Genomic DNA, 72,089 nt, shown 5'->3' on the forward strand with positions numbered 1-72,089 from the left:
GCCAGTCTCTCCCACTTTAGTCGGATCGGATTCGATGAAAAGGGTCCTTATGAAGGGTAAATAGCAATTGGCATATCATGTTGTGGTTTTGCGTAGGTAAGAAACGTTCTTGCTAGAAACCCATAGCAGCCACGTAAAACATGCAAACAACAATTAGAGGACGTCTAACTTGTTTTTGCAGGGTATGCTATGTGATGTGATATGGCCAAAAGGATGTGATGAATGATATATGTGATGTATGAGATTGATAATGTTCTTGTCAAGGGAATCACGACTTGCATGTCAATGACGATGATGATCATGGAGCCCCGAAGATGGAGATCAAAAGGAGCAATATGATATTGGCCATATCATGTCACTATTTGATTGCATGTGATGTTTATCGTGTTTATACATCTTATTTGCTTAGAACGACGGTAGTAAATAAGATGATCCCTTACAACAATTTCAAGAAGTGTTCTCCCCTAACTGTGCACCGTTGCTACAGTTCGTCGTTTCGAAGCACGCCGTGATGATCGGGTGTGATAGATCCTTACGTTCACATACAACGGGTGTAAGACAGTTTTACACATGCAAAACACTTAGGGTTAACTTGACGAGCCTAGCATGTACAGACATGGCCTCGGAACACAGAGACCGAAAGGTCGAGCATGAGTCGTATAGAAGATACGATCAACATGAAGATGTTCACCGACGTTGACTAGTCCGTCTCACGTGATGATCGGACACGGCCTAGTTGATTCGGATCATGTAATCACTTAGATGACTAGAGGGATGTCTATCTAAGTGGGAGTTCATAAGATGAACTTAATTATCCTGAACATAGTCAAAAGGTCTTTGCAAATTATGTTGTAGCTCGCGCTTTAGTTCTACTGTTTAGATATGTTCCTAGAGAAAGAAATTTTAGTTGAAAGTTAATAGTAGCAATTATGCGGACTAGGTCCGTAAACTGAGGATTGTCCTCAATGCTTCTTAGAAGGCTTATGTCCTTAATGCACCGCTCAGTGTGCTGAACCTCGAACGTTGTCTGTGGATGTTGTGAACATCTGACATACACGCTTTGATAACTACATGATAGTTCAGTTAACGGTTTAGAGTTGAGGCACCAAAGACGTTTTTGAAACGTCACGAAACATATGAGATGTTTTGAGGGCTGAAATTGGAATTTCAGGCTCGTGCCCACGTCAAGAGGTATAAGACCTCCGACGATTTTCTTAACCTGCAAACTAAGGAGAAAAGCTCAATTGTTGAGCTTGTGCTCGGATTGTCTGAGTACAACAATCACTTGAATCAAGTGGGAGTTGGTCTTCCAGATGAGATAGTGATGTTTCTCCGAAGTCATTACCACCAAGCTGCTAGAGCTTCGTGATGAACTATAATATATCGGGGGTATGTATGATGATCCTTGAGATGTTCGTGATGTTTGACACCACAAAAGTAGAAATCAAGAAGGAGCATCAATTGTTGATGGTTGGTGAAACCACTAGTTTCAAGAAGGGCAAGGGCACGAAGGGATACTTCATAAAACGGCAATTCAGCTGCTGCTCTAGTGAAGAAACCCAAGGTTGAACCCAAACCCGAGACTAAGTGCTTCTGTAATAAGGGGAACAACCACTGGAGCAGAATTACCCTAGATACTTGGTAGATTAGAAGGCTGGCAAGGTCGATAGAAGTATATTGGATATACATTGTGTTGATGTGTACTTTACTAGTACTCCTAGTAGCACCAGGGTATTAGATACCGGTTCGGTTGCTAAGTGTTAGTAACTCGAAATAAAAGCTACGGAATAAACGGAGACTAGCTAAAGGTGAGCTAATGATATGTGTTGGAAGTGTTTCCAATGTTGATATAATCAAATATCGTACGCTCCTTCTACCATCGAGATTGGTGTTTGTGTTGAGCATAGACATGATTGGATTATGTCTATCGCAATACGGTTATTCATTTAAGGAGAATAATGGTTACTCTGTTTATTTGAATAATACCTTCAATGGTCTTACACCTAAAATGAATGGTTTATTGAATCTCGATCGTAGTGATACACATGTTCATGCCAAAAGATAGTAATGATAGTACCACCTACTTGTGGCACAGCCACGTAAGTCATATCGGTATAAAACGCATGAAGAAGCTCCATGTTGATGGATCTTTGGACTCACTCATTTTTGAAAAGTTTGAGACATGCGAACCATGTCTATTGGTGTGTATGCATGAAGAAACTCCATGCAAATGGACCGTTTGGACTCACTTGATTTTGAATCACTTGAGGCATGCAAATCATACCACATGGGCAAGATGACTGAAAGCCTCGGTTTCAGTAAAATGGAACTAGAAAGCAAATTGTTGGAAGTAATACATTTTGATGTGTGCAGTCCAATGAGTGCTGAGGCATGTAGTGGATATCGTTATGTTCTTTCTTCACAGATGATTTGAGTAGATGTTGAGTACATTTACTTGATGAATCACGAGTCTGAATTATTGAAAGGTTCAAGTAATTTCAGTGTGAAGTTGAAAGATCGTCGTGACAAGAGGATAAAAGATCTATGATATGATCATAGAGATGAATATCTGAATTACGAGTTTGGCACAAAATTAAGACATTGTGGAAATCGTTTCACAACTAATACAGCCTGGAACACCATAGTGTGATGGTGTGTCCGAACATCATAACTGCACCCTATTGGATATGATGCATACCATGATGTCTCTTATCGAATTACCACAATAGTTTATGGGTTAAGCATTAGAGACAACCACATTCACTTTAAATAGGGCACCACGTAATTCCGATGAGATGACACCGTATGAACTATGGTTTAGAGAAACCTAAGCTGTCATTTCTTAAAAGTTTGGGGTTGCGACGCTTATGTGGAAAAGTTTCAGGCCGATAAGCTCGAACCCAAAGCGGATAAATGCATCTTCATAGGACAACCCAAAAACAGTTGGGTATACCTCATGTCTCAGATCCGAAAGCAATAAAGGATTGTATCTAGAATCGGGTCCTTTCTCGAGAAAAAGTTTCTCTCGAAAGAATTGAGTGGGAGGATGGTGGAGACTTGATGAGGTTATTGAACCGTCACTTCAACTAGTGTATAGCAGGGCACAAAGAGTTGTTCCTGTGGCACCTACACCAATTGAAGTGGAAGCTTATGATATTGATCATGAGACTTCGGATCAAGTCACTCCCAAACCTCGTGGGATGACAAGGATGCGTACTACTTCAGAGTGGTACGTAATCCTGTCTTGGAAGTCATGTTGCTAGACAACAATGAACCTACGAGCTATGGAGAAGCGATGGTGGGCCTGGATTCTGATAAATGGCTTGAGGCCATATAATCTGAGAGAGGATCCATGTATGAAAACAAAGTGTAGACTTTGGAAGAACTACTTGATGGTCGTAAGGCTGCTGAGTGTAGATGGATTTTAAAAGGAAGACGGACAATGATGGTAAATGTCACCATTAAGAAAGCTCGACTTGTCGTTAAGATGTTTTCCGACAAGTTCAAGGAGTTGACTACGGTGAGACGACTACGGTGAGACTTTCTCACTCGTAGCGATGCTAAGAGTCTGTTGGAATTATATTAGCGATTACTGCATTATTTATGAAATCTTGCAGATAGGATGTCAAAACATTGTTTCCTCGACGATTTTCTTGAGGAAAGGTTGTATGTGATACAACCGGAAGGTTTTGTCAATCCTGAAAAGATGCTAATAAGGATGCAAAGCTCCAGCAATCCTTCTGAGGACTGGAGTGAGCATCTCGGAGTTGGAATGTACACTTTGATGAGATGATCAAAGATTTTGGGTTTATACAAAGTTTATGAGAAACTTGTATTTCCAAAGAAGTGAGTGGGAGCACTATAGAATTTCAGATGAGTATATGTTTTAACATATTGTTGATCGGAAATGACGTAGAATTTCTGGAAAGCATATAGGGTTATTTGGAAAGTGTTTTCAATGGAAAACCTGGATTAAGCTACTTGAGCATTGAGCATCAAGATCTATAAGGATAGATCAAAACGCTTAATGGTACTTTCAAATGAGCACATACCTTGACATGATCTTGAAGTTGTTCAAGATGGATCAGTCAAAGAAGGAGTTCTTGCCTGAGTTGTAAGGTATGAAGTTAAGACTTAAAGCTCGACCACGGCAGAATAGAGAGAAAGGACGAAGGTCGTCCCCTATGCTTAAGACATAGGCTCTACAGTATGCTATGCTGTGTGCCGCACCTGAAGTGTGCCTTGCCATGAGTCAGTCAAGGGGTACAAGAGTGATCCAAGAACGGATCACAGGACAGTGGTCAAAGTTATCCTTAGTAACTAGTGGACTAAGGAATTTTCTCGATTATGGAGGTGGTAAAAGAGTTCGTCGTAAAGGGTTACGCCGATGCAAACTTTGACACTAATCCAGATTATTCTGAGTAGTAAACTGGATTCGTATAGTAGAACAGTTATTTGGAATAGCTCCAAATAGAACGTGGTAGCTGCATCTAGGAGATGACATAGAGATTTGTGAAGCACACACGGATCTGAAAGGTTCAGACCCGTTGACTAAAACCTCTCTCACAAGCAACATGATCAAACCTAGAACTCATTGAGTGTTGATCACATAGTGATGTGAACTAGACTACTGACTCTAGTAAACTCTTGGGTGTTAGTCACATGGCGATGTGACCTGTGAATGTTAATCACATGGCGATGTGAACTAGATTATTGACTCTAGTGCAAGTGGGAGACTGTTGGAAATATGCCCTAGAGGCAATAATAAATTGATTATTATTATATTTCTTTGTTCATGATAATCGTTTATTATCCATGCTATAATCGTATTGATAGGAAACTCAGATACATGTGTGGATACATAGACAACACCATGTCCCTAGTGAGCCTCTAGTTGACTAGCTCGTTGATCAATAGATGGTTACGGTTTCCTAACCATGGACATTGGATGTCGTTGATAACGGGATCACCTCATTAGGAGAATGATGTGATGGACAAGACCCAATCCTAAGCATAGCACTAGATCGTGTAGTTCGTATGCTAAAGCTTTTCTAATGTCAAGTATCATTTCCTTAGACCATGAGATTGTGCAACTCCCGGATACCGTAGGAATGCTTTGGGTGTATCAAACGTCACAACGTAACTGGGTGACTATAAAGGTGCATTACAGGTATCTCCGAAAGTGTCTGTTGGGTTGGCACGAATCGAGACTGGGATTTGTCACTCCGTGTAAGCGGAGAGGTATCTCTGGGCCCACTCGGTAGGACATCATCATATGCGCAATGTGACCAAAGAGTTGATCACGGGATGATGTGTTACGGAACGAGTAAAGAGACTTGCCGGTAACGAGATTGAACAAGGTATCGGGATACCGACGATCGAATCTCGGGCAAGTATCGTACCGCTAGACAAAGGGAATTGTATACGGGATTGATTAAGTCCTTGACATCGTGGTTCATCCGATGAGATCATCGTGGAACATGTGGGAGCCAACATGGGTATCCAGATCCCGCTGTTGGTTATTGACCGGAGAACGTCTCGGTCATGTCTGCATGTCTCCCGAACCCGTAGGGTCTACACACTTAAGGTTCGGTGACGCTAGGGTTATAGAGATATTAGTATGCGGTAACCCGAAAGTTGTTCGGAGTCCCGGATGAGATCCCGGACGTCACAAGGAGTTCCGGAATGGTCCGGAGGTAAAGAATTATATATAGGAAGTGCTATTTCGGCCATCGGGACAAGTTTCGGGGTCATCGGTATTGTACCGGGACCACCGGAAGGTTCCCGGGGGTCCACCGGGTGGGGCCACCTGCCCCGGGGGCCACATGGGCTGTAGGGGGTGTGCCTTGGCCTATATGGGCCAAGGGCACCAGCCCCAAGAGGCCCATGCGCCAAGAGAGAGAAAAAGGGGGAGAGTCCTAAAGGGGGAAGGCACCTCCGAGGTGCCTTGGGGAGGATGGACTCCTCCCCCCCTTGGCCGCACCCTTCCTTGGAGGAAGGGGCAAGGGCTGCGCCTCCCCCTCTCCCTTGGCCCTATATATAGTGGGGAAAAGGAGGAGCAACCAAACCTAAGGCCTGGCGCCTCCCTCTCCCTCCCGTGACACATCTTCCTCCTCCCGCAGCGCTTAGCGAAGCCCTGTTGGAATCCCGCTACTTCCACCACGCCGTCGTGCTGCTGGATCTCCATCAACCTCTCCCTCCTCCTTGCTGGATCAAGGCATGGGAGACGTCTCCGTTCCGTACGTGTGTTGAACGCGGAGGTGCCGTCCGTTCGGCACTAGGATCATCGGTGATTTGAATCACGACGAGTACGACTCCATCAACCCCGTTCTCTTGAACGCTTCCGCGCGCGATCTACAAGGGTATGTAGATCCAATCCTCCCTCCTTGCTAGATGACTCCATAGATTGATCTTGGTGACACGTAGGAAAATTTTGAATTTATGCTACGTTCCCCAACACTGGGCCCTCTCGGTAATGCACATCACTTAAGCATTGCAAGCATTGCAACTAATGAGTTAGTTGCGGGATGATGTATTACAGAACGAGTAAAGACTTGCTGGTAACGAGATTGAACTAGGTATAGGATACCGACGATCGAATCTCGGGCAAGTAACATACCGATGACAAAGGGAACAACGTATGTTGTTATGCGGTCTGACCGATAAAAGATCTTCGTAGAATATGTAGGAGCCCATATGAGCATCCAGGTTCCGCTATTGGTTATTGACCAGAGACGTGTCTCGGTCATGTCTACATTGTTCTCGAACCCGTAGGGTCCGCACGCTTAAGGTTATGATGACAGTTATATTATGAGTTTATGCATTTTGATGTACCGAAGGTTGTTCGGAGTCCCGGATGTGATCACGAACATGACGAGGAGTCTCGAAATGGTCGAGACATAAAGATTGATATATTGTAAGCCTATGTTTGGATATAGGAAGTGTTCCGGGTGAAATCGGGATTTTACCGGAGTACCGGGAGGTTACCGGAACCCCCCGGGAGGTATATGGGCCTTAGTGGGCCTTAGTGGAAGAGAAGAGAGGTGGCCAGAGATGGGCCGCGCGCCCCTCCCCCCTTGGTCTGAATTGGACAAGGAGAGGGGGTCGGCCCCCCTTCCTCCTCTCTCTCCTCTTTCCCCCCCCCCATCCGCGAATCCTATTCCAATTAGGAAAGGGGGGAGTCCTACTCCCGGAGGGAGTAGGACTCCTCCTAGCGCGCCTCTCCTGGCCGGCCGGCCCCCCTCCCTTGAGCCTTTATATACGGAGGCAGGGGCACCCTTAGAGACACAAGTTGATCCACGTGATCATATTCTTAGCCGTGTGCGGTGCCCCCTTCCACCATAGTCCTCGATAATATTGTAGCGGTGCTTAGGCGAAGCCCTGCAACAGTAGTACATCAAGATCATCACCACGCCGTCGTGCTGATGGAACTCTTCCCCGACACTTTGCGGGATCGGAGTCCGGGGATCGTCATCGAGCTGAACATGTGCTAGAACTCGGAGGTGCCGTAGTTTCGGTGCTTGATCGGTCGGGCCGTGAAGACGTACGACTACATCAACCAAGTTAACGCTTCCGTTGTCGATCTACAAGGGTACGTAGATCACACTCTCCCCCTCTCATTGCTATGCATCACCATGATCTTGCGTGTGCGTAGGAATTTTTTTGAAATTACTACGTTCCCCAACAGTGGCATCCGAGCCTAGGTTTTATATGTTGATGTTATATGCACGAGTAGAACACAAGTGAGTTGTGGGCGATATAAGTCATACTGCTTACCAGCATGTCATACTTTGGTTCGGCGGTATTGTTGGACGAAGCGGCCCGTACTGACATTACGCGTACGCTTACGCGAGACCGGTTCTCCCGACGTGCTTTGCACATAGGTGGCTTGCGGGTGACAGTTTCTCCAACTTTAGTTGAACCGAGTGTGGCTACGCCCGGTCCTTGTGAAGGTTAAACCAACACCAACTTGACAAACTATCGTTGTGGTTTTGATGCGTAGGTAAGATTAGTTCTTGCTTAAGCCCGTAGCAGCCACGTAAAACATGCAACAACAAAGTAGAGGACGTCTAACTTGTTTTTGCAGGGCATGTTGTGATGTGATATGGTCAAGACATGATGCTAAATTTTATTGTATGAGATGATCATGTTTTGTAACCGAGTTATCGGCAACTGGCAGGAGCCATATGGTTGTCGCTTTATTGTATGCAATGCAATCGTGCTGTAATGCTTTACTTTATCACTAAGCGGTAGCGATAGTCGTGGAAGCATAAGATTGGCGAGACGACAACGATGCTACGATGGAGATCAAGGTGTCGCGTCGGTGACGATGGTGATCATGACAGTGCTTCGGAGATGGAGATCACAAGCACAAGATGATGATGGCCATATCATATCACTTATATTGATTGCATGTGATGTTTATCTTTTTTGCATCTTATCTTGCTTTGATTGACGGTAGAATTATAAGATGATCTCTCACTAAATTATCAAGAAGTGTTCTCCCTGAGTATGCACCGTTGCGAAAGTTCTTCGTGCTGAGACACCACGTGATGATCGGGTGTGATAGGCTCTACGTTCAAATACAACGGGTGCAAAACAGTTGCACACGCGGAATACTCAGGTTATACTTGATGAGCCAAGCATATACAGATATGGCCTCGGAACACGGAGACCGAAAGGTCGAGCGTGAATCATATAGTAGATATGATCAACATAGTGATGTTCACCAATGAAACTACTCCATCTCACGTGATGATCGGACATGGTTTAGTTGATTTGGATCATGTGATCACTTAGAGAATTAGAGGGATGTCTATCTAAGTGGGAGTTCTTTAAGTAATATGATTAATTGAACCTAAATTTATCATGAACTTAGTATCTGATAGTATCTTGCTTGTTTTATGTATGATTGTAGATAAATGGCACGTGCTGTTGTTCCGTTGAATTTTAATGCGTTCCTTGAGAAAGCAAAGTTGAAAGATGATGGTAGCAATTACACGGACTGGGTCCGTAACTTGAGGATTATCCTCATTGCTGCACAGAAGAATTACGTCCTGGAAGCACCGCTGGGTGCCAGGCCTGCTGCTGGAGCAACACCAGATGTTGTGAACGTCTGGCAGAGCAAAGCTGATGACTACTCGATAGTTCAGTGTGCCATGCTTTACGGCTTAGAACCGGGACTTCAACGACGTTTTGAACGTCATGGAGCATATGAGATGTTCCAGGAGTTGAAGTTAATATTTCAAGCAAATGCCCGGATTGAGAGATATGAAGTCTCCAATAAGTTCTATAGCTGCAAGATGGAGGAGAACAGTTCTGTCAGTGAGCATATACTCAAAATGTCTGGGTATAATAATCACTTGATTCAAATGGGAGTTAATCTTCCAGATGATTGCGTCATTGACAGAATTCTCCAATCATTGCCACCAAGCTACAAGAGCTTCGTGATGAACTATAATATGCAAGGGATGAATAAGACTATTCCCGAGCTCTTCGCAATGCTGAAAGCTGCGGAGGTAGAAATCAAAAAGGAGCATCAAGTGTTCATGGTCAACAAGACCACTAGTTTCAAGAAAAAGGGCAAAGGGAAGAAGAAGGGGAACTTCAAGAAGAACAGCAAGCAAGTTGCTGCTCAAGAGAAGAAACCCAAGTCTGGACCTAAGCCTGAAACTGAGTGCTTGTACTGCAAGCAGAATGGTCACTGGAAGCGGAACTGCCCCAAGTATTTGGCGGATAAGAAGGATGGCAAGGTGAACAAAGGTATATGTGATATACATGTTATTGATGTGTACCTTACTAATGCTCACAGTAGCACCTGGGTATTTGATACTGGTTCTGTTGCTAATATTTGCAACTCGAAACAGGGACTACGGATTAAGCGAAGATTGGCTAAGGACGAGGTGACGATGCGCGTGGGAAACGGTTCCAAAATCGATGTGATCGCGGTCAGCACGCTACCTCTACATCTACCTTCGGGATTAATATTAGACCTAAATAATTGTTATTTGATGCCAGCGTTAAGCATGAACATTATATCTGGATCATGTTTGATCCGAGACGGTTATTCATTTAAATCAAAGAATAATGGTTGTTCTATTTATATGAGTAATATCTTTTATGGTCATGCACCCTTGAAGAGTGGTCTATTCTTATTGAATCTCGATAGTAGTAACACACATATTCATAATGTTGAAACCAAAAGATGCAGAGTTGATAATGATAGTGCAACTTTTTTGTGGCACTGCCGTTTAGGTCATATCGGTGTAAAGCGCATGAAGAAACTCCATACTGATGGACTTTTGGAACCACTTGATTATGAATCACTTGGTACTTGCGAATCGTGCCTCATGGGCAAGATGACTAAAACGCCGTTCTCCGGTACTATGGAGAGAGCAACAGATTTGTTGGAAATCATACATATAGATGTATGTGGTCCGATGAATATTGAGGCTCGTGGCGGATATCGTTATTTTCTCACCTTCACAGATGATTTAAGCAGATATGGGTATATCTACTTAATGAAACATAAGTTTGAAACGTTTGAAAAGTTCAAAGAATTTCAGAGTGAAGTTGAAAATCATCGTAACAAGAAAATAAAGTTTCTACGATCTGATCGTGGAGGAGAATATTTGAGTTACGAGTTTGGTGTACATTTGAAACAATGCGGAATAGTTTCGCAACTCACGCCACCTGGAACACCACAGCGTAATGGTGTGTCCGAACGTCGTAATCGTACTTTACTAGATATGGTGCGATCTATGATGTCTCTTACTGATTTACCGCTATCATTTTGGGGTTATGCTTTGGAGACGGCCACATTCACGTTAAATAGGGCACCATCAAAATCCGTTGAGACGACGCCTTATGAACTATGATTTGGCAAGAAACCAAAGTTGTCGTTTCTGAAAGTTTGGGGCTGCGATGCTTATGTGAAAAAGTTTCAGCCTGATAAGCTCGAACCCAAATCGGAGAAATGTGTCTTCATAGGATATCCAAAGGAGACTATTGGATACACCTTCTATCACAGATCCGAAGGCAAGACTTTTGTTGCTAAGTTCGGAAACTTTCTGGAGAAGGAGTTTCTCTCGAAAGAAGTGAGTGGGAGGAAAGTAGAACTTGACGAGGTAACTGTACCTGCTCCCTTATTGGAAAGTAGTACATCACAGAAACCTGTTTCTGAGATACCTACACCAATTAGTGAGGAAGCTAATGATAAAAATCATGAAACTTCAGAACAAGATACTACTGAACCTCGTAGATCAACCAGAGTGAGATCCACACCAGAGTGGTACGGTAATCCTGTTCTGGAAGTCATGCTACTATATCATGATGAACCTACGAACTATGAAGAAGCGATGGTGAGCCCAGATTCCGCAAAATGGCTTGAAGCCATGAAATCTGAGATGGGATCCATGTATGAGAACAAAGTATGGACTTTAGTTGACTTGCCCAATGATCGGCAAGCAATTGAGAATAAATGGATCTTCAAGAAGAAGACTGACGCCCACGGTAATATTACTGTCTACAAAGCTCGACTTGTCGCAAAAGGGTTTCGACAAGTTCAAGGGGTTGACTACGATGAGACCTTCTCAACCGTAGCGATGCTTAAGTCTGTCCGAATCATGTTAGCAATTGCCGCATTTTATGATTATGAAATTTGGCAGATGGATGTCAAAACTGCATTCCTGAATGGATTTCTGGAAGAAGAGTTGTATATGATGCAACCGGAAGGTTTTGTCGATCCAAAGGGAGCTAACAAAGTGTGCAAGCTCCAGCGATCCATTTATGGACTAGTGCAAGCCTCTCGGAGTTGGAATAAACGCTTTGATAGTGTGATCAAAATATTTGGTTTTATACAGACTTTTGGAGAAGCCTGTATTTACAAGAAAGTGAGTGGGAGCTCTGTAGCATTTCTGATATTATATGTGGATGACATATTACTGATTGGAAATGATATAGAATTTCTGGATAGCATAAAGGGATACTTGAATAAGAGTTTTTCAATGAAAGACCTCGGTGAAGCTGCTTACATATTAGGCATAAAGATCTATAGAGATAGATCAAGACGTTTAATTGGACTTTCACAAAGCACATACCTTGACAAGATTTTGAAGAAGTTCAAAATGGATCAAGCAAAGAAAGGGTTCTTGCCTGTGTTACAAGGTGTGAAGTTGAGTCAGACTCAATGCCCGACCACTGCAGAAGATAGAGAGAAAATGAAAGATGTTCCCTATGCTTCAGCCATAGGCTCTATCATGTATGCAATGCTGTGTACCAGACCTGATGTGTGCCTTGCTATAAGTCTAGCAGGGAGGTACCAAAGTAATCCAGGAGTGGATCACTGGACAATGGTCAAGAACATCCTAAAGTACCTGAAAAGGACTAAGGATATGTTTCTCGTATATGGAGGTGATAAAGAGCTCATCGTAAACGGTTACGTTGATGCAAGCTTTGACACTGATCCGGACGATTCTAAATCGCAAACCAGATACGTGTTTACATTAAACGGTGGAGCTGTCAGTTAATGCAGTTCTAAACAGAGCGTCGTGGCGGGATCTACGTGTGAAGCGGAATACATAGCTGCTTCGGAAGCAGCGAATGAAGGAGTCTGGATGAAGGAGTTCATATCCGATCTAGGTGTCATACCTAGTGCATCGGGTCCAATGAAAATCTTTTGTGACAATACTGGTGCAATTGCCTTGGCGAAGGAATCCAGATTTCACAAGAGAACCAAGCACATCAAGAGACGCTTCAATTCCATCCGGGATCTAGTCCAGGTGGGAGACATAGAGATTTGCAAGATACATACGGATCTGAATGTTGCAGACCCGTTGACTAAGCCTCTTCCATGAGCAAAACATGATCAGCACCAAGGCTCCATGGGTGTTAGAATCATTACTATGTAATCTAGATTATTGACTCTAGTGCAAGTGGGAGACTGAAGGAAATATGCCCTAGAGGCAATAATAAAGTTATTATTTATTTCCTTATATCATGATAAAAGTTTATTATTCATGCTAGAATTGTATTAACCGGAAACATAATACATGTGTGAATACATAGACAAACAGAGTGTCACTAGTATGCCTTTACTTGACTAGCTCGTTAATCAAAGATGGTTATGTTTCCTAACCATGGACAAAGAGTTGTTATTTGATTAACGGGATCACATCATTAGTTGAATGATCTGATTGACATGACCCATTCCATTAGCTTAGCACCCGATCGTTTAGTATGTTGCTATTGCTTTCTTCATGACTTATACATGTTCCTATGACTATGAGATTATGCAACTCCCGTTTTCCAGAGGAACACTTTGTGTGCTACCAAATGTCACAACGTAACTGGGTGATTATAAAGGAGCTCTACAGGTGTCTCCAAAGGTACATGTTGGGTTGGCGTATTTCGAGATTAGGATTTGTCACTCCGATTGTCGGAGAGGTATTTCTGGGCCCTCTCGGTAATGCACATCACTTAAGCCTTGCAAGCATTGCAACTAATGAGTTAGTTGCGGGATGATGTATTACAGAACGAGTAAAGAGACTTGCCGGTAACGAGATTGAACTAGGTATAGGATACCGACGATCGAATCACGGGCAAGTAACATACCGATGACAAAGGGAACAACGTATGTTGTTATGCGGTCTGACCGATAAAAGATCTTCATAGAATATGTAGGAGCCAATATGAGCATCCAGGTTCCGCTATTGGTTATTGACCGGAGACGTGTCTCGGTCATGTCTACATTGTTCTCGAACCCGTAGGGTCCGCACGCTTAAGGTTACGATGACAGTTATATTATGAGTTTATGCATTTTGATGTACCGAAGGTTGTTCGGAGTCCCGGATGTGATCACGGACATGACGAGGAGTCTCGAAATGGTCGAGACATAAAGATTGATATATTGTAAGCCTATGTTTGGATATCGGAAGTGTTCCGGGTGAAATCGGGATTTTACCGGAGTACCGGGAGGTTACCGGAACCCCCCGGGAGGTATATGGGCCTTAGTGGGCCTTAGTGGAAGAGAGGAGAGGTGGCGAGAGATGGGCCGCGCGCCCCTCCCCCCCTTGGTCCGAATTGGACAAGGAGAGGGGGCCGGCCCCCCTTCCTCCTCTCTCTCCTCTTTTCCCCCATCCGCGAATCCTAGTCCAACTAGGAAAGGGGGGAGTCCTACTCCCGGAGGGAGTAGGACTCCTCCTGGCGCGCCTCTCCTGGCCGGCCGGCCCCCCTCCCTTGAGCCTTTATATACGGAGGCAGGGGCACCCCTAGAGACACAAGTTGATCCACGTGATCATATTCTTAGCCGTGTGCGATGCCCCCTTCCACCATAGTCCTCGATAATATTGTAGCGGTGCTTAGGCGAAGCCCTGCGACAGTAGTACATCAAGAGCGTCACCACGCCGTCGTGCTGATGGAACTCTTCCCCGACACTTTGCTGGATCGGAGTCCGGGGATCATCATCGAGCTGAACGTGTGCTAGAACTCGGAGGTGCCGTAGTTTCGGTGCTTGATCGGTCGGGCCATGAAGACGTACGACTACATCAACCAAGTTAACGCTTCCGTTGTCGATCTACAAGGGTACGTAGATCACACTCTCCCCCTCTCGTTGCTATGCATCACCATGATCTTGCGTGTGCGTAGGAATTTTTTTTGAAATTACTACATTCCCCAACAGGGTTGACCTGGAAGGTGCCCGCGAGATACTTACGAGGCGTGGCCGGGCATTCTTAGCCCTTGCCACAAGTACTCGAGACGGGGCAACGGGGTCACATCTTTCGTGAGTCTCTGCTTGTTACCGCGTGCTCCTAATCCACTACGATTTGGATATTTGATCCGAGGGGCCTCTGGCCTGATAGCACTAACCATCACGTGGGCATAGTATGGGCGTTCTGCGTCGTATGCATCAGCCAAAGCTTAATAGACGTCAGCGACTGAGCGGCGCGCGCCGGGTTGGACTGCGTAAGCTCCTGCCTTGTTGAAGGAGGTAGCTAGGTCTGCTCATCGGCCGCGTACGCAACGTGCAGGAGTTCCCGGGGATATGGCCCATGACCCCTGGGGGCATAGGTTTAGTCCGGCGTGTTGACCTCTTTATTAAGCCTAGGTCGGGTTACGGCGTATTGTTTGGCCGAGGCCGGGCATGACCCAGGAAAGTGTGTCCGGCCGGAGTTAATTGAGCTTGATGGGTAAGTTGGTGCACCCCTGCAGGGAAGAAAACATCTATCGATAGCCTGTTCTATGGTAACGGACACTTGGAGTTGTATCCCGATCGATACAACTAGAACTGGATACTTGTGATGAGAACTGGATGGTGATGAGAATTGGAATGTGTTGACACTTGGATAGTATGGCCCTGGGATTGCTTTCTCGCAGGGAGTCGAGAAAGGATCTCTGGCCGAGGTTGATAACACTTCTACTACTTTACTTTATGCTACTCTACTCCCTCCTGTTGCTGCAAGATGGTGGTTTCCAGAAGATGCTAGTCTTCGATAGGCTAGGCTTTCCCCTTCTCTTCTGGCATTATGCAGTCCAGTCCACAGATACAACCAATTTCATTGATACCAATGCATATGTAGTGTAGATCCTTGCTTGCGAGTACTTTGGATGAGTACTCACGGTTGCTTTGCTACCTCTTTTTCTCCCATACCCGATTGTTGCGACTAGATGACGGATCCCAGGAGTCAGACGACGCCACTGATGACTACTACTACCCCGAAGGTGCCTACTACTACGTGAAGACCGCTGACGACCAGGAGTAGTTAGGAGGCTCCCAGGCAGGAGACCTTGCCTTTTTGATCGATGTTGTTTTTGTGCTAGCCTTCTTAAGGCAAACTTGTCTAACTCATGTCTGTACTCAGATATTGTTGCTTCCGCTGACTCTTGTGTATTCGAGCTTATGTATTCGAGCCCTCGAGGCCCCTGGCTTGTAATATAAAGCTTGTATTATTTTAATTTGTGTCTAGAGTTGTGTTGTGATATCTTCCCATGAGTCCTTGATCTTGATCGTACACATTTGCGTGTATGATTAGTGTACGATTGAATCGAGGGCATCACAGTCCGACCTATTAGACATGGGCCGGACTGATTGGCTGTGAAGATACAAAGACCGAAGACTCTAGCCGTGTCCGGATGGGACTCTCCTTGACGTGGAAGACAAGCTTGGCGTCCGAATATGAAGATTCCTTTCTCTGTAACCGACCTTATGTAACCCTAGATCCCTCCGGTGTCTATATAAATAGGAGGGCTAGGTCCGTAGACATATATCGTCATAATCATAGCCAGACAGGCTAGACTTCTAGGGTTTAGCCATTACGATCTCGTGTTAGATTAATTCTTGTAATACTCATATTCATTAAGATAAATCAAGTAGGAAGTAGGGTATTACCTCCATAGAGAGGACCCGAACCTGGGTAAACATTGTGTCCCCTGTCTCCTGTTACAATCAACCTCAGACGTATAGTTCGGGACCCCTTATCCGAGATCCGCCGGTTTTGACATCGACACCCACGTCGATATTTTCGCCGATGCGCCCCCAAACGGCGCTATTTTCAGGCCTCTGGGGGGCCGAACAGCTGGAGATGCTCTTACGCAGTGGCTGAGGCAATGGGGACTCGTAGGAGCCATGGTTGATGCCCTCCCCTCCCACATTTGTGCATGTTTTTTCTTCCTTTTTTTTGCATTACCCTCATAGGGTTTTTTAAAAAAAATATTATTTGTACAATTTGTCAGTTCTTATAAAAATTGATTAATTTCGTTCCTGGTATTTGATTTTTGGCTCTCTGCCACTAGTCGTTTTGTATATAGGACTTATTTCTTTAAACTGACAACTGGACAACCAAATTATGAGATTTGTCCCAAATTTGAGGCACCATATACATCTAAAATGTTAGTTTTAGAGACGTGAAATTCTTTTGTGATGCATTGCTCTGGCTTTGAGACTCCAACTTAAACGGGAATTGGAGGTGGCCGAGCTATGCAACTTTCTCTCGTTTCTTCCACTAACCCGACCTAAGGCAAACTTTCTCCTTCAGACTTCACCGATGAACCCTTCCTCTACATGCCGCTCCGACGCTCGGGTGGCGGGGAGGAGAATTTTGGTGCCTTCACTTCAATTAGTAGTTTAGATTAGGATTTTTAGCCCTCGTAGGTGTGATCGGGCGGATGATGACGCTTCTTCTTCGAGTTTGTCTTTCGAACTTCAATCCTCCATGAGTTCGTCTGTTTGAACGTAGTCGATGGAGACCCGATGTGGATTCTTGCCGTCTCTTTTGTGGTGGTGAGATTAGGTTTCTCATCATGTGACGAGATTTGGTGATATGTGTTTCAGATCTATGCAAGGGTTCAATGACGACGACTGCGGCCCAGGGCGCTGGTTCTTATGGGACTTCCTGACTGTCATCGACAAGGTCTAGCTGGTTCAGATAAGGGAGCGGCGATAATGGCACGTTGGCGGCTCATTTTGACGATAGTAGTGACCGTTTGGTGGTTTCGAAATCTTGATACAAGTAATTTTTATCATATTTGACATTCTTTGCACTTGGACTTTTATAATAGATCTTATTATCTTTTATTTAATTAAAAAAACGAGAATAGGGAATTTGTCCGTGAGAGGAGATCCTCCCTCAGATCTCTCTGGAAATGAATTTCTTCGTATCTGAAAATCGGACGGCCACGAGAGTTCACCGAAAATCAACTGCAACTTGCTCAGTGAATCTCTGATCAGCATTCCCTCTTCAGAGCCTGAACCTAAAGCCTCCCCAAAATGCCATAAGCCCCGAGACGCCGCCGTCTCCCTTAAACCCTAAACTCAACCCCGCATCTCCGCCATGCGAGGCCGCCACCACCTGCTTGGCTTCCTCCGCCGCGCCGCGGCAGGCTCCTTCTCCGCGGCCCGCCGTGCTGATTCTCTCTCCCTCCCACACCCCATCCCGCCTGGAAATGGCGCCGCCGTTCCCATCAGCACCCGCTTCCTCTCCTCGCGCACTGGCGGCGCCGCGCGGAGCCTAATCGAGGACGAGGCCGACCTCAGCGACTGGGTCAGCGACATCAAGGCCGACTCCTTCAACCTTGGCCTTAGCAGCGGCGACGAGCGCGAGGCCTCCACCCGCAAACCCACTGCCTCCAGGGGAGGCCGAAGAGGGAGGGATTCGGGGGGACCGCCGACGAGGTCGAGGTTTGATGGTGGTGAGTTCGGCGGAGAGAGACGCGGCGGGGATTTTGGCGGTGATATGCGTGGTGGTCGGTTCGGCGGCGATAGTCGCGGTGGTCGGTTCGGCGGCGATAGTCGCGGTGGTCGGTTCGGCGGCGATAGTCGTGGTGGTCGGTTTGGTGGCGACAGGCGTGGTGGTCGATTCGGCAGCGATAGTCGTGGTGGTCGGTTCGGGGGCGATAGGCCTGGCTCTGATCGGAGGGGGAGGGTGGTGAGTTCTGATCTCAGTGATGATGGTGAATCTGGGTTTGGTTCTGCGAGGGGAAGGCGAGGGCGGGGCGGGATGTCTTCGGGGTTTTCACAGAGAGGAGGGAGGGGAGGTGATTTTGGTGATGAGGCTGGGTTTCGGTCTTCGAGGGGTCAGCGTGGCCGGGGCGGGAGGGCATCGGGTGTGTCACAAAGGGGAGGGAGGTATGGTGATTTGGATGATGAAGAATCTGGGTTTGGGTCTCCCAGGGGAAGACAAGGTCGTGGTGGGAGGACAGCAGATTTGTCAGGTAGAGGACGCAGGGGAAGCGATCTGGATGACGAGGAGGATGACAGCGGTGAAGAAGTTGGTTTTGGGTCTCCCAGGGGAAGACGAGGCCGTGGTGGAAGGGCATCAGGTTTGTCAAGCAGAGGAGGCAGGGGAAGCGATCTGGATGATGAAGAGGATGACAGTGGTGAAGAAGTTGGTTTTGGGTCTCCCAGGGGAATTCGTGGCCGTGGTGGAAGGATGTCAAGTTTGTCACGCAGAGGAGGTACGGAAAGTGATTTGGATGACGACGACGACGACGACGATGATGATGCAATTGAGTTTGGAGCTTCTGGTGGAAGGCATAATCGTGGTGGGAGAGCAGAGAAGATGGGGAGTTTGGGATCACGTAGAGGAGGTAAAGTCAGGGATGTGGATTTTGGTGATCGACGGTCAAAGGGTCGGAAAATGTCTGATTTTGGTTCATCAGAGGATGATAGTGAGTCAGGGGAAGTTGATGAGGATGATGGGCCATCAGGTTTTGAGGATGGTCTCTCTGGTGATGATTCTGGCCAGGAGGATTTAGTGAACAGTGCAGCTAAGAAATCTGTCTCTTCTGAGTCAGTTGAACAGGAGACTGTACTGGGCACAAGAGATAATAGAGGTGCTGATTCGTATTTGAGTCAGAGAAGGTAGCTCTTGCTCAACCTTTCTCTAATTCACAATAAATATATCCTGCCATTGTTATGGAATGTTTCTGTATGTGTTGTACTTTGTTTTCTTTTCTCTATGGCGACTAGTTAGATTGTTACTTTGTGATCATATATCCGTGCATAGGATAGATATATGTTAGGTCATGCATATATTTGAGTTGTGAAGCGCGTGAATGACTGCTTGCTATCTCGGGTCTTTTTTATTCACTTTTGCGATATTTGCCTAAATGTTAGTTCAACAAATAGCATCACTTTCATCCCAATTAACACTATACTTACTTATCATATGCAAAGTTAATAAGAACTTCTATAGTTGCCTCCAACTTGGCCGCAAAGCCTCCTATCCTTGGAAGTGCAAACAGATATTTAGTATTTGCCTGTGGTTTGGTCTGTTTTCATCATAGTGTAACAGGTTCCATGATCCTTGAATGTGGGGTGGGTTATTAGAAACTTCAGTATTGTTCTATCCTCAATTCTGATCAATTCCAGGACCTTAGGCCAGTGAAGAAAATGTATCTTGTTCATAGTCACACACTACTAGAAACTATTACTGACTACTATCCAAGTATCATTATCTTAATCAGGATTGATTTCATCTAGATGCATTAGTTGGCTTTTGTATTGAAAGTTATCCTTAATTCTAATAAATTTTAGGACCTTAGGCCAGTGAAGAAAATATATCTTGTTCAGAGTCATGCTCTACTAGAAACTGTTACTGACTACTCCCTCTGTTCCAAATTACTCGTCGCAGAAATGGATGTATCTAGAACTAAAATACATCTAGATACATCCATACCTGCGACAAGTAATTTGGAACGGAGGGAGTACTATCCAAGTATCACTATCTTCTTAATGACTAACTTAATCAGGATTGATTTCATCTAGCTGCATTAGTTGGCTTTTGTACTGGAAGTGCACAAAGGATGCACATTTTAAATCATGATGACCTGTCAATAACAATCCACTTACTTGCAGCAGTGAATGGAGGCAGTGTCTATTTTCTCAACCATACCATAATTTAAGTTGCTTAATGATTCTTATCTTAGTTTTGAAGCTGTTATTTTGTGACCCCACCATGTGACGAGGAAAATATATGACATTTGTAGCCTAGTGTTGAGGGCAACAAATTGTTCTATTGCTAAATTAGCTGATTCTTATTACTGCTGGTGCAGCAATTTTTGTATATTAAAATAGAACTTGGTATAATTATGTTTGCTCAATGTCTCTGCAGCTTGTGATACCCTGGTCTATGAAATGACATGTTTCATGGAAACTATAGTCAGCCATGTGCGATGATTATGGGCGTATTGTTTTGGCTTATTACGTCCTTATGATCTCTAATTGGCCATCTGCATTCTTTCCAAATAGTTGCAGACATGTATTGAGATTTAAGAGCAACCTTTTAATCTCTAATGCCCTATCCTGTTGGATCTTCTTTTGTTTTACATCACAGGTTTGATGAATGTTCTCTCTCTCCCGCGACATTAAAAGGTGTTAAAGCTGCTGGGTATGAACGGATGACTGCAGTTCAGGAGGCCACGCTTCCTATTATACTTAAAGGTTAACACCGTGCTGTTTGTATACGTGGACAGTTATGATTTTACTTTATGGTATGCATATCTTTCCTTGTTAGGACTCACAGGCTATACAAAGGGACGAACATTATCCATTACCACTCTCCTTCTAGGCATTTTATCTTTTCATTTTCCAAAATATACCCCCACAACTCCCATTTTCTAAAAATCTCTTCCACCGTTCCTTGGTTAACCCTTTTCATTTTACTGGGCCCATGATGTCTAAAGGCTACCTATTATTCACTTAGTTGGCTTCATTTCCTTCCCTTATCTTCACATGCATTTTTGCACTACTCACCGATGCCACTTCCTTTGTTTTGATGGACTTGAAGAGCTGAGGTGGCGAACAAAAATAAGTAACTGCTTCACGATGTCCAATGGCCCATGTTTTGGTTACTCAAATATTTAGCAGGTTAACTTCGATAACTGACAGGAGGAATAGGGTATTAGACCATATTATATTGGAACTCATAAGGATTGTTCTGCTTGTAGTCATTTCTGTGTTATAAAAACACACCCTTACAGAAAAAATATGGAAGTGCGTTGACCCTGTATTTAATGATTATCGGGAAAGCTAAATTGAGAGATGATGAACACTTGTAGGGTGGAGAGCCAATTGATAGCCCACTCACCCCACCTCAACCTTCACCAACCACCACCCTCAGTTTTTTTATGTCTCGTCACTGCCACTGAGGCACAAAGGTATTGTGGACAGAACAAGGAATTGGGGATCAGTGAAGGAGAAGATGCTGGGGGGAGAGAACACAAAAATACCTCTATATTAACCAATACTTAGTTTACAGTACCCCTCTTGAAAACCTTTCTGTTTATAGCTCCACACATCCAACAGTCACACAGCTCAGCTATCTTATTAAACAGAACATGCCCAAAAACTCAGTACATAGATAGCATTGCCCATATGCACACTCACCACAACACTCACCACAGCTTCATTCACTTCTGCTTCATGCTCTTCAGTCTTGCCAACATAGTTTTCTTTTCAAGGAAAAAGCACAATATTCTGGAGTTGTGACTAATGAGCATGCATGAGTGAATTGTTCATCTCCTTTATAGGTCACTTATACCGAATCTCCTTACTGTATGCAAAAATCAACACGCAACAATTAATATTAAAACACATCAGTGGAATTGACCATATGGCCTTATAGTGATGATACTTCCCATAGTTTCTCAGTAGCTATATAAGTAGTCAAGAATTCGTCCAATTAACCAGTTCACTTGCCGATTAATCCCTACCCATAGGGTCACTGAGTAGCCGATAAACTGATAAATCATCCAATCAATTGATTAATTGGCCGATTAACTTGCCAATTAGCCTATTAATCCCCTACTCGCCAGCGAACCGAGCAGCTACTGGTTAACGATTTCCTGAACAGCCTATAACTATAAGGTCTATACAAGCTTCAGAAAACATAAACTATGTATAGGTTCCTGAAATTTTGAGTAATAATCTTTCAGCTGGCTTTAACAGCCTATGTATAAATTCTTGAATTACAACAATTAGTTATGAGCTTTCTGATTAAAAATATAACTGAAACAACCTCACTGAACTTGGACATTGAAGATGGACTTGGTGTGTTTGTGCTGCAAATAATTGTTTTGACAGAAGTATTACTATGGCACAAGAAACACGATGCGAACCTTTAGTTGATTTGAAGGGAGGACAACCTGGACAATATTTAATTCTGAACTGTGCCTTGTTTGGCTATACACAACTGTGAAAATATCATAACTTAAATTGCATCTTAGTCATTGCTGACAAACTAACAAACCTTTTCTCTGCAGGGAAGGATGTCCTGGCCAAAGCAAGGACAGGAACCGGAAAAACTGTGGCATTCTTGGTGAATACCCTGCTTGAGTATTGATATTTTTCTTGTATTTAATTATTTAGGGCTTCATTCGATCTCAATTTATAATTCACCATTGTTTATGTTCAGCTTCCAGCCATTGAAGTTGTCTCCAAATTGCCCCCTCATGACCATGATAAAAAAAGACCACCTATTAGTGTTATTGTTGTGTGCCCGACACGTGAGCTTGCTGATCAGGCTGCTGCAGAGGCTAACAAACTTCTTAAATTCCATCCATCAATTGGAGTACAACTTGTAATTGGTGGCACTAGGATGGCTCTTGAGCAGAAACGCATGCACACAAACCCTTGCCAGGTGATTGGAAATAGCTCGCTGAATAATCCTTGCTCTTCCTATGGTCACATGTCATGATCTGAAAGTAATGCTAATATGCAGATTCTGGTAGCTACACCGGGAAGGCTTAAGGATCATATGGAGAACACACCAGGATTTGCTACTAGATTGATGGGCGTCAAATTCCTTATTCTTGATGAAGCTGACCGCTTGTTAGATATGGGGTTCCGAACTGATATCGAGAGAATAGTAGCTGCACTCCCCAAACAGCGCCAAACACTCCTATTTTCTGCTACAGTTCCAGATGAGGTATACTGAGTAAACCCACTCAAGCAATCAGTTTATTTGGTCAACATATACTGAATTTGTACTAATTCTAGGTTCGTCAAGTATGTCATGTTGCCATGAAAAGAGATCTTGAATTTGTCAACACTGTTCAAGAAGGAAGTGAGGAAACACATTCACAGGTATATTCTCAACCATGCACTTGTTAATTGCTTCAACTTTGCCTTTTATTATCCAACATGATGCTTACTATTACCATATTCAGGTGAAACAAATGCATTTGGTTGCGCCACTAGATAAACAATTCTCTATCCTATATGGTCTTTTAACAGACCATATTTCGGAAAATGTTGACTACAAGGTAATTTAATTGTTGACTTTGCAGTGTCTTCTCTAGTCACTACTATACACAGATTTATGACAAGACAAATGCAGGTGATTGTGTTTTGTACAACAGCAAAAGTAACAAGTCTTGTTGCTGAACTCCTGTCTGAACTGAAGTTGAACGTACGTGAGATCCACTCCAGAAAGCCACAAAGTTACAGAACCAGGATATCAAAAGAATTTAAGGAATCAAAGGGTCTTATTCTTGTTAGCTCTGATGTATCTGCTAGGGGTGTTGATTATCCTAATGTCACACTAGTTCTGCAGGTAACCAACCTCTTGTATTGTAGATAATAATTTTCTTTTCTATTTGCTCTTTACAACCACTCAGAAAGATATCTTCCACATGCAACTATAAATAATTAGTTGTAACTAAATATGAACATGCTTATCTTTGTGTCCTTAAGCATGTTGTTATAAATCGGAGTGAACTGATATGATGGTCATTGCAGTTGGGTGTTCCGAGTGACAGGGAGCAATATATCCACCGTCTTGGTAGAACTGGCCGCAAAGGTAATGAGGGGAGCGGAGTCTTATTGTTGGCACCATGGGAAGAATACTTCTTGAGAAGTATCAAAGATTTGCCTATTACAGAGGCAACACTACCACTAATTGATCTGGACACTAAACGGAAGGTACAGTAGCTCCTTTACCAGTGCACAACTTATTGTTGGTGTTTTGACATGCAAAATAGCAATGGACATATGGATGAAGAAAATGGCACTATCTGAAGAAGTGTTAGACCCTTCTTTGATTCAGGATTTGGCTTGTTCTGATCGTTTTCCGGTTGTTTTTTTTTTCCCTCTGTTGACGTTTTCGCAAATATCTGTCTAGTTAATCTTACATCACATTAGCCATGAATATGTAGAAGTAGCAAAATGAACGAATGTTTGGAAAGCCATCACAATATTTTTAAGGCACACAATAGGATGAAACAACGAAATAGGTAGAAATGTTTTTTTGTAAGCGCAACTGTGGAGGGCAGTAGCAAAATGAACCTACTTTAGAAAGTCATCTGCATGGAATGTTGTCATTAATTTATTTAAAATATTCGATGAGTTCAATGTGTCATAATGCTATGTTGCACATTTTTATTTTTGTTTTAGGTTGAGAAAGCTCTTGCACATGTGGAGGTGAAAGATAAGGAATCTGCGTATCAAGCATGGCTTGGTTACTATAATTCGAATAAGCAAATCGGCCGTGATAAGTACCAGCTTGTATCGCTGGCTAATGAGTTCAGTAGAAGTCTGGGGCTCAACAATCCTCCAGCACTGACTAAGCTTATCCTTAAAAAGATGGGGCTGAGCAACATTCCAGGTCTACGGTCAAAATAATCTTCCATCAAAGTGAGTGTCCTTGAATCTACGGTTGGGGTGCCGACAATATGCTACTCCATATTGGTACCTGTGTTTCGAGTGAGTAATCAAGCTGTGCATTGATAACAAGTTGTCTCATACAGATACAGGTCATGCCTGCAGTACAACGAGCTTCCACATTACTTGTTTTCAGTCTTTCATTGTAAGATGAAAACACACCTTAAATGCATGCCCCTACAAGTATTTGCTGTGTTGCATATCCTGGACAACAGTTTGACTACGGTGACGCCATTAGCAATTTCACCAGGCATATGGGAAACAGTATCAGAGTTATTGGCCCTTGACTTGATCTGGTGGTTCTGTCCCCTTAATATTTAGAGTTCTTTTTCAGTTTCAGTTCGGCAATTTCTTGTACTTGGCGCCGCCGCCAAGATGAATGTTTCCTAGTTCACAAATTCAGTATAGTACTCCCTCCGTCCGAAAAAGCTTGTCTCTTAAATGGATGAATCTAGCACCAAGTTAGTGTTAGATACATCCATTTGAAAGACAAGGTTGGGACAAGCTTTTTCGAACGGAGGGAGTATTAAAGGAACAAAGTAGTTTCTCTACACAATATTCAGGCTCATTAGATAACTAAATACCACTCCTGATCCCATATATGCGATTTAACTTGCAGTCCCAAATATGCAACCTCGTACATTTGGCAGACACCTTTGGTCGTACCAGAATTTGGTTGACCTATCCTTCTGCATACACGCACTTGCGTTTGTTGAACTGATGTAGTATGAATTTCGTCTCAGTTCTATAAATTTTCCAATGTCTGTTAATATCATATTTGCCTGACAAATCTTTGTGATCCAGTTCCCTAAGTTCGATTGTATTTACATTGGCCATCTTTATTTGGGAACAGCGGGGAGTGTGTTAGTCGATTGGCACATCATTTAGAGAAGAGAAACGATTTGACAATCCCATGTAAGGGCCTGTTTGGGACTACTTCGCTTCACCAAAATCAGTTTCACTCAACCAAATCCTCTTTGAAGCAGTTTCATACAGAAGTTGTAGCACTACCTTTAAGAATGTTTGGCTTCTATGTAGTTCTAGCTTCAAGAATGGGAAATTTGGTGGAAAAGGTCTATTTGATTGAATGAGGGGAGAGAAACGAAGGGGTATCCACTTACCGGTGCCAGTGGTGGGTAATTTTTCCCCAACTCCAGCTTTTAGAGTTTTTTGAAGCACCCCCTCAAGAGCTTCATTAAAAACTGGGAGTTGTACCCTAGATTTTAGTTTTTTGCGGAGCGGCATACCGTGGAGTTATCTTGTTTGGCTTGTGTTTTTTGGAGCAGAGTTGAATTTAAGGAGCAGAGCAGTCCCAAACAGGCTTTAAGTTTAGCTTCAATATTGCATTGAAATGTGAAGTCATGCCACCCGTACTGAGTTTGAATTACCAGTAACCTTGTGATTGTGGCGGACACCTAATTGCGATCATTTTTTCGAGATGAGCAGCAACTTGTAGATTAACTAAAAAATAGTGTGCATCTTTAGTAAAGCTTTTAGTTCAATAGCATGTTGTATTTTGACAAAAAATCTCAAATCTTGGGTCATCTCTCCTGCCTTGGTTCCTGAATAAAAGTACACCTCTTGATGGAAATCTGAATAACTAAAAAATAGTGTGCATCTTTGGTAAAGCTTTTAGTTCAATAGCATGTTGTATTTCGACAAAAAATCTCAAATCTTGGGTCATCTCTTCTGGCTTGGGGCTTGGGTCTTGTACACCTCTTGATGGAAATCTGACTAACTGAGCACATCACAAGACCCGACAGAAACACGCCGCACTGATGATTTTTTAAAATTCATGAGCTTTTTTCTGAGACTGATGATTTTTTCTTCAAAAACTATGATTATTTTCTAAAAATCAATGATTTTTTTAAAAACTGTATAAGCTTTTTGAAAAACTGATGAACTTTTTCCAAAAGTGATGGTTTTTTCAAAATCAATGAACTTTTTTTTTCAAATTTGATGAACTTTTTTCGAAATCAATGAACCTTTTTTTTTCCAAAATCGATGAACTTATTTTCAAATTTGTGAACTTCTTCCAATTCGATGTTTTTTCAGAATCCATGAATTTTTCTCAATTCACATTTTTTTTGAATTTTAGAGTTTTTTTTCAGATTCATTTTTTTGTTTTTTTGCAAAAGCCAATGGTTGACTGGTCAACTGTTGACCGATGAATCGAACGCGCCAAGGCGAGGTACTGCGCGACGGTGGAGTGGGCCGACCCATTTTCTGTAGCTAGTGGGCGCCAGGACTTCTAGCCGGCGCATAAGGCGCCGTCTAGGAGCTTCCGGTGGGCTCTTTTGTCTTTGGCCTGACTGCCATGCTTGGTAGATCAACACGGCAATTTTTTTCGTCTCTGTAAACATTTGAATGACTTAATAAAGTTTTATGAGGTTGCCTAAAAAAGGTAATCAAACTTTTTTGCCTCAACGGAAAAAAAGCTAATTAGACTCTTGCTTACACACAATCAAAAGGCAAACCTCCATGAGAGGGTCGCTACTGATATTCAGTAGTAGTAACGGACTCGCAACCACATGGCGTATGTGGCGAGTAATCTAAAAATAAACAATGTCTAGAAAACATAAATGCAAAGGACCACCTAAAAAAAGTACTAACGGACATCATACATTTACACGGCAAGACACCACCTCCTCGTTATAAGGGCACAATTTCTAGCTCATCTTCAATCCCCTAGTTAAGAGTACTATACACAGGAGGGAGAGTGAAGATGGATGGCGGAAGCAGCGGTGTGGGCGCAGATGGGATCTGGAGGCCATGGGACGAGCACACCGTGCTCCGCCCGGAGGAGATGGAGTACGTGCGGCGGTTCCACCAACACGTGCCAGGCGCCAACCAATGCACCTCCTTCATCGCCAAGCACATCAAGGCGCCCCTCCAAACCGTAAGAAACATATGCCTACCTCTCAAGTTATACATCGTTCGTGCATGCGTCGTATGCCATCTAAAACCAAATTTGTCATAAAAAAGGTTCTTGATAGTTGCCGGTTTCTGATTTTGATTGGCACCGAAGTCTAAGAAATATATTAATCAACACGCGGATGCACTTTGAGTCTAATCGCGTGACCTATATGGGGTGAGCGTAGGAGTTTGTGGTCGTTTTTGTTTTGCTTTCTCCATTCAAAATTTTTGTTTCTACATATTTTTTGTTTTCTAAGAGTGTTGACCGAATTAACTCAGAAATTATAGGAACCGATGATTCTGTTCAATCCCTAAGTTAGACAAAAGTGACTGATTAGTTTTTTTAGTTGGAGTGAACCATTAGATTTAAGAAAGAAGAAAACAAAGGTCGCGGGGGGATTCGCGTGGGGATGAAGATGCATATGGCTCGCATATGCAATGGGAAGGTCGACTACCATGCTTGATGGGAAGGGAGATGAGGTCAGGAAATTAGGTCGAGAGTGCCATGGTGTTGGACAAATCACGGGCGATGGGGTGTGGTAGGGGTGGGGGGAGGAGTTAGCAAAGATGATGAACTTGTGCACGGTAGGATTTTAGGAGTAGCCAAAGTGGCACACGTCTGACGAGTTTGCCAGCAAGCAACACACTGTCTACCGCTTCCTGCCAGATAAGGATGTTGTGGGGGCTCGGGCGACAGATGTGACCAATTAGGCATGTTTTATTTGTTGCCTAGTTATAGGGTATATGCAAGGGTTGGGAAGTTGGATGTATTTGGTCCATTTCGTTAACCTGAATCATTTTCATTGTTCAGACGCGTTTTAGGCACCAAAATAAAAATGAATTAACTTTACCATTTGTTTTTTTTGGTTTGGTTTACGGTTTTATGCTTATCCATTGTTAAGAGGGCCGAAATCATGCATGATCGGGGTGTTGAGTTAGAGAGCAGTGTTGTGGTATACACATCATAATTAGGAATGTTACACGCAACACAATAAAAAAACACCACCAAGATAAATAGATGCACACAAAAAATAACCTTGCGACAAATTGACGATGGCTTGCCAACTAGCACGTGCCAAGATAAGATTTTTTTAGCCACCCATGTACTAAGGAAATGATCTATGTCAAACCAATGCAAGCACATCATACACCACTAAATAAGGAAACACTATGGCAAGAAGACAATATTAGTAGAAAATAGTTATTGCCAGAAAAGAGTAGCGACAAACTGATGGTGGTGTGGCACATACTGTGAGATTAAAAAATCTGGACCATGGACTGAAATAACTTTGATTATTTTTCACATGTGATTTACACACCAAAAAGGAGAATGTATTAACCCTATATCTGTTTTGGTTTATAATTTCAACGTCCCATCCGTAGCTAAGAGGGTTGATATCTTGCACAACTAGAGTGAGTAGTAGCACATGTGGAAAATTGATAGTGCTATGGTATATGACAGATAATAAAGAACGTTACACATCATAAAATAAGGAAGGGACAATTACATTTCTGCCCCTAACTGGAACCCACTACTCAAATTTACCCCTAATTTCAATGTGTGCTTAAATTTGCCCCTCTGCCGTTAGTTGCCCTTATAGAAATGCCCTTCTGCGCCGTTACCGTCCGGTCAAATAACTTTGACCATCTCGAAAAAAATAGTAAAAAAAATCTGAAATTTTGTGGGATTGAAGCTACTCATGTGCGCAAGGTGCGTGCAAATTTCCGTGCTATTTAGACATACCAGGAGCTCGTGGCAAAGGAAAACAATAAATCTGTACATCTTTGAATAGTAAATTAAAAAAATAGCAATAAAATTCAAAAACATATGAAATTTTTTGGCATCCAAGATGCTCGGGGGCACAAGGCGTGTGCAAAATTTTGTTATCAAATGACATGCGAGGAGCTCTCGCAAAAAAAACCAAAATAGTGTATTTTTTACAAGTTTTTTTCTGACACAAATTTTGTTTTTTTCTCCACGAGCTCGTACAATGTCCAAACACAAAAAAAATTTGCACACACCTTCCACACCTAAGCATCTTGGATTCCAAAAGAATTCATATTTTTTTGAATTTTTTTTGCTATTTTTTTGAATTTACGGTTCACACGCGTACATATTTACTGTTTTTTCTTCGCCACGAGCTCCTAGAATGTCCAAACAACATGAAAATTTGCACGCACCTTGCGAACCTGAGTACCTTCGATCCCACAAAATTTCAGATTTTTTTGACTTTTTTTGCTATTTTTTCGAGATGGTCAAAGCTGTTTGACCAGACGGTAACGGCGCAGAAGGGCATTTCTATAAGGGCAACTAACGGCAGAGGGGCAAATTTGAGCACACATTGAAATTAGGGGCAAATTTGAGTAGTGGGTTCCAGTTAGGGGCAGAAATGAAATTGTCCCAATAAGGAAATACCCTAGCCATCGAGATAATAGGTGCATGCAAAAAACAACATCAGAACAAATTGGCAAAGGCTTACCGACGGGCACACACCACAATATAAGAACTTTAGCCACCAATGAACTAAGGAAACACTCTAGCTATACAGAAAAACTATATTGGTAGAGAAAAGATGTGACAAACTAATGTAGACATCGCACACTTAACTTAAGAAGGAAACACCCTATCAACAAGACAACAATGATAACAAGTAATTATTGCTAGAAAGGAGTCGGAGTGAACTAGTGGTGGCATGAAACATGTCATGAAAGAAGGAAACTCTCTAGCCACCCATGGAGCAAGGGCATGTACAATTGTACTATCTTAGCGATGCCTCATATGATAATTGGTGAGAGAGAGAGAGAGAGAGAGAGAGAGAGAGAGAGAGAAAGAGAGAGAGGTGTTTCTCTTAGCTCAGAAATCATCTCTTAATAAGAAAGGTAAGATATTTGCCTACAATCTACGAGATGTATTCTCCTATTCATATGTTTTCTAGTTAACTTTTAATCACATCATAATATTTAGGATCTATAAAAATTAATAGCACCATAGCACTAAGACATAATCTATCTTATACTATGCTTTTTTTGGCTTCTCTAATTCATGTGTACTATATAAAAAAAGAACACGTTATCAACCATTGTACATGCCTCTAAGGGAACATTTAAGTCACCATGATAATGCCTCTATAGGACACTGCAAAAAAAAAAGATAATGGCTCTATAGGAAAAATATACCAATTTTTTATGGTAAAGTGACAGTCCCTCCCATACATGATGGAGTAAGGAAACACCAATAGCCACCTACATAACTGGTAATGCTCTTGCTGCCAAGCAAATAGTTGTACAAAGCTAGTTACTGTTGTTCGTAAAAAAGCTAGTTACGGTTAGAACAATATGGTGTCGAACTAATGATGAGGCACACCATGGAATAAGGGAACTTTTGTGCCACCCACATAACAAGGAAACACTCTAGCTCCATCCGAGTTCTCAAGCACCCATTGAGCTCCTGAGCTACTGAGTTTTATTTCCACCACTGTCATGGTGTACGGTTTCTCTCCTAGTCACAAGTGCCCCTTCCTGTTTTTAGGCGTTCTTTGTTTTGATTGCGGAGTGGGGTTTCAATTTTTTTTGTGTGGGTTTGAAAATACCTTCTGTGTGGTTTGATTGTTAGTTGGGTGAATCTGGACAGTTTGAGTATATACCTCGTGGTGATTGGAACACATTTAAAATTTTATTTTGTATAATTTTGAGCTCATCGATAGCTTGGGAAAATAGGGAACATAAATCTTCAAATGGCAATAAACTTTTCTATACCAGCATCTAAATTGCATTAACATTTTACATATTTAGAGTATGAGTGCAGCGTTTTTGCTCCCGGGCTCAGCTGCACCCGCGCTGACGAAAAAAATCAAAACAAATACTAGAAAAATTCAAAAAATTCTAATTTTTTTGGGTGGTAGATAATTTGATGCGTGAGGTTCTCTGCAAATTACAACATATTTGGACATTTGAGTAGCTCTCCGCAAAAAAGACAAAATCGGAGTCTGTAAAAAAGTTAACTGTTCACGCACTGTTTTGACCCGATTTGTCTTTTTTTCTGATAGTTTCTCTGATATCCAAATGAGTTAAAATTTGGAGCGGACCTCACGCATCAAATTATCTACCACACAATTTTTTTTGGATTTTTTTGAATTTTTCTAGTATTTGTGTTGAATTTTTTTCTGACCGGGAGCAGATGAGTCTGGGCATCGATTTGGATTTTCGCATACTAGAGTGCAGCGTTTCTGCTCCCGGGCTCAGCTGCACCCGCGCCGACGAAAAAAATCAAAACAAATACTAGAAAAATTCAAAAAATTCCAAAATTTTACCATGATGACATGAACCCATGGCTCATTTAACAAATAAATTGATAATAATCTCTACTACTATGGTTGCATAAACTAAAATATTAAGAAGCTTTTAAGAAAAAAATCCACATTTGTTTTGATTAGTACACAGTTGCGACACCCGTTCACAATACTTGTAATTTAATAAAGTATTATTTATAGCATAATACATATTATTTATAATTAGTATGGCTTAACAATAAACTAGTGTGACCATAATTATTTTCCCAGCAAAATGAAATTGCACTCTCGTTTGGATTGGCAACTTCTCATATGATTTTTTTACCATATCATTGTCTTGACTTGATAAAGTATTAGCAATGGAGCCATTCTTTAGTATATCACATCCACTCTTATTAACATAGTTCTCTCATGTAACAATAGATACCTTTTAGTCTACCAAAACAATCTAAAGGACATAGGAGTTTAGCAAAAGAAATGTTTTAACCTGTTAGCAATATTCAAATAAAATGATTATATTTTAGTTTCACCTTTATCACACTAAAGTGCTTGAGAACGTGAAGCATTTTATGTGGATGATATGTTGCTAATGCATATGAAATAACATTTAACTTAATGCCTTAATTGTACACATTATGTCAAATCTACATACCGTGGAGCTTACTAATATCGATTCAATTAATGTCCTTTTGCGTGTTCATTACATGTTAGGTTTGGTCTGTTGTGAGGAGGTTTGACAAGCCACAAGTTTACAAGCGTTTTGTGGAAAACTGTGTGATGCAAGGGAACATTGAGCCAGGATGTGTTAGAGAGGTCACTCTCAAAAGTGGGTTGCCTGGTAAATGGAGCATCGAGAGATTGGAGCTACTCGATGACAATGAGCACATCCTTAGTGTCATGTTTATTGATGGTGATCATCCGCTGAAGGTATGTAATTAAATTTTGAGCCTCCAATGTATGTTTAATTTTTATATTCTATTATACAGTGGCCGATCTACCAACAAATATGTATCGTCACTTGTCAACTTTTTTTTGACATCTTGGGCCTTATAAACATACTAATATTCAGATGCTAAGATGCGGTACGACGAGACTGCAAACCAAGAGATATTTAGCAATACCCATTGTTATTGTAGTTTTTAATCACATGTTATAGTAGAATGAAAGATATTTAAACCTAAGAGTTGGCATTGTTTTGACAAAAATGTCTTGGATATAATTAGTTAATCTTGACATAATAAATGCCTAACACAAGTGAGCAGAAACCCATAGAATAATTAAAATTAAACCAATCCCTTGACTTCCAACTCATGCATGCCCATATATCTAGAAAGTTCTTTGCACAATATACCAAATTATATTACTGAAAGTTACAAATGAGAGACTAGCTAGCTCCACTCCATGTGATGAGAAATGTATAACTAATATACTTAGTATGAAATATTCCATATAGCAGTAAAAATGATACCAAATGCACAACTATATTTAAATAAATATTCACAATTCTTTTTAAATTAGCATCCAAGACATCTCTATCAAGGAAATAATATCATTTCTCATTGGAAGTCAATGGCATACAATTCGATTAGTTTATTTTACTAGTGTATGTTTACAATAAAATTCCAAAAAAATTATTACATAGATAATTTTCATTAGTTGTCTTCACATTTTATATCTAGACACTTTAGAAAAATGCTGGTTCACAATATTCAAATTAATGGTTAGAAACAAAACATAGCTAAGAAAGTAGATCACATAACACTTCCACACGTGAACCCACTCAGACCACATATATAACAATTTTAATGCACTTTCATATACATATCTCACACACACACACACATGTGTGTGTGTGTGTGTGTGTGTGTGTGTGTGTGTGTGAGTGAGTGAAGTATTATTTTATCAAGTACCCACATATTGGTAGTTGGAGCACGTTTGAGGTTAATTATTATGAGATTATTTTTCTAGGATACTAAAATCATGTCTTATTTTTATTTATCTAGAACTATTCATCTATTTTGACGGTCCACCATGAGGTCACTGATGGTCATCCGGGAGCACTGGTGATTGAGTCATTTGTGGTCGACATCCCAGAGGAGAACACCGAAAATGAGATCTTTTACCTTGTTGGGAACTTTCTCAAGTTTAACCACAAGTTGCTTGCTGATGTGTCAGAGGGACAAATCGATCGCCGTGCACTAAACTAATGGTCCCTTATTGGTCGGCTAATGACCAATCAATTAGCTTGCTCCACCCATGAAACTTCTCTATCAAATTGACCGAGTGCCCTACCTTTCGTCGTTGGATATTTTTAGAAATTAATTCGTACAATGTATGTGGAATATTGTCTGTTGAGTTTGGTCTCTTCATGTGCATGTTTATCAGGATTTTAAATTGAAGAATATGAATAAAGTACCTCTTCCATCATTCCGGGAGAAAATAAAGTTAATCAGAGACAATTGCTCGCTTCTTCTAGTTTGCTTGTTGAATTCAAAAAATATTCATTTGTTGTGCAATATGAACGGAAATGTCATGGCTAATGGGCGTGGGTCTATAAATTTTCCCTTTTATCATTTGAAGATATTTTCGGAATCAAAAATAATTTTATGTAAGAAACTAAAGGGCGCGTGCACACACACAAATCAATGGGATTAATATGCTACAATACTTATGGGACACTCGGTATCATAGATTACTAATGTTTTTAAATTCTTCCGTTTGATTAGTATTTTCATATTCATTTGAGTTGATACTTCTTTTGTCACGACTTGATCCCTCAATGGGGCCCAAATCTCTGCGCTTACTGTGTCAGTCTCTGGATCAATAGCTGACATGCACATTGGACGATGAAATACCGAGAATACATCATGTGTCAAGTATTACATTGTAGATCAAGTGCTTTACAATACACACCTACTTAGCTCGTGGGCTAGCTTACAATATAATCATGCAGCAGAGATATCATTCTAGTCTTGTGGTGTCCATGCACTCACAGTTAGAAGTTGAGTATAGCATTGTAACCCTACATCCTGCAACATGATACGTTGCAGCCACAAGGGTCAATACAAAATGTATTGGCAAGCTTCACCAGGTTTGGCTTGTTGGAAAAGGTAAACATGCAAGTGGTGCGGCTCGTTTTGCTTTGCGCGAAACAATTTCCCTACCTTTTTAGTAGTGACAGAATAATATTCTGAATAATATTCTGTTACTAGTGACAGAATAATATTCTGTTACCCCTCGGCCCTATAAGGGCGCGCCGCGCCTACAGCCTGCACCGCAGAAACTCCCCGACCCAGCCCCAACCTAACCCGCCTCCTACCGTCGGAGGCAGCCGTCGTGGGTGAGCGAGCGATGGCGGTAGCCAGAGCGAGGGAGCCCGCGGCGCCGTGACAGGTTGCTCCTCCACCGCCGGATCCGTGACCTACTTCGCCGCCTCCTCTCCTCTTCCGTGGATCTCGCCGTGAACAAGCGAGCGATAGCAGTAGCCTGAGCAAAGGGAGGCCTCGACGGCGTGGAGGGTCGCCGCCGGATCTGGCGACGCCGTGAAGGTGGTTACGCCTCCTCCCCACCAACCAAGCTCCATCCCTCGGGATCAATGGTGCCGCCTGTAAAACTCATCCCAAAACGCCGTCCCCACCAGCAAGAAGACCACGCCACCGTCAGTGAGCAGGACGACAGGTTTGTCGGCGTCCGTTTTTAGGTGATTCCTTCTTTCCCCTGCAAATCTTGATGAATTTCCGATTCGAGAAACTGTTGCTGTTGAATCTGATTAAGAAACAAAGGCTCAGTCCAATGCTCATGCGCGTGATTGTGTGAGAAAAAAACACGCTAGATTGCTCAGTTCAAACACTAGATGCGTGTGATGTCGCACTATAAGTTCATCTGTCCTACTTTAAAAAATCATATACCCCCGTGTTGTTCTGCAAGTTCTATGATGTAAAAGCAGATAGTACATCGCATATTCTTACATCAGTTCGTTGGGTCCTTGCCACTTGATACACAATTTTGATGTCGCGGTTACTATCAGTACCTCTATTGTGCTTGCATCAGTTTGAGTAAAAAAGACTTAAAGTTATGCATCAGTTCAGGTAGCTTAATAAGTTCATATAAAAGGTTAAACTACCACTGCAAGTTATATGTTGAGATTACTAATAATACATGCCATGTAGATGCATCAGTTCGAACGATGAAAAGACTGTTGTTGAAAAGATTAAATACACCTATTACACAGTAAGTTCAGTTATACATAAACTGGGAGTACTTCTAATGTAGATGCATCAATTCCAGTGGAAAACAAAAGACATGCACCAGTTTCATAGCTGCCAACTACTCCCAAGTTCAATGTTCAGGTTGCCAGCAGTGCCCCAAATGTGCATGCATCGGTTTTAGGGAAAAACATAAAAAACATGCATAAGTTCATTAACCCACAACGATGCATCACTGCTAAAAGTACATCAGTACATCAGCGCTCAACATGTCCATCCATCAGTTTGACTGAGAGTACATCAAGGAGAATAGACAATAAAGTTTAATAACGCCCAACGTTGCAAGTTCAACTTATACATTACCTTTAGTACATGACATGTTACCCATCAGTTGTAGGAAAAAAGGCAGAAAGATTAATCCCAAAACTATTGAATGTCATTGCAGAAACATGCAAGGCGGCACATGCAGGGAGGGTTTGATGATGAGCCAAGCAGATATGAGGCGCCGCCTGGTTGGGTAACACCAGAAATAGCCCCCAGATACTCCAACAATTCAGGCAGATTTCAAGCTACACCAGAATCATCAGAAGCATGGTATGGTTCTTCTCTGCAGCAAACGCCGCTTACCGGGAATACAATCTTTGCCACTGCCGGGGTGCAACAAGGTCCACAATGTCCCCAACAACAAATATTTTCCCTCCCTGGCGCATGCAGAAAGGCAAGGACACCCAGGCTTCCACCAATCGCTTCATCAACATCAATCATACGTGTTGCAAAAGCGGTTGCGACGGGAAGACTAGGGCAAAGAGATAGGAATGTTCACCACTCTAGCAGGGTGCAAAGTAGTAGATATGAGCCGTATAGATAGGAGCAACCTCACAACAAATCTGACCAAAGACGGCCGTACAATGAAAGACGGGGAGCTTCATCAACATTGCTCCCTCCAAGAGGTGCATTGCAGACTAAGGCATAGCCTAGTGGTGGGAAGGGGTTGATGCCTTCCCACCCACCCAGGTTCAAAGCATGGTACTTGCAATTTGGGTTTGTTGCACCAATTATACTTTAGGGGCCTCCCTTACAGTCTTTCTGTCGACGAGGATGACACCACCCGCGCCCATACACCAGGGTGAACAACAAACACCGAATGCAGTATAGAGCTATACACATGTAAGTATAATTTTAGAAAAAACATACAAGCATAGTCCATACCATAGTACTGTGACCACCCCATCTAACATTTTCATCACCATATTTTGTTTGCTCACTGTTGCGTGTAGCCCCCTACCATTGAAGCTTACGTTCTGCCAAGGCTAGAGATGCGGTTTGAAACTTTCAAAGAAGCAAATGACTTCTACAACATCTATGCAAAGCACACATGTTTTGCTGTCAGGGAAGGTTCTAAGGTTAACAACCGAGTCTACCTTTATTGTACGTGCTATGGAGTCTATGAATCGAAGTTTTTATATGCGAATAGCAGAGGAACAAGACCACTGCCAGGACTAACTGCAAGGCTAAAATGAGGATGAAGAAGGAAAAGGATGGAACACTTGTCGTAAAGGAGATATGATGGGAACATAACCACAGGCTAGTGGTCAGCCCCCAAATGCTTGTCTTCTTGCACTCCCACAAAAACTTTGACAACACAATCTTGGAGTACGTCAAGTACCTGTAGTTCAAAGGCATTGAGCATGAGTAAATCATGAGCATACTGGGTGGCGATGACCCCGGTGGCTACTTCATCGAAATGAACGCCAAAGACCCGATTAACGCATAAGTACAAACATGTTCTTCTCCCAGAACCCCCCCTCTTTTTTCCTCTGTCAATACAAACCAATTATGCAACGCCTGGCCTGATGCCAGCTCAACGTGCATTTTTCAATGACTGTTCGCTTTTAATGTAGGAAAGCAAAGAATTCAAGGATGGATGATGTGGACGATGTCCTAAATACTATCAACTTCTTTATGGAGATGAAAGCGATAAACAAGGAATTCTTCTACGACATACAACTTGATGAGCCCGATAGAGTGAAGAACATATTCTGGGCGAACGGAAGCTGCCGAGGGGCATACCAAGACTTTGGTGACTGCATGACCTTTGACACCACATATAAGAACAACAAGTACCATATGCCACTTGGGGTGTTTGTAGGTACTAACAACCACTTGCAGACTACATTCTTTGCTTTCGCCCTGATAAAAGATGAGGATGCAGATTCATTCAGGTGTCTGTTCAAAACATTTTTAAGGTGCATGAGAGGGAAGGCTCCTACATGCATATACTCACAGGTACCACCGCCAACCCCCCAAAAAGGAAAATAACATAGTAAAATGGTTGTGTCAGTTCTATTTGTATATATGCACTAGAATTCGCTGACCACTCCACGTCTCTTTTCTCATTACCAGACCAGTGCCCGGCAATGGCGTTGGTGATCCCAGATGTTTTTGGGAACACAGTACATAAGCTATGCCGCTGGCACATTATGAAGAAGTACAGGGAACACCTCGCGTACCTGTACAACCTCCATGAAACCTTTAAGGATGAATTCACATCAATCCTCAACTAGCCCCTCACGCTAACTGAGTTTGAGGCTGCCCGGAAAGCACCCATGGATAAGTAGAACCTCCATGATGATGCCACGATGGTGTCAATGTGGAACGAGCGCGAGAAATGGATATCATCTTACTTCAAAGAAATTTTCTGTGCCAAAATGACATCCACACAATGGAGTGAGAGCATGAACTATGTGCTCAAGAAGAACTTCGTAAATGAGAGATAGAACCTGCACTGGTTTGTCAGCCAAGTAAACACCTGCATCAAAACCAGGAGGCAGAAAGAGAACGAGGAGACAATGGGTAACCGGGTATAGCTCTATCACCTGTCGTAAGACAAGAATGTGCTTACTAAAGTAATTCTGTCTTACTTACACAAGTTTTTGCTGCGAGAAAACTAATAATTTGTTCATCACTCTTGCTTGTGCAGAAACAACAAAACACGCTGACCCTCTATTCAACACTCAGATGGCAAAGCTTTACTCACAAGGTGTGTACAACGAGATCAGAAAGAGGTTAAAACTAAGCACCCTCTTCACGGTGACGGAGACGGATGAGCCTACAAAGTACCTTGTGCGCTAGAACAAACCGCAAAAGCAGTTTGCGTGGTCTCAACACGCGTTCCAGGTGGTTGCAGACCCCGTGGGAGAAATATACGATTGCGAGTGCAAGCTGTGGACCACACAGGTGAGGACTAAAAAAAGATGTTACAGAATGTAGTATTTTTTTTACAAGTTTTTGTTCGACAGAAATGACAGGAAACATGCACCTCTTCCAAAAAACAGGTATTTTCTACCTGCATGTCCTATGCATGATGCATACAAATAAGGCTAACAATGTTTTGGAGAAATACATCCTCAGGAGATACACCAAACGCCCGAACATCCAGCCAACCTTCAACAAAAATGACTTGAGGACAGTAGCGTCAAACAAGGCCTTCCAATACTACATTGAAAGCGCACTGCTGCAACTGAACATGAGGGTGCACAGTAAAAGCTTGAGAAGCCAAGAGCAAATGGCGAGGTCACGGTCGTCATGGGAAGACTTGAACAAGAACTCATTGCCATGCTTTCTGCTAAAAATAGAGATGTCATGGATAACGAAGCAGAAAAAATTGAGGATGATGTCGCTACAATCTTATCTAAGATGAACCATCTAAGAGATATTGACACCTATGAAAACAAGGAGGAGCAACAACAACCAAAGCCTGCCCACGTGCACACTCAAGAGCAGCAGCATCCTCACGTGCAAGATCATGAGCTTGACGGTGTTGTAGGCGAACGACATGACAACAGGACATCCTACCAGCAGTAGCAAAGGGAAATTAAACCACCCATATTCTCATGCATAAAGGGGAGGAACGGTAAGACGCAAGCAGCGAAAGCAACAGCCAAAAAGCCGCCGCGCCCCATTAGACGCGTGGAATTCGGCTCGGACGACAAACCTCTCGGGATAAGGGCATGCAGATTCTGCAATGTGGTGACCAATCATAATTAGCACACATGCCCACACCGTGCAGATACTGTCAATGTCGACAAGCAAAAGCTGCAGAAGCAGATCGGAGCAACCCAGGTTTCTACCAATGGAGACGACACACATAATAGCTACACTTGCGGCAAGTGTGGGGGACCGACGGACATAATGCCCGCACATGCAAACTGGGCAAGGTCAATGGAGCTGAACAGAAATAGGGCAAGGTCTAGAGTTCCAAAAACTCAAAAGAAGAGGATGAAGAAGAAGAGTTTGACGAGAATGACGACTAATCAGATGAAGACAATGAAGATGACAGTATTGGGGACGAGGAACCTGAAACTAACGATGAAGCTGCCAAGGCTCAAGCAGGAAAGGACGCCAACAAGGGACAAAATTCGCAGCTAGCACTACAAAAAAAGACATATCCGTGACATTTTGGGCTGAACGAATTTTTTTGTCATGCTTATGACACTTCTATGACGATAATTGTGACAAAACCCGATATCATCATAGATGTGGTGGGATCCTACTTCTATGACAAAAAATCATGAAAGAAAATGGGCTTTTCGTCCTGGGCGGGCCGGAGATGCAGCTGCATGACATTCTTTGGGCCGTCCATGACGGAAAAAACCATGGTAGAAGCTAGGGCGAGGAAAATATCGGGGGAGTTCCCAGTTACGGTGGGTGGCCGGGGGCCTAGCGATGCGCGTTTCTCTCGTACATACACACGTGTATGCAAGGCGTTGGGCTCTAACCGAACCCGAGCGAGACGTTGGGCTCTAACTGAACCTGAGCGATTGCATTGCAGGCTACGCGTTACTGAACCCGAGCGATCGATCGATCCCTTGCTGTTAACTGAACCCGAGTGATTCCTTCGCTACTACTGCTAACTGAAGCCGATTGATGATGCCTCTGGATGAACAATGAGCGTTGTTGGGGGGGGGGGGTTGGATGAACATGACCCCGTGGTAGTAGAGGCAGTTGCCGCTGGATCAACAGGACACCGATTGATCGAGCCGGTTGGGGGGTGGATGAACAGGATCCCGTGGAGGGCTGGATGAACATGACCACCCTGTGGAGGGCTGGTTGAACAGTAGCCGATGGAGGGATGGATGAACAACAACCCATGGAGGGGTGGTTGAATAGGACCCCGTGGAGAGGGCTGGTTGAACAGTAGCCTGTGGAGGAGCGCGCGGTGGAAGCTGGATGAACAGGGGCCCGTGGATAAACAGTCGTAGGTGGAGGCTGGAGGAGGTCGACGATGGATGAACAGTAGCCCATGGAGGATGGAGGAGGTCGACGGTGGAGATGAACAGTATCCCGTGGAGTCCCGTTTTGTGGTACGACACACCCCTCCCGATGAACAGGACCCTCGTTTCGACCGTAGCGCTCCAACACAAGTCCGTTTCCTTTGTTTTGCGGTACGCCACACCCCTCCCGATCAACAAGACCCTGTTTCGACCGTAGGAGGTCCAAGAGAAGTCCGTTTTCTCTGTTTTGCGGTACGCCAGACCCCTCCCGATGAACATGATCCCGTTTTGACCGTGGCCGGTCGAACACAAGGCCGTTTCCTCCGTTCTGTGGTACGCCAGGCCTCGTTTCCATCGGCTATTCCGTCTAAGCCAGTTGGCTCCCAATGAACAGAACGTGTTTCGTTGCCTCTCTATGAACACGACGCATTCCGTTGCCTCCCCATGAACATGACGACGACGCAGTTTCTCCATTCCGACCCAGCCATGTACACGAGCCCTGGCCGTACGTATGCGCGAGTAGGCGTTCGAGACCCCGCCCATATGTACGTACATGGCCGTATTTACTTTCTTGCACCCTGGCCGTTGTACGTACGTGTACATGCTACGTGCGCGCCTCTACTACGACACATGCGCGCCTCTATATTGACCAGTATGTACGTACACGTTCGCGGCCAGAATGACAATGCTACATACGCTTCGACCAGGTGGGTCCCGACTGTCACACACTTCCTTGCGCGCGAAGATGTAGCTGGTGGGTCCCAGCAGTCAGGGGGAAATGTTTTTTCGTGAAATACGGTGGCCCGTCCAGTGGGTCCCTGATGTCAGGTGGAGGAATCATTATTTTTCGTGTGATAAGGAGGCACTTCATTGATGCAGTCGTGGACCCAGCTATCAGCCTCTCCACGTACAATACTCTTTCGATGGAAGTCATTCGTTGACCACATTGACCACATTGCGCCGAGAGCACCAAGGCGGTGGACGACGGCGAGGCCTAGGAAGGGGATGATGCGGAGCCGGGGAAGACGCGGCAGTGGATGCCCGCGCGGAGAGGAGTACGAGGATTCACTGGTTTGGCTGTGGTGTGAGGCTGCCGTCGCCGCAGGGCCTGGCCAGCGGTGTGAGTGGTATGGGCAGTGAGGCCTCCATGGCAGCACAGCCGACCACGGGAGGCAGGAGCAGGCGGTACGACCGGCGCTGCTTTGGGTGACTGGAGCAAGAACACCAGAGGTTGAAGAATCACAACAGCCATTGGATGGACATCGTACGATCAGTGCAACTAGAATCATTTATATTGACTAAGTTGACAAAGCCCTTGGTATGCATCAACTTAGTAGGCCCACATGTCAGCCTCCGAAAGGGTGCGCCCCAGATGTCAGGGGAAGGAATCATTTTTTGGGCGGCTGAAGCTAGAATATCCGAGATTGAAGAAGAACCACGACATCCATTGGATGGACATCCAACGGCCACTGCTGCTAGAACCGTGTGTTGACTATAAGTTGACAAAGCCTTGCATACGCGTCAACTTACTTTTTTTGAGGGGACGCGTCAACTTAGTAGGCCCACAAGTGTGTGGTAGAGAACTTATAGCCCATTTGCGATTTGTAAAAATGTACAACCATTTTTGAATTCTAATGGAATTACTACAACCCATTTACAGTTTGTTAAAAGTACAACCCATTTTCTAGTTAGGACAACGATTAATAATTTCAACCAACTGTTCAAAATAGAATTCAATAAAATTTTCCACATTTTCATGGGATCCGAAATATTTTTATCCCGAAATTTCTAGTCAGATTAAATACAATTTCAATATAAACTTGTATTACGTAAAAATGCAACGAAACATTGCGCGCGCAACAATTAATGAAATTAAAAATTTCAAAATCCAAAAAAATTATAAACTAATTACGTGTTTGGTGCATTTTCTATAGTTACTGCCCAATTTTTATAATTACATCGCATTTATTATTTCTTAAAGCCCATTTTCTTGTTAAGCCTAATGCATCCCTCCTTGGAAAGATTTGTAGCCTAGCGCGGCGGAGAATAACAAGTTGACCTTGCCTGGGTATTCCTCAAAAACAAGTATAGCTGGGCTAGCCATTTTTAGCTTGAAAAAAAATTATATCTGGGCTGGATATCTGGCCTGGGCTAGACGGGCCACAGCCCGCCCAGTTAATTCCTTGCTCTCCTCTGAACAACAACGAAAACATTGCTCAAGAAAAACTCTGCAGTACTCACACCTGAAAAACACAAATACTGCTCGAGCTGCTTGGTCCCAGCTATCGGCCGCTCCTTGTGCAATTCTCTCATTTATTGACTACATAGGTTGACAATGGTGTGGGACCGTGATGTCAGGAAACCAGGAGGAAGCAAACAAAATATAGTTGTACATAATAAGGAGGCACTTGCGTATGTGTGGCTATGGCCCTGGTGGGTCTCCACTGTCATCCTCTCGAAGTAAAGTCATCTCCTCATTCCTCATGTCCGTTGACCATGTTGACAACGCGAGACGACGGCGGCACGACGAGCGCAACAACTTGAAGGACGATGGAGAGGGCCTCGCGGGCCCTACGGATGGTCTGATACAGTGCCCGCTGCTCATTCGGGAAGCCAGGATCATAGGGCCACATGTTCGCGACGGCATTCTCGTTCGCTTGTTCACCAGTGCTCGTTGAGGAGACGGAGGTTGCAGCACAGGTCCTCCTGCGCTGGTAGCTCTTCCACCATTAGGGTGTCGAAGTGCGGCCGCACCTGCTATATGGTGAACACGGCATGAACCGGCTTGGACAGTGGCGCCGGCTCCTGGTCGGAAGCTATGTCCATCGTTTGATTGTCGACGCTTAGCTCGGCGAGCTCGTTGGCGAGCTAGCATGTCTGGCTGCTCGACCAACCCTCTGCCAAGCACGAGTCTGACTGCCCTAGCCCACCCAGACCACCTCCCTCGCCCCCGCGCGCTTTCCACCCGAAACGGTCAGCGTCGCCCGCCCCGCTTCCCATTGTAGGCGATTGCTCCGCCTTCAAATGACACAAGTGCCATTCATCCGTCTGCCGCCCACATTACGGTTGCCGAGCGGTTACTCTGGCGCCACACGTCCGTCCCTCCGCCGCCCACCATTGCTATATAAACTGCTGCGCCAGCCATAACCACAGTCATCTGCCTCCGTTCCCTTTCTCCTGTCCACACCACTACTACCCACCATGGCTTCCTTGCGCTCCAGCGCTCTTTGGGACGGGAAAACGACTAACCACAAGGAGATGGTAGCCATTGCTGCCGATTGGCTGGCCAGCCGGCAGCCGGAGGACGACGACATCCCAATGGATAACATGGTAGTCAACGATCCGACGCCAACCCCCTCCTCCGCGCCATCCTCGCCGGTACATTGCACCATGACCATCAGCGAGGCCCATTCCAAATACATGAACACGGTGAGGCAGAAGCGCCAGGAGAAGTTCCGGGAGGTGCAGGCCGACGCCGCCTAGAACCACCATCTCCTCCAGGGGCACCTGTAGGCGGAGGAGCAGATCGCCGCGGAGCAGGAGGCGCTGCTCTAGTCATACCGCTCCGCCCGCGAGGGCCGCCTCGAGCGCTGGCGGAGGCTGCCGCCGCCTACAAAGAGGGCGATGAAGCGGGCGAGGCGCTGTTTGGTGAGACCAAGGACTAGGCAGAGGACAATGCCGGCTCCGACGAGCCCGCTCCGCTGTCCTCGACGAGGCCCTGCTCCGCCGAGGCCCCGTGACGCCAACAATGAGGCAGAGGACACCGCCAGCTCCACCGAGGCCCCACCCCACCGGCACCGAGGCAGAGGACCTTGCCGGCTTCGGCGAGGCCCTACTCCGTCGAGGCCCCGCCCGCCAACAATGAGGTAGAGGACATCGCCGGCTTAGCCGAGGCCCCACCCTGCCGGCAACGAGGGGAGGATTTCCCCCGTTCTGCCGAGGCATCGCCCCGCCGGCAACGAGATAGAGGACTTCACCGGCTCCGTCGAGGCCCCGCCCCGCTCCCAACGAGGCCGCGCCACACAGAAAATGAGGAAGAGTAGAACACGGTAGGTCGCCGCTGCTCGGGTCCAAGTAAGGCCACCGCTGCTACCCTCCAGTTGAAGCCAAGCTAGGCGGGTTGACCACTGATGGCCGATTAGCTTCTTGGCGGCCACGTGGAGTCGGAGATCTATGTTGGAGAAGGACGCTACTTCAGTTACTTAACTGCTGGTGCAGTTGGGTCATTGACACGTGGGCCCAATAGGCATCCGGGCCACATGTCAGTTATGAAACTACACCTGTAGTTAAGTCACTGAAGCTCAGTCCGCTGGAGAATAAGCTTCTGTTCGGCTCAGCCGGACACAAGTGGGTAGATTCAGTTAATTAATTATACCTCCAGCGCACCCCTTTTTAGTTGAAGAATGTATGAAATGTAATGAAATCCGGCATGTTTATATGAAATCCAACCGTGTATGAATGAATTTAGTTCAGTTAGTTTGAATTCTTGTATCACTGGCATTGGATGAACATGCAAAACAATACGTACTAGTTCACACTGTAAAATCAACTGACTTGAAAGAAATATAATATGCAAAGTAAAAAGGAACAAAGGGAGTACAAAGAGTTTGAGCTGCTTTTTAGCGTTCATGTACATTGCAATCAAACACACATGCCTGAAAATTCCTAGAAAACATTCAAAACAATCGATGATTATGCATCTCAGCGATTCACATGTCAGAGTCAATATTTACTTCACAACTAAACAATAAAGAAAAATCGATCGATGCTGCTGATAGCAAAGGGCGTCCCATTCAAAATTATCAAACGCATGTCTTCTTGCTAACATCAGTGAGCAAAATTTGACAAGGTTGTGCCATTCCAAAATGTCAAATGCGTGTTGTTTTGCGTACATCAATGAGCAAACTTTAACAAGGTTTTCCCATTCCAAAATATCAAATGCCTACGATTGTGGAATGGGCAGGGTTTGCCATCAGTTCGGACATTGATATGGCACCTCGTGCTAAATAAACCAGCTGTTCTTTTTGTGCAGTTCCACCAAAATCAACCAAATTCGCGTGTAGCTTGTATGATTTCGCCTTTATATGTTGCAACGCCTTGAACATATCAGCACCTCCTTTCTTGTGGTGGAAATGAATGATTCGATGTATTCATGAACATTTTGTGCAGTTCCCATTGAAATCAAGCTAAGCACCCCTGTTTGCACAAATACAAAAAAAGTGATTAGTATAAAGCAAACTGTACTATGAATTGACAGTTTAAACAGACACCTACATGGTCCTTGTAGAGCACACTTTAAAAAATGGAACTCACCAGAAAGAATCCTAGAACAACAATGTACTTGTGCATCACAGCAAAAAAGATGGAGATCTGTCAGTCCTTTTGAGCTGAAGTTAGTTTGGTCTTGTGGGGAGTAATGTAACCATCCTTCAACTGCTCCTTCTGATGAGAAGATAGACAGGGCTTCTTCATCCCGGCATAATCGGAACTAGTCACTTCATGTACTCCATATTCTTCTTCAGAGGCCTGTTGTGCAAAGACAAGAGGACAACTAAATGCTAACATCCCTGTTTGCCCGGAAAAAGGAAAGGAAATATTTAAAACAACACAGATGAAGCATTTCTCAAGGACAATACCACTTTCTCATGACAACAAGATTTTAAATAACAGATAGCGGGGTGGTAGCGGATTGGGGTCGGCATAGCGGATTGCGGATTGCGGGTGATATTGCGGACGCTATGTCTGTATAGCGGATTTGTAAAAGTACTCATAAATTTCAGATTATTGCGCATATTTCGACATCATTGACAACAAATATGACCCTTAAATTGAATATTCATCATTTATATATAAGAAGTAAACTGAATTTAAGCAGGCAGTACAAAAAATTAAAAGTAAAATGAATTTAACACTGCATGTGCAAAAGTAATCAGCAGCAAGATTTTGAATGGCCTGGGGCATTGCACATTGGGCATCATACATGAAGTACACTATGCTTTTCTCAAGGTCACGTGGCTGGTATCGAGCTTGAGAAAACTTGCAGACTTGATACCATTGATATGTATACTACTTTAATCACCGGAATTATTAAGACAATTGTTTCATGAGCTGAGCTCCCCAATTTATCTATTATAAATGTAACTGTGTGCTACATGGCAGCATGATAATTGTATTGATGGAGGACCTCAGTTAGTATAAACAGAGCGGGGCGCTCGAGCCGCTCGGGTCAACGACGCAGGCAGGATGGGTGGCGCTGGCGGTGCAAGGCACTCGAGTCGCTTGGGTCAACGCCGCAGGCAGACGGGGCAACGCCGGTGATGTGTAGCAGGCGGCGGGGAGGTACGTGACGACCGGCGACGAGGCTTGAGGACGGTGGGCCGGATCCAGGCGGTGGCTGTCCGTGGTGGCGTCGGTGGTAGGTGCTCAAGGCGGCGGCACGGATCCTGTAGAGAGGGCAGAGAGATGAGAGAGATCGTGGTGAGGGAAAGGTGAAGAAGTGAAGGAAATATGCCCTAGAGGCAATAATAAAGTTGTTATTTATATTTCCTTGTATCATGATAAATGTTTATTATTCATGCTAGAATTGTATTAACCGGAAACTTAGTACATGTGTGAATACATAGACAAACAGAGTGTCACTAGTAAGCCTCTACTTGACTAGCTCGTTAATCAAAGATGGTTAAGTTTCCTAGCCATATACATGAGTTGTCATTTGATGAACAGGACCACATCATTAGAGAATGATGTGATTGACTTGACACATCCGTTAGCTTAGCACTATGATCGTTTAGTTTATTGCTATTGCTTTATCCATAACTTATACATGTTCCTATGACTATGATATTATGGAACTCCCGAATACCGGAGGAACACTTAGTGTGCTATCAAACGTCACAACGTAACTGGGTGATTATAAAGATGCTCTACAGGTGTCTCCGATGGTGTTTGTTGAGTTGGCATAGACCGAGATTAGGATTTGTCACTCCGATTGTCGGGGAGGTATCTCTGGGCCCTGTCAGTAATGCACATCACTATAAGCCTTGCAAGCAATGTGACTAATGAGTTAGTTGTGGGATGTTGCATTACGGAACGAGTAAAGCGACTTGCCGGTAACGAGATTGAACTAGGTATGATGATACCGACGATCGAATCTCGGGCAAGTAACATACCGATGACAAAGGGAACAAACATATGTTGTTATGCGGTTTGACTGATAAAGATCTTCGTAGAATATGTAGGAACCAATATGAGCATCTAGGTTCCTCTATTGGTTATTGACCGGAGATGAGTCTCGATCATGTCTACATAGTTCTCGAACCCGTAGGGTCCGCATGCTTAACGTTTGATGATGATATGTATTATAAGTTATGTGAGTTGATGAGCCGAAGATAGTTCGGAGTCCCGGATGTGATCACAGACATGACGAGGAGTCTCGAAATGGTCGATACATAAAGATTGATATATTGGAAGGCTATTTTGGACACCGGAAAGGTTTCGGATAGGTTCGGGCATTTTCTGGAGTACCGGGGGGTTACCGGAACCCCCCGAGGAGTTAATAGGCCATAATGGGCCATGGTGGGAGAGAGGAGGAGCGGCCAAGTGGTAGGCGCATGCCCCCCAATCCCAATCCGAATTGGGAGGGGGCCTGGCCCCCTGTCCTTCTTTCCCTCTCCCTCTTCCTTCTTCTCCTACTCCAACTAGGGAAGGGGGGAAACCTACTCCTACTAGGAGTAGGAATCCCCCCTTGGGGTGCGCCATAGAGGGACGGCCCTCCCCTCCTCCACTCCTTTATATACAGGGGAGGGGGGCACCCCATAGACACACAAGTTGATCTCTTAGCCGTGTGCGGTGCCCCCCTCTACAGATTTCCACCTCGGTCAGATTATCGTAGTGCTTAGGCGAAGCCCTGCGTCGGCAACTTCATCATCACCGCGTCATGCTGACGAAACTCTCCCCCGGCCTCAGCTGGATCTAGAATTCGAGGGACATCGCCGAGCTGAACGTGTGTAGATCGCGGAGGTGCCGTGTGTTCGATACTTGATCGGTTGGATCACGAAGACGTTCGACTACATCAACCGCGTTACTTAACGCTTCCGCTTTCGGTCTACGAGGGTACATAGACACACTCTCCCCTCTCGTTGCTATGCATCCCTAGATAGATCTTGCGTGATCGTAGGATTTTTTTTGAAATACTGCGTTCCCCAACAGTGCCATTAGAGCCAAGTCTATGCGTACATGTTATATGCACGAGTAGAACACAAAGGAGTTGTGGGCGTGGGTATATACATATTGCTTGCCGTCACTAGTTGTTTCTTGATTCAGTCGTATTGTTGGATGAAGCAGCCCGGACCGACATTACACGACCGCGTTCAGGAGACTGGTTCTACCAACGTGCTTTGCACACAGGTGGCTGGCGGGTGTCAGTTTCTCCAACTTTAGTTGAATTGGATTCAATGAACATGGCTCTTTCTAAAGATCAAAAAGCAATCACTATACCGTGTTGTGGTTTTTGATGTGTAGGTAAGATCGGTTCTTACTAAGCCCATAGCAGCCACATAAAACTTGCAACAACAAAGTAGAGGACGTCTAACTTGTTTTTGTAGGGCATGTTGTGATGTGATATGGTCAAGACGTGATTATATAAATTATTGTATGAGATGATCATGTTTTGTAACACAGTTATCGGCAACTGGCAGGAGCCATATGGTTGTCGCTTTATTGTATGAAATGCAATCGCCATGTAATTGCTTTACTTTATCACTAAGCGATAGCGATAGTCGTAGAAGCAATAGTTGGCAAGACGACAATGATGCTACGATGGAGATCAAGGTGTCAAGCCGGTGACGATGGTGATCATTACGGTGCTTTGGAGATGGAGATCAAAGGCACAAGATGATGATGGCCATATCATATCACTTATATTGATTGCATGCGATGTTTATCCTTTATGCATCTTATTTTGCTTAGTACGACAGTAGCATTATAAGATGATCTCTCACTAAATTTCAAGGTATAAGTGTTCTCCCTGAATATGCATCATTGCTATAGTTCATCGTGCCGAGACACCACGTGATGATCGGGTGTGATAAGCTCTATGTTCACATACAACGGGTGCAAGCCAGTTTTGCACAAGCAGAATACTCGGGTTAAACTTGATGAGCCTAGCATATGCAGATATGGCCTCGGAACACTGAGACCGAAAGGTCGAGCATGAATCATATAGTAGATATGATCAACATAGTGATGTTCACTATTGAAAACTACTCCATCTCACGTGATGATCGGACATGGTTTAGTTGATATGGATCACGCGATCACTTAGATGATTAGAGGGATGTCTATCTAAGTGGGAGTTCTTAAGTAATATGATTAATTGAACTTTAATTTATAATGAACTTAGTACCTGATAGTATTTTGCATGTCTATGTTGTTGTAGATAAATGGCCCGTGCTGTTGTTCTATTGAATTTTAATGCGTTCATAGAGAAAGCTAAGTTGAAAGATGATGGTAGCAACTACACGGACTGGGTTCGTAACTTGAGGATTATCCTCATTGCTGCACAGAAGAATTACGTCCTGGAAGCACTGCTAGGTGCCAAACCCGCTGCAGGAGCAACTCCAGATGTTATGAACACCTGGCAGAGCAAAGCTGATGACCACTTGATAGTTCAGTGTGCCATGCTTTACGGCTTAGAACCAGGACTTCAATGACGTTTTCAACGTCATGGAGCATATGAGATGTTTCAGGAGTTGAAGTTAATATTTCAAGCAAATGCTCGGATTGAGAGATATGAAGTCTCCAATAAGTTCTACAGCTGCAAAATGGAGGAGAATAGTTTTGTTAGTGAACACATACTCAGAATGTCTGGGTACCACAATCACTTGACTCAGCTAGGAGTTAATCTTCCGGTTGATAGTGTCATTGACAGAGTTCTTTAATCACTGCCACCAAGCTACAAAAGCTTCATGATGAACTATAATATGCAAGGGATGGATAAGACAATTCCCGAGCTCTTCGCGATGCTAAAGGCTGCGGAGGTAGAAATCAAGAAGGAGCATCAAGTGTTGATGGTCAACAAGACCACCAGTTTCAAGAAGAAGGGCAAAGGGAAGAAGGGGAACTTCAAGAAGAACGACAATCAAGTTGCTGCTCAAGTGAAGAATCCCAAGTCTGGACCTAAGCCTGAGACTGAGTGCTTCTACTTCAAAGGGGCTGGTCACTGGAAGCGGAACTACCCCAAGTATTTGGCGGATAAGAAGGATGGCAAAGTGAAAGGTATATTTGATATACATGTTATTGATGTATACCTTACTACTGCTCACAGTAGCGCCTGGGTATTTAATACTAGTTTTGTTGCTAATATTTGCAACTCGAAATAGGGGCTACGGATTAAGTGAAGATTGGCTAAGGACGAGGTGATGATGCGCATGGTAAATGGTTCCAAAGTCGATGTGATCGCCGTCGGCACGCTACCTGTACATCTACCTTTGGGATTAGTTTTAGACCTAAATAATTGTTATTTGGTGCCAGCGTTAAGCATGAACATTATATCTGGATCTTGTTTGATGCGAGACGGCTATTCATTTAAATCGGAGAATAATGCTTGTTCTATTTATATGAGTAATATCTTTTATGGTCATGCACCCTTGATGAGTGCCTATTTTTACTAAATCTTGATAGTAGTGATACACATATTCATAGTATTGAAGCCAAAAGATATAAGTTTAATAATGATAGTGCAACTTATTTGTGGCACTACCATTTAGGCATATTGGTGTAAAGCGCATGAAGAAACTCCATGCTGATGGGCTTTTGGAATCACTTGGTGCTTGCGAACCATGCCTTATGGGCAACATGACTAAGACTCCGTTCTCTAGAACAATGGAACGAGCAATAGACTTATTGGAAATAATACATACTGATGTATGCGGTCCAATGAGTATTGATGCTCGTGGCGGGTATCGTTATTTTCTGACCTTCACAGATGATTTGAACATATATGGGTATGTCTACTTAATGAAACATAAGTTTGAAACATTTGAAAAGTTCAAAGAATTTCAGAGTGAAGTGGAAAATCATCCTAACAAGAAAATTAAGTTTCTACTATCTGATCGTGGAGGTGAATATTTGAGTTATGAGTTTGGTCTTCATTTGAAACAATGCGGAATAGTTTCGCAACTCACGCCACCTGGAACACCACAACTTAATGGTGTGTTCGAACGTCATAACCACACTTTATTAGATATGGTGCGATCTATGATGTCTCTTACTGATTTACCGCTATTGTTTTGGGGTTATGCTTTAGAGAAGGCTGCATTCACGTTAAATAGGGCACCGCCGAAATCCGTTGAGACGACACCATATGAACTGTGGTTTGGCAAGAAACCCAAGTTGTCATTTGTTAAAGTTTGGGGCTGCGATGCTTATGTGAAAAAGCTTCAACCTGATATGCTCGAACCCAAATCGGAGAAATGTGTCTTCATAGGATACCCAAAGGAGACTATTGGGTACACCTTCTATCATAGATCCGAAGGCAAGATATTCGTTGCTAAGAATGGATCCTTTCTAGAGAAGGAGTTTCTCTCAAAAGAAGTGAGTGGGAGGAAACTAGAACTTGATGAGGTAATTGTACCTACTCCCTTACTGGAAAGTAGTTCATCAGAGAAATCAGTTCTAGTGATTCCTACACCAATTAGTGAGGAAGCTAATGATGATGATCATGAAACTTCTGATGAAGTTACTACCAAACCTCATAGGTCAACCAAAGTAAGATCCGCACCTGAGTGGTACGGTAATCCTGTTCTGGAGGTCATGTTACTTGACCATGACGAACCTATGAACTATGAGGAAGTGATGATGAGCCCAGATTCTGCAAAATGGCTTGAGGCCATGAAATCTGAGATGGGATCCATGTATGAGAACAAAGTGTGGACTTTGGTTGACTTGCCTGATGATCGGCAAGCCATAGAGAATAGATGGATCTTCAAGAAGAAGACTGACACTGACGGTAATATTACTGTCTACAAAGCTCGACTTGTTGCGAAAGGTTTTCGACAACTTCAAGGAGTTGACTACGATGAGACCTTCTCACTCGTAGTAATGCTTAAGTCCGTCTGAATCATGTTAGCAATTGCCGCATTTTATGATTATGAAATTTGGCAAATGGATGTCAAAACTGCATTCCTTAATGGATATCTTAAAGAAGAGTTGTATATGATGCAACCAGAAGGTTTTGTTGATCCAAAAGGTGCTAACAAAGTGTGTAAAATCCTGCGATCCATTTATGGACTGGTGCAAGCATCTCAGATTTGGAATATACGCTTTGATAGTGTGATAAAAGCATATGGTTTTATACAGACTTTTGGAGAAGCCAGTATTTAAAAGAAAGTAAGTGGGAGCTCTATAGCATTTCTAATATTATATGTGGACGACATATTGTTGATTGGAAATGATACCAAATTTCTGAATAACATAAAAGGATACTTGAATAAGAATTTTTCAATGAAAGACCTCGGTGAAGATTCTTATATATTGGGCACCAAGATCTATAGAGATAGATCAAGACGCTTAATTGGATTTTCACAAAGCACATAACTTGATAAAGTTTTGAAGAAGTTCAAAATGGATCAAGCAAACAAAGGGTTCTTGCCTGTGTTACAAGGTGTGAAGTTGAGTTAGACTCAATGCCCGACCACTGCAGAAGATAGAGATAAAAGGAAAGTCATTCCCTATGCTTCAGCCATAGGTTCTATCATGTATGCAATGCTGTGTACCAGACTTGATGTGTGCCTTGCTATTAGTTTAGCAGGGAGGTACCAAAGTAATCTAGGAGTGGATCACTGGACAACGGTCAAGAATATCCTGAAATACCTAAAAAGGACTAAGGATATGTTTCTCATTTATGGAGGTGACAAAGAGCTCGTCGTAAACGGTTACGTCGATGCAAGCTTTGACACTGATCCGGATGACTCTAAGTCACAAACCAGATTCGTATTTTTATTAAATGGTGGAGCTATCAGTTGGTGCAGTTCTAAGCAAAGCTCATGGCGGGATCTACGTGCGAAGCGGAATACATAGCTGCTTCGGAAGTAGCAAATGAAGGAGTCTGGATGAAGGAGTTCATATCCGATCTAGGTGTCATACCTAGTGCATCGGGTCCAGTGAAAATCTTTTGTGACAATACTGGTGCTATTGCCTTGGCAATGGAATCCAGATTTCACAAGAGAACCAAGCACATCAAAAGACGCTTCAATTCCATCCGCGATCAAGTCAAGGAGGGAGACATAGATATTTGCAAGATACATACGGATCTGAATGTTGCAGACCCGTTGACTAAGCCTCTCTCACGAGCAAAACATGATCAACACCAAGACTCCATGGGTGTTAGAATCATTACAATGTAATCTAGACAATTGACTCTAGTGCATGTGGGAGACTGAAGGAAATATGCCGTAGAGGCAATAATAAAGCTGCTATTTATATTTCCTTATATCATGATAAATGTTTATTATTCATTCTAGAATTGTATTAACCGGAAACTTCGTGCATGTGTGAATACATAGACAAACAAAGTGTCATTAGTAAGCCTCTACTTGACTAGCTCATTAGTCAAAGATGGTTAAGTTTCCTAGCCATAGACATGAGTTATCATTTGATGAACGGGATCACATCATTAGAGAATGATGTGATTGACTTGACCCATTCGTTAGCTTACCACTATGATCATTTAGTTTATTGCTATTGCTTTCTCCATAACTTATACATGTTCCAATGACTATGAGATTATGCAACTCCCGAATACCGGAGGAACACTTAGTGTGCTATCAAACGTCACAACGTAACTGGGTGATTATAAAGCTGCTCGACAGGTGTCTCTGATGGTGTTTGTTGAGTTGGCATAGATCGAGAATAGGATTTGTCTCCGATTGTCGGAGAGGTATCTTAGGGCCCTCTCGATAATGCACATCACTATAAGACTTGCAAGCAATGTGACCAATGAGTTAGTTGCGGGATGTTGCATTATGGAATGAGTAAAGAGACTTGCCAGTAACAAGATTGAACTAGGTATGATGATATCAACGATCGAATCTCGGCCAAGTAACATACCGATGCCAAAGGGAACAAACGTATGTTATGTGGTTTGACCGATAAAGATCTTCGTAGAATATGTAGGAACCAATATGAACATCCAGGTTCCGCTATTGGTTATTGACCGGAGATGAGTCTCGGTCATGTCTACATAGTTCTCGAACCCGTACGGTCCGCAAGCTTAACGTTCGATGATGATATGTATTATGAGTTATGTGATTTGATGAACCGAAGATAGTTCAGAGTCTCAGATGTGATCACCGACATGATGAGGAGTCTCAAAATGGTCGAGACATAAAGATTGATATATTGGAAGGCTATGTTTGGACACCAGAAAGGTTTCAGATAGGTTTGGGCATTTTTCAGAGTACCGGGGGGGGGGGGGGGGGTTACCGGAACCCCCGGGGAGTTAATGGGCCTTAATGGACCATGGTGGGAGAGAGGAGGAGGCGGCCAAGTGGGAGGCATGCACCCCCCAAGCCCAATCCGCATTGGAAAGGGGGCCGGCCCCACTTTCCTTCTTTCCCTCTCCCTCTTCCTTCTCCTACTCCAACTAGGGAAGGGGGGAAACCTACTCCTACTAGGAGTAGGAATCCCCCCTTGGGGCGCACCATAGAGGGCCGGCCCTCCCCTCCTCCACTCCTTTATATACGGGGGAGGGGGGCACCCCATAGACACACAAGTTGATCTCTTAGCCATGTGCGGTGCCCCCTCCAGAGATTTCCACCTCGGTCATATTGTCGTAGTGCTTAGGCGAAGCCCTGCGTCAGTAACTTCATCATCACCGTCAACACTCCATCATGCTGACGAAACTCTCCCTCAGCCTCAGCTGGATCTAGAGTCCGAGGGGCATCACCAAGCTGAACGTGTGCAAATCGCGGAGGTGCCATGTGTTCGGTACTTGATCGGTTGGATCGCGAAGACGTTCGACTACATCAACTGTGTTACTTAACGCTTCCGCTTTCGGTCTACGAGGGTACATAGACACACTCTCCCCTCTCTTTGCTGTGCATCCCTAGATAGATCTTGCGTGATCGTAGGATTTTTTTAAATACTGCGTTCCCCAACAAGAAGAGGAAGGGAGAGGGGGCGATGGTGGTTGGTGGTTGCCGGCGGCGACGCAGGTCGCCGGATCTGTTGCTTTCCGCTGCTGCTGGTTGACGCCGGCCACCAAGAGAAGTGGACGAGGAGTGGCTCGATTTAGGTCTAGTATTGGGTGTGTGCGTGTGTCTCAAATTTATATGTTGGCCCATTTTTTGGGTAGTCTGCTATGACTGCAATCCAGCGCTACGGAAAAGCCCGCTATTGCGGCCTCACACGCGCTATTGCGCTTGCATCATGCCAATTGCGCTATTTCCTAGCGCAGCCTACAACAAGTAGCGTTAAGGTGGCGCTACCGCTATTGTGCCCGCAATAGCGGTCATAGCGGCCGCTATTTAAAACCTTGCATGACAGTATCTAAATAGTAGCACAATACCAATAGAGACGACAAAGCTCAATCATATGGTTGAAATCCGTGGGCGAGTACCAACCTTTGTCAAGAGGCTTATTGTGTAGAGCATACAGATCAAGCACTTCTCCGGAACCATCTGTTGTTATCTAGTGTGGTTGCCATGCTTACTATATACTCCTCGATTAGTTTAATGTTTCCAACATCTTCTTGTGCAGTTCCACTAAAATATATGGTATCTTCAATGAAGATCCCTATTTGCACAAGTAGAGATAATTACATATTACATTAAGAGTGGCATCAAATCAGTGGCAAAAAATTGCTCGTTCCAGCCATAGCAATAAATTAAGATGCAAAACTATATCATTACTTGTGTCATCACAGTTCTGGTGCTTCATTACAGCACCGGGAGTTGATTTTTGTTTTTATTCCGCTTGTTCTTCCCCTTCATCACTTGGTTCAATAACACACAAGCTTCGCCTTCAATGTAAGATTTGGCATGTCAATTAGGGAGCACAAATATAACACTAAACAACGACATTAATTTTCTGATGAAAGTGGCAAAACACAAGCCAAAAGTTGTGAAATATCCTTATTTTACCTCAATGGGATATTACGGTGCACATACATATTGGAAGTCTTGTCTCCATTTGTGCAGTTCACTAAAATCAAGCAACATCACCGTATAAGTAGCACAACATATGAAAGCACACTGCACAATCATGTGAAAGAAGGCTAGTACTGACCTCTCATGATGCAGAATTCAAACAACTCACAAGAAGAAGATCTGAACCAAATTTGCCAACATGGATAGGAAGTAAGATCTCCTCTTATGCAGTTCCACTAAGATCAAGGAATCAAGCAACGTTGTCGGTGTGACATTTTGGTTGAACTGCACAAAACACTCTTAAAACAAAAGTGTTTTGTGCAGTGCAACAAAAGGTCACAATAGCAATGAGGTGAAGTAGATAACCCTCTTTACACAGAGGTGCAAAGGAAACAACAAGTGGTCAATTACGGTGGATGACACAGAAGCCAACAAAAAGAAGCATCTAACTTATCTAAATGGGAAAGAAAGCAAGAAAATAGCCTTTCTCAAATAGTGGCATTGATTCATATTAATAGAGAGATTATATTAACAATAAAATTCATTAAACATGTAATTTGCTTTTAACTGTGGCATTGCATCAATTTTCCAGCGGCATTATTAGAGGGTGTTTGTTTACAGGGACTTTTTGGTGTAGGGACTAAAAAAAGTCCCTTTCAGTCTCATCTAAACCAAACAGGAGGGACTTTTAGGGACTAAAAGTGGGCATTTGGGACTAAAGAAAGAAGACCCCGAGTCTTTTTGGGACTTTTTCCAATAGTTCCCCCTGCCCTGCATCGCACCTTATCTCTATTAGTTCATTACTAGGGGTAACATGATCTTTTAGCATGTCATTTAATAACCTCTAGTCCATGTATAGTCCTTAGAACCAAGCAGGTAGGGACTAGGGACTTTTTAGTTGGGACTAAAAAAGTCCTAGGACTTTTTAACCAAACAGGGCCTTAGATTAACAACAGCTAAAGAGTTGCACGGGATAATGGACTCACCATCACCATTTGCATCTACCGATGTATGAAGGGGTGATGCACAGTCTGTTGCAACAAAGAACAAACAACCAAGGAGCATATTTGTGTTGGTCCCAGTTTTGTTATCTTTAGACACCTTTCCCTATGTGAGCGCAACAAATCTAGTCCTGCTCAAACTCTACAGCCTTGCCCCCCAAAACAAAAAGATCAGTTCGTTACAGATGTGTGTATTGCGTTTGTCATTGTTTTCCCTTTTTGACCAATATAGGTGATGGATAGCTAGTCTGTACTAGTACTTTCCCCCTTCCTTTCCTCTTTGAACCATGTCCTAGATTCATGCTATACAACTTTCCCCCTTCCTTTCCTCTTTGAACCACGTCCTAGATTCATGCTATACAACTTTCCCCACTACTTTCCCCCTTCCTTTCCTTTTTGAACCACGTCCTAGAATCATGCTATACAACTTCCGCTACTACTCCCCCCATTCCTTTCCTCTTTGAACCATGTCCTAGATTCATGCTATACAACTTTCCCCACAACTTTCCTTTTTGATCCAACACCTAGATTCGAGTGCAGAAGCGGAAAAATCCCACATGCAGCTAGATCAATGCATGTGGAATAAGTAAATTATACCTTAAGGTTCTTGGGGTGTGGTTCGGTGGGCGACCAGATGCCGTTCCTCCCACACTATGTACGGCAGCGAGGAAGAAGGGGTCGGAGGCCCTCCCGCGCCGTCGCTGGGTGAAAGAGAACAACTGCGTCGGTAGTGGATTCCCTCCCTCGCCGACGGTGACAGCGATAAGCTTCCTTCCCTTCCCGGCAGACGGATCCTGTCGGATCTTTGACCAGCAGTGAGGGGAGAGAGAGAGGCCAACGAAGTCTTGTTTAGATCTGGAGAGGGTGAGAGAGTGTGAAGAGAGCAACTACAAGCGCTTAGGCTCCAGCGTGTATATATATAGTGGAGAGGGAGTGTGAAGAGTGCGAACCCTAGAAAACAAGCGCCGAGGCCGAGATCATATAGCTTCATATCCATCCATTTTGACCAGTCAAAGAATCCTCCTAGCACCGCCCTAGATCACTGTAGTGACCAGACCTCAAACGGTCCAATCTCTGTGCTCCGGTGTCATCCCTGGATCAGTAATGCTGACACCACACAGTACTTGAAGGATTTATAACAGAGTAGCAATCACACACTTACTACATCGAGTGTCTCAAAAGAGAACTTATTACAATAAACATGGCTTAAGGCCATCTAATAACGATAACAGCGGAAGGCTTGGAAGATAAGTGAGTCCATCAACTCCAACGGCATCACTGAGTATAGAACCACGACCTAAAACTCCTTAATCATCGTCTGAAAAGTTTGCAACATTAACGTTGCAGCCCGAAAACGGGTCAACACATGGAATATGCTGGCAAGGTAACACATAGAGAGTAATGGAATGAAACAACTATACTATATGCATATTTGGCTGGTGGAAAGCTCTATGGTTACCGTTTTGCGAAAAGCCAATTTTTCCCTACTACAAAGGAATACATTTATTTAACTATCATGGTGGTTGTTAAACATTGAGAATGGTTGACAGCATTCTCAATCCCAATTAAACATCATTAAACAAACCTGTCAAACTTAATTTTATAGTAACATGTTGAGATTCACATGATAATCCAAGTACTAGATACTCAAGATGTCCATAACCGGGGACACGGCTAACCATGATTAGTTTATACACTCTGTAGAGGTTTGCGCACTTTTCCCCACAAGACTCGATCTCCTCCGTTGGGATTCTCGCACTACATGGTGTTTGAGAAACGGATGACCGAGACATAGTCTTTCAGAAGCGCTAGCACCTTACGATGGGTAGACCGTACCACCTACATCCCCTACATCTGCTAGTCTACCACTGTAAGAGTTCGCACGACTTAGTCAACTATGCTAGAGCCCATAGTAGCTTGTGGCTGCACACGGAAGTTTCTAGCATGAATAATCTCATGATCCCTTTGAGCCTGGGTGGCGGTCCAAAAGAAAACAGGCAATCCTGGAATACCCAGGTACCTCAATCCACCCAGATGTGTATTTAAGTTGCCACCTTAGATAAACCATTGATTTTAAAATCTCACATCTGTCATGGATATCACTCACCCAATCCACGTCTACTAGCATAGCATAGCAATAGTAAGCAAACGTAGAAGTAACTCCCAAAGGTTTGATAATAAACATGTAATAGGTACTACCTCAACTACTTCCCATCCCCCAATTTAATTAGATCCTAATCATGCAATGTTTGGGGTTTGATCTAATGCAATAAAACTGGGTAGTAGAAGGTATGATCAAAGTGTTACTTGCCTTGCTGATGATCCGGGAAACCTAGTGATTCGAAGTAACAAGCGGCGCACTCCGGGTACTCTATCGCAAACAAACAAGCATACAATAAGTACTCAACTAATGCACAGGTAAAACTCAAATAAGAGATCTAACAAGAAAGTTCAACTTAAGAACTTCGGTTGGCAAAAAGAATCAAATCGAACGAAGCAACGAAAGACAAACGGCAAAAGAAATAGGCTTCGATTACTATTCTGGATCTAGGGCAATTTTTACAGAAACAAAAACTTGTTTAAGTTGGTTAAACGGAAAGAGGGTTTCGAGACGAAACTCTAGGCGCTTGAATCGCCTGATTCCGATAAACGAGCGAAAAGTTATACTAAAACGGAAATCGGATCAGAAATCGTGATCAGAAAAATCGCGGATTTAATCTGAGAAAAAGAAAAACGACGAACAGTTTAACGAACGAACGTTCGTTAACTGGATCTAAACGACGAACACGTTCGTTAAAATGAACGAACCGAGCGAACGTTCACTAAAGAGACTAAACAAAAAAGCCGTTCTAAAAAAACGAATCTAAAAAAATAAACTGCGGCTTTAGAAAACCGCTGGTGACGGCGGCTACCTCAGGCGGCGTGTCCGGCGAGCGGCGAGGCGGCAGCGGTGCGGGCGGCGGCGGCAGCGGCAGCATCGGCGCGGGGCGGCGGCGGGCGGTGGCGGCAGCAGCGGCGCGGGGCGGCGGTAGCACGAGTGGCTAGGGTTAGGGTTAGGGCGCGGGTGGGCTGGTGGGCTGCGGCGGGGCTCGGGCGGCGCTATTTAAAGGCTGCCCCAGGCGGAGTCCCGCTCGGGTACGGCCCGGAGTCGGTTCGTGTTTTTTTAATTAATTCCACGCAGAAAAACAAATAAAAGAAATACTAAACGGACTCCAAAAATCCCGAAATAAATTTTCCCCGGCTTCTAAAATCAAGCCGCACAGGATGAACATTTATGTGGGGCCTAAATGCAATTTTGAAAAACACGTATTTTTCCTAAATTCAAATAAAATAGCAAATAAAACCAAATAAAATCTTATTTGATTTTTTTATTAAATCTCAATATTTCTTTATTTTGGGAAAGTCATTTTATTCCCTCTCTCATATTTTTGTAATAGAAATTATTGAAGATAAAATAAATAAAATCAAATGATCCTATTTTCAAAATTTGAGACAACTCAAATATGAAAATAGCGAAATCCCCAACTCTGTCCGAGGGTCCTTGAGTTGCGAAAAATTTCTAGGATCGACCAAAATGTAATAAATATGATATGCAATGATGATCTAGTGTATAACATTCCAAATTGAAAATTTGGGATGTTACAAACCTACCCCCCTTAAGATGAATCTCGCCCTCGAGATTCGGGTTGGCTAGAAAATAGGTGAGGGTGGTCCTTTAGCAAATCTTCCTCTCGTTCCCAGGTGGCTTCATCCTCCATGTGGTGGCTCGACTGAACTTTGCAAAACTTGATGACCTTGCTGCGGGTGACTCGACTGGCATACTCTAGAATCTTAACTAGTTTCTCCTCATAGGTCAAATCACTGTCCAACTGAATTGCTTCTAGTGGTACTGTATCCCTCAGTGGTATGTCAGCCATCTCTGCGTGGCACTTCTTCAACTGGGATACATGAAACACGTCGTGAACTCCTGACAGTCCTTCGGGTAATTCCAACTTGTAGGCTACTTCTCCCATACGTTCCAACACTTTGTATGGGCCTACAAAACGTGGCGCCAGTTTTCCCTTAACTCCAAAGCGCTTAACTCCTCGAAGTGGTGATACTCGAAGATAAACTCGGTCTCCGACTCCGTAGACTGTCTCCTTGCGTTTAGAATCTGCATAACTGTTTTGCCTGGATTGAGCTACCTTTAGCCTGTCGTGAATTAATTTCACTTTCTGTTCTGATTCCTTTATCAGATCCGGTCCAAACAACTGGCGATCTCCAACATCATCCCAGGACAATGGGGTCCTGCACCTCCTTCCGTACAAGGCTTCGAAAGGGGCCATCTTCAAACTGGATTGGTAGCTGTTGTTGTAAGAGAACTCTGCATATGGCAAATTCTCATCCCAACTAGATCCGTAATCTAGCGCACAAGCTCTTAGCATATTCTCCAAGATCTGGTTGACTCTCTCAGTATGTCCATTTGTCTGCGGGTGGAAAGCTGTGCTAAACTCTAGTCTGGTTCCCAAAGTCTCAGCAACTGATTCCAGAACTTTGAAGTAAACTGGGTTCCTCTATCTGATACAATGCTCCTTGGAACTCCATGCAGACATACAATCCTGGTCATGTATATCTTTGCCAACTTCGCACTGGTATAGGTAGTCTTCACTGGAATGAAATGAGCTACCTTTGTCAAACGATCGACTACCACCCATATCGAGTCATAGCCTGAACGTGTTTTGGGCAATCCTGTAATAAAATCCATGCCTAGCTTATCCCACTTCCATTCGGGTATCGGCAATGGTTGTAGCAATCCTGCTGGCTTCTGATGCTCTGCCTTCACTCTCTGACATACATCACAAACTGCTACGTACTCCGCAATATCCTTTTTCATTCCGGTCCACCAGAAAATATCCTTCAAATCCAAATACATCTTGGTATTTCCTGGGTGAATCGAATATGGTGAATCATGGGCCTCTTGCAGAATTAGCTTTCTAATCTCCGGATCATTTGGTACATAGACATGGTCTTCAAACCATAAGGTATCGTGCTCATCCTCATGAAATCCCTTAGCTTTTCCTTTGCTAATTTTCTCCTTAATAGAAGCAACCTCCTTGTCAGTCCTTTGGGCTTCTCTGATTTTATCCATCAATGTAGACTGAATCTCCAATGCTGCTACATAGCCTCTCGGGACTATTTCTAAACATAACTCTCGAAGATTTTCGGCTAACTCCCTTGGTAATTCTCCCGTTGTTAGGGTGTTGACATGGCTCTTACGGCTTAATGCGTCAGCTACTACATTAGCCTTTCCGGGGTGATAATGCAATTTCATGTCATAATCCTTGATGAGCTCCAACCATCTCCTTTGTCTGAGATTCAACTCCTTCTGTGTGAAAATATACTTCAAACTCTTATGATCCGTATACACCTCGCAATGGTTTCCAATCAGAAAATGTCTCCAAGTCTCCAGTGCATGCACTACGGATGCTAACTCCAAATCATGCGTAGCATAATTCAACTCATGAGGCTTAAGCTGTCGTGAGGCATATGGAACAACTATCCCTTCCTGCATAAGCACTGCTCCAAGTCCTCGACGTGAAGCGTCGCAATACACCTCATAATCCTTGGTCTGATCCGGCAAAATCAACACTGGTGAAGTAACCAAGCGTTTCTTCAACTCCTGAAAACTAGCCTCACATTCCTCTGTCCATACGAACTTGGTATCCTTCTTCAACAACTCCGTCATAGGCTTCGCAATCTTTGAGAAATTCTCAATAAACCTCCGGTAGTATCCTACGAGTCCAAGAAAACTCCGGATCTCTCCCACGGTGGTTGGTGCTTCCCACTTGGTCACGGTATCAACTTTAGTGGGATCTACTGCTATACCTTCTCCGGATATAACGTGTCCGAGAAATCCAACTTCCTTCAACCAAAACTCACATTTGCTAAACTTGGCATATAGTTGATGTTCCCTGAGCTTTCCAAGAACCAAACGCAAATGTTCCTTATGCTCCTCTTCATTCTTTGAGTAAACTAGGATATCATCAATGAACACTACGACGAACTTATCCAAGAACTCCATAAACACCTTGTTCATCATGTTCATAAAATATGCAGGTGCGTTAGTCAGACCAAATGACATAACGGTATACTCATACAGCCCATACCTGGTGGTAAAAGCCATCTTGGGTATATCCTGTTCCCGAATCTTCAACTGGTGGTATCCTGATCGCAGATCGATCTTGGAAAATACCTTATCTCCTTGCAATCGATCAAACGGATCATTGATCATCGGTAGTGGGTACTTGTTCTTGATTGTTACTTCATTCAATCCTCGATAATCGACAACCATCCTTAACGATCCATCCTTCTTCTCCACTAGAAGTACTGGTGATCCCCAAGGTGAAGAACTTGGGCGAATATAACCTTTATCCAGTAACTCCTTAATTTGCTTCTTAATTTCCACCAAATCCTTTGCAGGCATCCTATATGGTCTCTTTGATATTGGCCCTGTGCCTGGCAATAACTCAATCAAAAACTCAATATCTCTATCCGGTGGCATGCCTGGTAACTCTTTTGGAAATACTTCATGGAAATCCTTTACTACTGGTACTTCCTCCTGCACAACTCCTGTTAAGCAATTTACTTGAGTCCTCTTTGGCACATGTCGGGATACATACTTGATCCTTCTCCCTTCTGGGGTGGTAAGCAAAATTGACTTACTAGCACATTCAATATTCCCTTCATACTTTGATAACCAATCCATGTCTAATATCACATCCAATCCTTGGGATTCCAATACTATTAGGTCTAAGGGAAAAACATAGTTACCAATCCTTAATGGTAACCGATCACACCATAGACTAGCCATATATTCTGCTCCAGGCGAGGTTACTAACATGGGTGACCTAAGGGCTTGGGTTGGCAGTTTATACTTATCCACAAATCCCCTGGATATGTATGAATGTGATGCACCAGTATCAAAAAGAACGAGTGCAGTAAATGACTTAACTAAAAACTTACCGATTACTGCATCCGGTTGTTCTTCAACCTCCTCCACACTAACGTGGTTCACCTGTCCCCTGTTGAAAGGGTTCGGCTTCTTCCCAGAGCTTCCATTGCTATTTCCATTTTGTGATTCAGGACATTCATTGTCATAATGTCCGGTCTTCTGGCACTTAAAGCAAGTGACTTGGCTCAGGTCTTTCTTGGCTGGGGTTGATGGGTTGGTACGGTTCTGGCCGTTGCTTCCTCCATTACCATTACCATTGCTGGGGCCAGTGTGATTGTGCGAGCTACCTCCTCCATGGGTATGTTGAAAATGTCCTCCCGGTCTAGGGGTAAATCGTGGCTTCTGCTGAGCTCCTGAATTGTACTTTCCTTGTGCATACTTCCTCTTGCGATTTTCAATTTGCTGCTGCTTCCCTTCAATCATAAGAGCACAATCTACCAACTCCTGGTAGTTGTTGAAGGTTGCTACCATCAACTGCATGCTCAACTCATCATTCAGTCCTTCCAGAAACTTCTCCTGCTTAGCTGCATCTGTAGCAACGTCATCTGGGGCATAACGTGCTAATTTACTAAAGTCCTCCACATACTGGCCAACTGTCCGTCCTCCTTGGCGCAAGTTGCGAAACTCTCGCTTCTTCAAGGCCATAGCTCCTGCTGAAACATGGGTAGTTCGAAAAGCCTGCTGAAACTGGTCCCATGTGACAGTGTCGACAGGGAAAGTGGCTGTGAAATTCTCCCACCATGATGCTACGGGTCCTTCAAGCTGATGTGCGGCAAACTTCACCTTCTCCGCATCCGTGCATCCTGCTGTGGTCAACTCTCTAGCTGTCTTGCGGAGCCAATCATCTGCTACTATCGGCTCGGTGCTACTGGAAAACACCGGCGGATTCAGCCTAAGAAAACGGGCTAAGTGATCAATAGGTGGTGGTGGTGGTGGTGGGTTGTTGTTGTTGTTCCCCTGATTCTGATTCTGGACTAGCAACTGCATCAATGTGTTCTGCTGCTGGATCAACTGAGTGAGCTCCGGTGGAAAGGTAAATCCGGGGTCACGTTTCGGAGGCATCTGAGGGTTTAGAAAAGATGAGATTTAAGAATAGAGGGGGTCTAAAGAGAAAACACTACCCATATGCACATGAGGCAAAAGCAAACAATTCACTTCATTCAATCAAACAAGGGCATACAATCGATCTAACTATCGCAAAAGTGCTCGGACTATTGTATTTACATGGTGGAGGACTACTACTGATGAGGTGGTCTACTAGAAATATTCTTCGGTTGCAGACTCCATGATATCTGCTCCGGCTTCATCAACATAGTCATCATCGCTATCATCTGGATCCGACTCGGTGTCGTCGATGATGATGTAGTCTTCTGGGCGAATCTCCTTGGGTTCTTCGTCTTCATCTACTGGTGTAGGGCCTCCCATAAATATCCCGATCTTCATTGTTAGGCCGGCATTCTTATCCACTAATACTTCAATTTCTTCTTCATAATCTTCACGTGTAGCCTTGAGTTCTTCCTCCAGTTCCTTGATTCTTGTCCTTGCCTTCTTCAGGTCTATCATGTCGGCGCACATCTAGTTCTCCTGACGTCGAATGTGCTGGTTTAACTCCTGGATAAAAGCTGCAATTGATCTATCCTTTCTGGTGCTGATCATCTCCCAGTGCTCATCTCGGCGCCCACAAATCTGGTAGATAGTATCCTTGAGATCCTTGCGATAGACTTCTCCAATGCATCCCATGGCGATGTGAGCTGCCATGCTCTTTCCTAGACTCCAAGTTGGTGCATCAAAAGAAAACTCTATGGGCTCAGTGACTGGCATGAACGTCCTTCCTGGAACTTGAACTTGAATCATCCAGCGCTCTTCTTCAGGTAAAGTGGCGTTGTAGGTTCCGGTGAAGCTTGGTACTCCTATGTTCAGGTATCTAGTGCTTCCTTCAAGTGACGTCCAAAGGGTGTATCTTCATCTGGTTGCGTGAACTTGTTCCTTGCATCCGCCATCCTAAAGAGTAGAAAAGATGAGAGGTCAGAAGAGAAGAGAGTGAGTAGTGATCTGGGTCTTTAGCTTAGTGGTCGTGTCCTATGGTCAGCGTGTGCTCTGATACCATCTTGTAGCTACCAGACCTCAAATGGTCCAATCTCTGTGCTCCGGTGTCATCCCTGGATCAGTAATGCTGACACCACACAATACTTGAAGGATTTATAACAGAGTAGCAATCACACACTTATTACATCGAGTGTCTCAAAAGAGAACTTATTACAATAAACATGGCTTAAGGCCATCTAATAACGATAACAGCGGAAGGCTTGGAAGATAAGTGAGTCCATCAACTCCAACGGCATCACTGAGTATAGAACCACGACCTAAAACTCCTTAATCATCGTCTGAAAAGTCTGCAACATTAACGTTGCAGCCCAAAAACGGGTCAACACATGGAATATGTTGGCAAGGTAACACATAGAGAGTAATGGAATGAAACAACTATACTATATGCATATTTGGCTGGTGGAAAGCTCTATGGTTACCGTTTTGCGAAAAGCCAATTTTTCCCTACTACAAAGGAATAAATTTATTTAACTATCATGGTGGTTGTTAAACATTGCGAATGGTTGACAGCATTCTCAATCCCAATTAAACATCATTAAACAAACCCGTCAAACTTAATTTTATAGTAACATGTTGAGATTCACATGATAATCCAAGTACTAGATACTCAAGATGTCCATAACCGGGGACACGACTAACCATGATTAGTTTATACACTCTGTAGAGGTTTGCGCACTTTTCCCCACAAGACTCGATCTCCTCCGTTGGGATTCTCGCACTACATGGTGTTTGAGAAATGGATGACCGAGACATAGTCTTTCAGAAGCGCTAGCACCTTACAATGGGTAGACCGTACCACCTACATCCCCTACATCTACTAGTCTACCACTATAAGAGTTCGCACGACTTAGTCAACTATGCTAGAGCCCATAGTAGCTTGTGGCTGCACACGGAAGTTTCTAGCATGAATAATCTCATGATCCCTTTGAGCCTGGGTGGCGGTCCAAAAGAAAACAGGCAATCCTGGAATACCCAGGTACCTCAATCCACCCAGATGTGTATTTAAGTTGCCACCTTAGATAAACCATTGATTTTAAAATCTCACATCTGTCATGGATATCACTCACCCAATCCACGTCTACTAGCATAGCATAGCAATAGTAAGCAAACGTAGAAGTAACTCCCAAAGGTTTGATAATAAACAGGTAATAGGTACTACCTCAACTACTTCCCATCCCCCAATTTAATTAGATCCTAATCATGCAATGTTTGGGGTTTGATCTAATGCAATAAAACTGGGTAGTAGAAGGTATGATCAAAGTGTTACTTGCCTTGCTGATGATCCGGGAAACCTAGTGATTCGAAGTAACAAGCGGCGCACTCCGGGTACTCTATCGCAAACAAACAAGCATACAATAAGTACTCAACTAATGCACAGGTAAAACTCAAATAAGAGATCTAACAAGAAAGTTCAACTTAAGAACTCTGGTTGGCAAAAAGAATCAAATCGAACGAAGCAACGAAAGACAAATGGCAAAAGAAATAGGCTTCGATTACTATTCTGGATCTAGGGCAATTTTTACAGAAACAAAAACTTGTTTAAGTTGGTTAAACGGAAAGAGGGTTTCGAGACGAAACTCCAGGCGCTTGAATCGCCCGATTCTGATAAACGAGCGAAAAGTTATACTAAAACAAAAATCGGATCAGAAATCGCGATCAGAAAAATTGCGGATTTAATCCGAGAAATAGAAAAACGACAAACAGTTTAACGAACGAACGTTCGTTAACTGGATCTAAACGACGGACACGTTCGTTAAAACGAACGAACCGAGCGAACGTTCACTAAAGAGACTAAACCAAAAAAAACCGTTCTAAAAAATGAATCTAAAAAAATAAACTGCGGCTTTAAAAAAACCGGGCGGTTTTCTAAAGAAAACCGCCGGCGACGTCGGCTACCTCGGGCGGCGTGTCCGGCGAGCGGCGAGGCGGCGGCGGCGGCAGCAGCGGCGCGGGGTGGCGGCGGCGCGAGTGGCTAGGGTTAGGGTTAGGGCGCGGGTAGGCTGGTGGGCTGCGGCGGGGCTCGGGCGGCGCTATTTAAAGGCTGCCCCGGGCGGAGTCCCGCTCGGGTACGGGCCGGAGTCGGTTCGCGTTTTTCTTAAAAATTAATTCCGCGCAGAAAAACAAATAAAAGAAATACTAAAGGACTCCAAATATCCCGAAATAAATTTCCCCGGCTTCTAAAATCAAGCCGCACAGGATGAACATTTATGTGGGGCCTAAATGCAATTTTCAAAAACGCACATTTTTCCTAAATTCAAATAAAATAGCAAATAAAACCAAATAAAATCTTATTTGATTTTTTATTAAATCCTCAATATTTCTTTATTTTGGGAAAGTCATTTTATTCCCTCTCTCATATTTTTGTAATAGAAATTATTGAAGATAAAATAAATAAAATCAAATGATCCTATTTTCAAAATTTGACACAACTCAAATATGAAAATAACGAAATCCCCAACTCTCTCCGAGGGTCCTTGAGTTGCGAAAAATTTCTAGGATCAACCAAAATGCAATAAATATGATATGCAATGATGATCTAGTGTATGACATTCCAAATTGAAAATTTGGGATGTTACAATCACTTCCTCTCCCTGTCATGCGGGGCCTACCTGTAATTGGGTGGAAGAAAGAAGTCGAACAAAAACAAAATTATGCTCAAGTGTGGTTATCAAACCCGAGACCTCAAGTTTGATGAGCGAACATGCTAACCAGCTACACCACCCTCACGTTATGTTTAACGAGAGGAAAATAAGCTTTTATACATTCCTGCATTCGTGTGGCAAGCATGCCGTGTTTTTTTTGCGTGGGAGTCATTGGGATTTAAATCATAACCGTGTCATGTGGCTTTGGTGGTAATGTCTTTTGGGATTTAAAGCAGTGTTGGTAGTATAGTAATAATGCAGCCTTAGTCACCTTACCTCTCTCCACGTAGTACGTTGGGTCCCACCAGTCAAAGGGTGAAACAAACAAATTAATAAGAAAAATTAAAAGTGCCAGCGGTGTATCTTACCTCACACATCTCGCTACTGCTCATGAACACTGTCCAATTGATCCCTCTGTTTGCTCATGTACTATTTTAAGTGAATCTTTATTATAACATGCACACAATTTTTGGCACTTGTATTCGACCTAAGTCAGTGTGCCACTGTATCTCGTACTACTCCCTCCGTCTAGGTGTAATAAGTCACGTTAGAAGGTGCAGCGGGACTAAGGTGCAAGCATATTGGAGCAGAAGGAGAAACTTGACCGATCCTTCCTCCAATCAAAGCCCTGATTTCTGTCTCTAAACGCAACAATTATCACAACAACTAAGAGATGCCGTTTTAGCTACCATGCAGGGCCACGTATTAACTCGCATGCAAGCCGGCTTTGATTTCTTGACTGATCAACACATAGTTGCGCTCCATGCATTGGGTTTCCGGGGGAGATACTGATACGTCTCCAATGTATCTATAATTTATGAAGTATTCATGCCATGATTACAATAGTTTTATATGATTTTTGTATGATTTGATTAGAACTAACCCGGACTAACCCTGTTTTCAGCAAAACTACCATGGTGTTGTTTTTGTGCAGAAATAGAAGTTCTCGGGATGCGATGAAAATCAACGGAGAATTTTTCAGGAAAATATAAAAAATACTGGAACAAAAATCTACTGGAGGGGAGTCCGGTGGGCCCCACGAGGGTGGGGGGCTTGCCCTTGTGCCTCATGGACTACCCGTGGGGCCCCCTGACTTGTTCTCGACGCCAACCTCTCCTATAAATACCCAAACCTCCAGAAATTAACCTAGATCAGAAGTTCCGCTGCCGCAAGCCTCTGTAGCAACGAGAAATCAATCTAGGCCCTCTCTGGCACGCTGCCGGAAGGGGCCATCATCACCGGAGGCTATGGAGGAGGATCCTGGAGGGGCCATCATCACCATGAAGGCCAAGGACCAGAGGGAGAACCTCTCCTCATCCAGGGGGAGGCCATGGAGGAGAAAGCACAAGGGGGAGAACCTCTCCTCCT

At 43.7% G+C, this 72,089-nt stretch overlaps 2 protein-coding genes across 3 annotated transcripts; both read left to right on the forward strand.

Annotated features, from left to right (window-relative positions):
- The first annotated feature begins 17,734 nt into the window (after nt 1–17,734).
- LOC125518010 (DEAD-box ATP-dependent RNA helicase 31) lies at nt 17,735–25,492 on the forward strand. Of its 2 annotated transcripts, XM_048682974.2 has the most exons (11): nt 17,735–19,354; nt 20,829–20,935; nt 22,756–22,811; nt 22,908–23,132; nt 23,214–23,420; nt 23,492–23,578; nt 23,662–23,757; nt 23,832–24,047; nt 24,233–24,415; nt 24,887–25,126; nt 25,240–25,492. In XM_048682974.2, the coding sequence occupies exons 1-10, from the start codon at nt 17,826–17,828 to the stop codon at nt 25,112–25,114; spliced, it is 2,934 nt and encodes a 977-aa protein (XP_048538931.1). In that variant the 5' UTR covers nt 17,735–17,825; the 3' UTR covers nt 25,115–25,126; nt 25,240–25,492. The 2 variants fall into 2 exon arrangements, with proteins under 2 accessions (XP_048538931.1, XP_048538930.1); XM_048682973.2 differs by having other exon boundaries at nt 24,887–25,492.
- Nucleotides 25,493–27,800: 2,308 nt separating this feature from the next.
- On the forward strand, nt 27,801–34,833 carry LOC125523303 (abscisic acid receptor PYL3-like). The gene is made up of 3 exons (XM_048688351.2): nt 27,801–28,052; nt 33,070–33,285; nt 34,362–34,833. Exons 1-3 carry the CDS (start codon nt 27,879–27,881, stop codon nt 34,563–34,565), a joined length of 594 nt encoding a protein of 197 aa, XP_048544308.1. The 5' UTR covers nt 27,801–27,878; the 3' UTR covers nt 34,566–34,833.
- The last annotated feature ends 37,256 nt before the right edge of the window (nt 34,834–72,089 follow it).

This window comes from Triticum urartu, chromosome 7A, assembly GCF_056163025.1.
Source record: "Triticum urartu cultivar PI428250 chromosome 7A, HENAU_Tu73, whole genome shotgun sequence".
Classification (NCBI taxonomy): Eukaryota; Viridiplantae; Streptophyta; class Magnoliopsida; order Poales; family Poaceae; genus Triticum; species Triticum urartu.

Excerpts from the sequence above, each read along its gene's own strand:
- LOC125518010 (XM_048682973.2), top strand. The coding sequence starts at position 17,826 with ATGCGAGGCCGCCACCACCTGCTTGGCTTCCTCCGCCGCGCCGCGGCA. Across the intron at positions 19,355-20,828 it reads TCGTATTTGAGTCAGAGAAG|GTTTGATGAATGTTCTCTCT; the intron begins GTAGCTCTTGCT and ends TTTACATCACAG. Across the intron at positions 23,133-23,213 it reads TGCACACAAACCCTTGCCAG|ATTCTGGTAGCTACACCGGG; the intron begins GTGATTGGAAAT and ends GCTAATATGCAG.
- LOC125523303 (XM_048688351.2), top strand. The coding sequence starts at position 27,879 with ATGGATGGCGGAAGCAGCGGTGTGGGCGCAGATGGGATCTGGAGGCCA. Across the intron at positions 28,053-33,069 it reads TCAAGGCGCCCCTCCAAACC|GTTTGGTCTGTTGTGAGGAG; the intron begins GTAAGAAACATA and ends ATTACATGTTAG. Across the intron at positions 33,286-34,361 it reads ATGGTGATCATCCGCTGAAG|AACTATTCATCTATTTTGAC; the intron begins GTATGTAATTAA and ends TTATTTATCTAG.